At 39.9% G+C, this 71,075-nt stretch overlaps 4 protein-coding genes across 4 annotated transcripts; 2 read left to right on the forward strand and 2 right to left on the reverse strand.

Annotated features, from left to right (window-relative positions):
- The first annotated feature begins 1,948 nt into the window (after window positions 1-1,948).
- LOC124172492 (zinc finger protein 585B-like) lies at window positions 1,949-37,916 on the forward strand. Its single transcript, XM_046551932.1, has 6 exons — window positions 1,949-2,056; window positions 10,036-10,203; window positions 19,665-19,784; window positions 25,424-25,555; window positions 28,120-28,251; window positions 35,498-37,916. Exons 1-6 carry the CDS (start codon window positions 1,949-1,951, stop codon window positions 37,232-37,234), a joined length of 2,397 nt encoding a protein of 798 aa, XP_046407888.1. The 3' UTR covers window positions 37,235-37,916.
- A 2,463-nt stretch (window positions 37,917-40,379) lies between these two features.
- Window positions 40,380-44,947, forward strand: LOC124172493 (zinc finger protein 16-like). Its single transcript, XM_046551933.1, has 2 exons — window positions 40,380-40,626; window positions 43,128-44,947. Exons 1-2 carry the CDS (start codon window positions 40,380-40,382, stop codon window positions 44,945-44,947), a joined length of 2,067 nt encoding a protein of 688 aa, XP_046407889.1.
- Window positions 44,948-49,057: 4,110 nt separating this feature from the next.
- On the reverse strand, window positions 49,058-49,924 carry LOC124172494 (histone-lysine N-methyltransferase SETMAR-like). Its single transcript, XM_046551934.1, has one exon. It carries the CDS (start codon window positions 49,922-49,924, stop codon window positions 49,058-49,060), a length of 867 nt encoding a protein of 288 aa, XP_046407890.1.
- Window positions 49,925-54,107: 4,183 nt separating this feature from the next.
- Window positions 54,108-55,079, reverse strand: LOC124172496. Its single transcript, XM_046551935.1, has one exon. It carries the CDS (start codon window positions 55,077-55,079, stop codon window positions 54,108-54,110), a length of 972 nt encoding a protein of 323 aa, XP_046407891.1.
- Window positions 55,080-71,075: the final 15,996 nt, after the last annotated feature.

The raw sequence follows: 71,075 nt of genomic DNA on the forward strand, positions 1-71,075 counted from the left end.
GGTTTTCAGGTCCCCTCTGAGTGTCGCCGACTGTTGTGACCACAGTCGTGACACACAATGTTAAAAAGTGTAGACAGCGTAGCGTAGCGGACGACGCGGCTGGGGCCACTACAGCGCATTCTGCGGGCGTTTTCCGTAAACTAACACCCTCCCCTACCGTACCCCCTCCCCTCCAGTCCCCATTCCACTTTTATTCTTGCTTTGCGTGTTGCATGCGGTAGGGATACTATGCGGGATATCATTTAAATAAAATCACAACATGTGCAAAGCAAATGCCCATTTATTTCATAAAAGTTCACATAAAAGTCACTCACCTGCCAAATACAATGAATTGAATTAGTATATAAATAAACACTATACACCGGATGGCGAAAGCCTGACAAGAATCTCTCTATGCCTCACTTGTGTACGCATAAGTCCTTGTACCCACAGCGAACTATAATTCCTCAGTGTCATCACAAATTACGGGATAAGAACACCACAAAGAAAATTCCTTTATCAGTGGCCACTTCACTGCACTGAATATGAGATTGTTGAAAAACAAAAATTCGTAAGCAAAATCAAGATCACTATACAAGCGTTAATGGGCTGAATATACGTGACTTTTTCGAAAATATAACGTTGTCAACCACTTCACACACCACACGCAGGCTTGAAAACTTGATGTAGAGATAATTAAGTTAAAATAGAATCAACAACTATATACAAACAACGCCTAAAACCGTACATCGCGAGAACACAAGATCTAACCGGTCCACAGTAAGTAGATGTTTTCCTAACGATCAAAACTTTCGAAATGAGGAGACGAAATTTCATTGGCCGATTCATGATTGGTCAATGGGTGAGACAGAGGAAGCACACATATTTCATATTTCCTATTTATTATTAAAGATACCAACTGAGTGACATTACACAAGTTATGAAATAATTTTTTACGCAATAATATTTATTAATCAAAAATAATCTTACGAAACGATAGCGTTAGTTCAAGAAAACGCCCGTCAGACTGTTGTGTCGCACGCTGTCAACAGTTCGCCCGCCTTGTGCCAAAGCCCTGGTTGTGACACAAGTCAACAAACGATAACGCGCAGGAATTGAAGAGCTGTTAACAGTTACCGCGAGTCGACACTAGTCGACGCGTGAGTCGCATGCATGAAAAGCACCCAAATAGAATGCAGTGAATATTACGATCGTAAGGAACTTAATAAAAACAAGCGACTCTTAACGACTCGCTCCCAGCGCTTCGGAGCACTGGGAGCTTGTACTGGACACCGCCCTCGGATTAGGCCTGCTGTATAAGTGTGCCTCTGGCGGTCAAAGTTCCAAATAATACCGGTGTTCCTCAACCAATCTTTGTTTGCATTGTCTGATAATAACATGTTCTGATAACGTGGCTGGCTTGCATGAAGATTATTACTGGCAACATTATGCCTATATTGCTACGGTTTGATTTAACTTTGAGGAGATAGTTAATTGTGAGGTACCCTTTTCCTTGAGCATTACTAAGTTTTTGCATTTTTTCGTTGCATCGAAGGAATGCAATCTCCTTGTGGGATATTAACGTTAGTGCCTCGTTCATTATTTCGTTGTCGATTGAAGTGATTTGGAGATTGACTGCGTGTTTAAAATGAAAACATGAGTCGTACCAACGGAATTTTCTCGGATTCAACACGAAGGAATTCCGAGGGCAACCTTTGCAGACTTTGTATGAAGATTAATCGATACTATTACAACGTATTTACTTCAAATATAGCATCCACAACAGTAGAGGATGCCCTTCGTGATTTAGTCGGTTTAAGAGTAAGTGGCTAGTTACATTTTATCCATTTTCTTTGACATATTTCTTACTTAATACCATGTTATGACGATAATTCGGAAACATCTGAACGTTTAGGTAATGTTTTCATTGTTATCTCAGATTGCTGTGGGAGATGGTCTGCCCGTCACCATGTGTCCACTGTGTTTGAAAAAGCTCACGGATTTCAGTGAATTCAAAAAGATTTGTTTTGAAGTGGACGCAGAATTGAGAAAATTTTCATCGAGGAATACCTTCACGGTGAGTGCTTTTAATTTTTTCTCACTTGAAGCATGTTGCAGAGAATGTAAAGTGACTGTTGAATGCTATGAAAAATTTAGGAAGATTTACTTATATGCGGGTTGGACTGTTTAAAACAAAAATTTGAAAGAAATAACTCAATCATATTTGAGTTGCATATACGCCGGGAATTTGGAATTTGTGTTTGTGTATGGGGAAGCTTAGTTGCGCAACGTTGAATGAAGAATGCCATTCATTTCATTATTTATTGCTATCCATAATTTTTAAGTAAAGATGTTTCCACTTATTCCTAAGCATTGCAGAAATGATTGCACAAAATTAGATTACCATCACGAAGGAGCTAACATTTGCGCAATAAATGCCCTTCATCAAAATTACAAACTAATTGAACCTTGAGAGCTCGTTGGTGGTGTCTGTGGTTGTTAAAATACCAATGCATATTAGACAAGGAGATTGTGAATACATATATTTATAACCTACTTGATACATTCATGTACCCAAAGGACGTGCTCCAGGGTCAATTTTTTAGAAACCTACGCTTCTCGCTTTTCATTTGTTTTGGCCACTACTGTCGAGTGGCAGATTTCGAAACCGAAAAAAGTTGATTACAAATTTTGAGGGCGGGAGAACTGTGGAATTGCATCGCCAGACCTCAGTATACATGCATGGAAAAAATGGACCCCGAGGGATTTTGTCCTTTCATTGCAATATGTACTTGCGTTTAATAGAATATATCAGAAATGAAGATCATTCTAATCCTGCAAAGGCGTCAGAGAATGGTGGCAATAATAGCCTGGATTCACCCAAGGCCGTAGCCAGAAATTATTTTTTTTAATGGAATAGTAGACAAACATAAAATTATTTTTATAAGATAAATAAAATAGCGTATACGGTTAAATGTACATATTTATTATAAACCCGTAAAGGAAAATATAAAAATATTATTACAAAATTGAATTCAGCCTTCTATCTTTTTTGGCAGTGACCAAATGAATTAACTCCTCGGTGTGGATGTCAATTCTGCGGTCCCTCAGGAGGCTCATAAGTCACTCACCTCTCCACTAAATCACAGCACTATTATTTCACACACTGCACCTATAAATTTGCTTAGATAATTATTGACTTAAGTCATATTGGAATACTAGATGTCCCTGCGCAGCTATATAATATCGTCGTGTCAGCACCAAGCGAGCATGAAGTATCTATTTAATTTTTTTCATTTCGGGGGGGATCAATCCCCCCTTGATCCCCCCCCCCCAGGCTACGGCCTTGGATTCACCGCATGCAGAGACGGAGAGTCATAAGTAACAAACTGCTGTGAAAATGGTGTTGGATAATACTGCGGTGTAGATTGCAGTGTAGAAGTTAGTTATATATTTAAAAAAGAACACGTTTTGCTCAATTCAACCTAGTTTTCTCACAATTTTAAACTGTTCCTCACGGAAAAAATTACGTGCTACTTGCCAGTGGCGGCTGGTGGTAATTTATCTAGGGTTTGCATTAGATCAGATATATGATGATTTAATTATATTATGTTAATCCTAATCCATGAACATCATATTTCGTCATAATAGAATACATAGTAAGTAAAACATATCACTGGTACATCCTACACTTAAAATTTCATGCACAGAAATAATATTAGCATGCATGAAAATAATTATTCTAAACACACCTTTACATTGTGACGGTAGGTGAGATTCATTCTCCTTTCCTTACACCCTATGAGGAAGTAGTGTAGAAAACGGCCATACAGATGACTCTGTCGCAGACAGATTAGGATCCTCGGCGCAGGTAGCACCTACACCACTACACTACCTGCCAGTCACTCACCAAAAATATGCGCGTGCGCATTCGCATGGTTTTGAGTCTGCTCCCATCACCCATTTGAACTGTACATACCCCCCGTTTACCTCGTCCCGCCAGAGCACCCTAAAGCGATAGCACAAACCGAATATGCGACAGGCGCGATGCCACGGGATCACACTCTTGTAGAGCGGTGAATTCGAAAAGGAGATGGCTGTAACATTCGGAGCTTCATGTTTCTTGCATCTGTAGACAGGATTTTTATCCTTCTCGTTGCAAAGGAATAGCTTTCTTTTATAATTCATTCATCTTTGGGTGTGTACTTGCTAACATGCGTGTATGCACGCGCTGCCACTGAACCCCCCTCTGCTCCATGCGAGTTAAGGTGAGAATCAGGTTGACCCCTTAAACGTCTCACGTATTCAATGTATGTCGCCAAACAAGCCCAATTTCCCGTATGTGCTTGCAAATCCGTTCACCTGTTTTAGGTGAATCTTTTCAGAGTGGTATCTTCATTGTTGTGGTTTCAGCGGGATATCCCTTGAAATAACTCCTAAAATAATGGCGCTAAGGAAGAAAAAGTAAAGAGTATTATGTGAGCAACTTTGCTAATAGCAATTTCTTGTGATTTAAGGGTAGTTGAGTAGAAGCTTCTATTTACGGGATTAAGATTACTGAAATTTTAATTTTATTGCTGCTCTCCTGTTTATATTTTAACATGACATCTCCTTGAAATTTATGTACCATTTTCAAGTGTTATTATAAAAAAGATTAGAGGTATATCAAACAAAAAAGTGATCAGTTATTAAATATCAATTTGATAGTACTTTATGATTATAAGATGATATTGAATTGCAGGTAATTTAATGTGGATTCAAAATATATCCAATAAAACATTTTAGCAAATGGATTGAATTTTTCTTAAACAGGTTAAAAAAGTAAATGAGATAGGTATGCCTTTTATATTAAACCAGTTTCTTTGATTCTAGGTCTCTTTGAGTGTAGACAAGACTTTCTCAGCAAGAAACTGATTTACTACTGAATGAGAGATCATGAATAGAAGAAAAAAACACAACTCTTTATGTAGTTTAGTAGTTTCATTGTTATTTTCTAGGTTACGATATTACAATTTTTATATTCATATCAATTTTGATAAATAGGATCACAATATATTTTGCTCAAGCCATCTATATCAGTTCACTATTACAGTTTTTTGTGTTTGAATTTTTAAATCATGTCTTTAAAATATCTTTTTGAAAAATAACAGTAAAACCTCTATGTAGTGAACCTCTTTACATCATAAACCCACATACTTCATACCACCCCTATGGTCCCATCAGATTTACATGTAAATTTATAGCAAAACTTCTGTGTAGTGAACCTCCTTATCCCGTAAAACTTCCACTTATCATACTAAGGAGACATCCCCGAGACTGCCTAACTACCTCCGCAAATCGTACTGAGACAACTAGAGACCATTAATGCATCCACGATTACATACACGGAATGGCATTTTCAGCGATAAATGTTTCACCTGTATTTTATTTCTTTTACACCTGAAGTGCATGGTTTCGAAGCTCCAGCAAGAGATGAGAAAATATCTCGAAGGGGTCTTGGTATACACTGAATGTTTAGAAGGAATTATATCTTCGTTGATTACTGTCCAGAAAAAAAAAGAAAAAATAAATGCAGAGCGAAGCACATGGCCCTTTCGCTTAGGACTAACGAGGCGGACCAAACACACTTGGGGCTCGAGGTGACGACACACAAGGGAGAGACGGAGAGAAGGCAGTGAGCAGCTTATGAGGAAGATACCGTGTGTCAAGCCAAAGTAGCTGACCCTTCTTGACATCTCACTAGGAGAATAGGCGGCAGTTTTTAAGATAGTACAGTTGAAGGAAGGTGTTGAGTTTATGGACCAAATTTGTTGACGTGCTGGTTTAAAATGGTATTTCATCAAAACATTTTTAAAAACCCTGAAGGAATAAAGTCGCTTGAATATTTTATTGGAAAGGAAAAACATTTCTTTAAAATATAGAGTAATTAGTTTTAATTTAAAGTACAATATCTGACGGAGAGAAAATATTATATGCAGTAAGTCAGAAAGCGTACCGGGTACGCATGACAGCATTTAGTGGTTAAGATACAAAACCACAAGGAAGAGAAAGTATGTCATCTACTTATGGGGTCAAAGCAGATTCTTGCCTTGCATTGAATGAATACCAATAATGTCTGTATATTAGGAACACAAAATAATACATAAATATAATTTCTATATAAATATTGAAATAATTTTGGGTGTATAAAATTCCTATTTAGTATTGCAATTATCACGAAGATTAACCTATACTTTTGAAAAATTTCCTCAGAAAACGTGGAATTATGGGTGAATTTTTTCTTTCATTGCCTGGACACCCTTGTGTTATTCGTTAAAGTTTTGTCCTAAAGATCTTCCTGCCAAACTTTATTTCAGTTGGTTCCATAGTTTTTTAGTGATTGAGGAAGACAAACATCATTCAATTTTTACGCAATGGTATAGATTATATTTAAAAAAATTCTGTTTCATCAAGATAAGAAGCAATGGGGTGGTTTTCTATTATTTTTTATTGCCTGAATCGAAAGATTATTACTCATGGAGTACACAATACATGCTTTAAGATTTTTAAATAACGATTTCAATTTTTTGCGATTAAATGAAAAGTGAAAAATTTTCAAGCACGCGAAAATGCGATGGCTAAGTATGAATATTGGGAAAAGCCCTTGTGACGTATTTCTGATTCCTGCTTACGCCGTGTGAGGTGACCTTGGGGCGAGGGTATGTGCGCCGCTGCAATGCAGGCTGCTAGCTGGTAGCGCTTGGCTTAAATAAGGATTATTAACACCTTATCAAACAAAGGAAACTTTCCGACCTTAGTCAGTTTTAATAGGTGATTATAAAGACATGTTTCCCTGAGCTCTGTGCCTCATGCATGCATTGGTAATCTCAGACGATGTAAAACTCCCAACTACTCGTAGAGAATCTAGGCCTCTGTGATGTCACGTGGAGTGGCATTGCATGGGCGCCAATCTAAAATTTTTTGAACGAGGTTGAAATTGAGCATTGCCATTCGTCTAGCCTGGTATTTGGAAAACCAAATAATTTGTATTTCGTGAATACAATAATGGTGGGCAATGCTAACTATTTGTAAGTCCCTAGATCAGCGGGGTCCGTCGAGGGGTCATCAGGGAACCAATTAAGACGCCAACACAAGGTTCACAACTCTCGCCTTATTCGACCATTCAGTGCAACTTCCGCACCCAGACTCCTCCACTCGTTCCCGAGAGCGCTCCACAGCCGCTCGTCGTCACCACGTGACTCCTCGCTGGCCATTCCCTATTCGTTGCCTCACAGTCACCCCATGCATAGGCGACCAGGAGACAACGTTGTGTTTTACTGCTGCGTATGCGTTCGCAATTCCTCGGCGGCTAGGTAGAAGGGTTGGGGGAAGAGCTGATACAGCGGTATGGGCAAGCAAGAAATGGGGCAGGTGGAATGTGGAGTGGGGGAAAGGTGCCCAGTCATTGGGCGTACTTACATATTACTAATTATAGCTAACTATTACTAATACACATATACAGTAAAACCTCTTTACATCGTAATGTAGGGGACCAAAATTTGGACAATTTGATGTATGGAGGTTCACAATAGAGAGGTAGTAATAATAATAATAATTTTTTTTTTCAAACAATAGTTCGATACCTATAAAATATTAACCATTCGTTAATATCCATTCAAATAAGTAGTCATATTGCATAGCATATCACAAAATTTTTAAAAATGTTACAAAATATAAAATATTATCTGAAAAATATGATATTGTCACTATATAATTCAATTCAGTTAAGTATATCTTCCAATAAAACATTTAAGTTCTCTAAATATTTACATTTGAATGAAAACTACATTATTTTTTCATTTTAATGGTCCTGCTAAGCTTTAATCTTATCAGCAGGTTCCATTATTATCTTTACTCTTACAAAACATTTATTAAGTTTTTGCACACAGACAATATACATATACCCCATCATATATATATGAGCACTAAAGTATTCCTAAATTCCCTAGCCACATAGTAGTTTTAGATTATGACACTCAAAAACATATCTTAAGAAAATTATAAAACATCAGTTTTACGATCTCTCCAGTAGGTGCTTTTTTAGTTTAATTTTTAATTCCCTAATAGATTTTATTCTCTTTAAGTTATTTGGTAACTCGTTTATTGCCATTGGGATTTTAATATTCATTACACCTTTACCATAGTTGTTATTATATTTCGGTACATAGTAATGAGTAAGATTTCTCATTTCCATGGAGTGGTTGTAATCTTTATGAATCTTTAATGTATTGCTGAAATAATTATTAATTACTAACACATAGATGTACAGGTCAGTAACCTTTAGTATACCGAGTTCTTCATACAAAGATTTATTATGTTCAGGAGAACCCTTGAGGGATATTCCTGCATTCTTATGATTTGTTGTTGATTCAATCCCTGCTTGAATTAATTTGAGAATTTTTTTTTGAGTTTTTAACAGAGCGTCCTGATAGTATTGTGCAGTACTTCCCCAAATGGTAATTCCGTAGCGTAATATTGATTCAACCACTGCGTGATATATCATAACCTTGGTTTTTGTTGAGACTAGGGTATTAATTTGATACATCTGATAATTAATTTTCCTTAGTTTACTGTTCATTTTAACTATGAGTAAATAATAATAATAATAATAATATGTTTTATTTGCCCAAAAGACCAAGGTACATTTGCACAGGTATAAGGCACGTCCATCAAAAACATAAGTTACTTCACAAAGCATAAAATCAGTGTACATATATATCACATAAAGTAATCACTCTTAACAAGGAAAAGGAAAAAAAATCACATTGTATAACATTCCATCAAGCCCTTAACTCATGTAAATATTCCTACAAAGAGTAATATGAGCCTGAAAGAAGGAACCTTTTTAATTGTATTTTAAAAGCATTAAAATTTTTAATATTTTTTACATCAGCAGGGAGTTTATTATAAAGTCGTACCCCCATTTCCCTCGGGCCCAGTTTGTTTAAGTTTGTCCTTGTAGTAGTGTAATGTATGTCATGCTTGCATCTCGTGTGATGGTGGTGATGGTCACTATTGAGGAGAAAGCTTATGATATTAGATTTGATGTACAACACAGTAATCATAATATAAATGCAAGGCAGTGGCAGAAGGCCTAACTCCTTGAATAAGGGTCTGCATTAGTATCTGGATGGTTTCTGGGTTATTATTCTAACAGCCTTTTTCTGAAGTCTGAAAATGCGTAATGAGTTGATATGAGAATATATATTTGAATGATATTAGAATGAGTTCATATAGGTTTTAGTGATATGCACCATTTTTTCATATCCATTGGAAATGAAAGGCACTACTGTCTTTTAAACATTACATTTATAAATTTAAACAAACATGCATGCATTAGTGAATATATATTTATTATTTAATGATAAAACAAAGCAAGTGCTATCGCATGATTTCTACCATGATTCAAGAGAAAACAATTCAACAGTCACTTAAAATTATTAGGATAGTTGGATATCTTTTTTTCTTATTTACTGTTAGGCATGCTCTCATATGGAACTTAATGGCCACAACTAATGATTAACGTGAAAATTACAGCATATTAAAGGTGCATAAGAAAAAAATAATTATGAAACATATATTGCTGAAAATGTCATTCCATGTACGTAATTGTGGCTGCATTAATAATTTCTCTTTGTCTCGAAACGATTTGTGGAGGTAGTTAGGCCATCTCGGGGGTGTCTCCTTGGTATGATAAGTGGAGGTTTTATGAGATGAAGAGGTTCACTACAAAGTGGTTTGCCCATAAATTTACGTGTTAATGTGACAGGACCATAGGGGTGGTATGAAGTATGGAGGTTTATAATGTAAAGAGGTTCACTACATAGAGGTTTTACTGTAAATAGAATATGTGTGTGTGTGTGTGTCTTCTAAAACCAAATAATTTGTATATTATGAATATGCCAATGGTGGGTAACGAGTCACAATCAATGCCTTTCTTTTTCTTTGGTGAAGAAAACTACTCTATTGTTGATTTTAAAAGATTTGATGTATTTATCACCGTTTCTTTCTCTGTAGAATGTCAAAAGAGAGGGGGCAGCTGAGTATAAGTTGCGCTCCTCCGCTGAGACAAAGGCCGGCATTCGAGATGCAATTGAAGGCAATGTACAGCTTGCACGCCCAGTCCAAGTGACGGAAGTATACATTCCCGTGCAAGACTGCTCGCTACCCGGAGCCAATAGTTTGGTAAGTTATTATCATTATTATTTTATTTGCCTAGCGATCTAGTAGATTAAATAATGGCCCAGATATAAGGCATGTCAAATCAAACAATATATCTTCTATATTATTTCTACTGTATAGATACCTTTTTCTCAACTTATACGCAACCAAACTCTACAAATGAGGTACCAAAATGCACAGAATTTTTCAGAGAACATGCGACGGCATATCTTACTTCCTAAATATTGCTATTGTTTCCTAAATTGTTTTTTAAATAAAAAAAAACAAGAACCTGTTAATATTCCTGACGTTAACGGCGTGCAAACTGATACATTCGTTCATTTGCAACAATATCTCGCATTCTATAAATAACTTTCATCAAAATGCAGCTGATTCCGCATTCAAGTCTCCTGTTGATACGTAAGTATTTGGTCATCAAGTGCGTTTAACAGTGAATTGTGATGGGGAGAGGCAGAAAATGCAAATAATCCAAACTTTTGCTTTAATTTCATGCTATTTTCACAATTTACGTAAATCAAAATATATAATAATATTTTCACACGTTGTCCGTTATTTAAGATAGCTTCCTGGACCCTCCTAGAGCTTTCTTTTCCCTACTGCGATCTTCATAGCGGCAGACCTTCATAGATCACATATTCTGAAAAGAAATTTGCTGAGTGATTTTGCACGGATGCTCCAAAACCACTGTGCAACAGTAAATCAAAATATATAATAATATTTTCACACATTGTCCGTTATTTAAGATAGCTTCCTGGACTCTCCTAAAGCTTTCTTTTCCCTACTGCGATCTTCATAGCGGCAGACCTTCATAGATCACATATTCTGAAAATAAATTTGCTGAGTGATTTTGCACGGATGCTCCAAAACCACTGTGCAACATCGGAAACTACACTGTCACTGTGTGAACTGATGCACAGATAATCTGCAACATGCACAGATAAACTGCAGCTGGGTAATGAGGAGTCGGCAGTATATTTCTAATATCCTATGCATTCAACAAACCTTAGATTGGTTTGACGCAGCTCTCCATTGTATATTGGGGAGATGGAGAGGACCATTGAGACGAGGGTGAAGGAGCATCGATGCCACCTCCGACTCGGACAACTTGAAAAATCGGCCATTGCTGAACAGGTCCAGGAAAATCATAATATCCACTGGGAAGAAACTGCCCAACTTGGAAGAACAAGAGGCTATTGGGACCGTATAACTAAAGAAGCCGTAGAGATCCGTCTTCACCCCAACAACATCAATAGAGATCGAGGACTGCAGCTAAGTAGCGCTTGGAACCTGGCATTAAATAGGACGAGGAAGGAGGAAAAATCCCGGAACAATCAGAGACCACCTAGGTGAAGGAGGAGAGTATAAATATCGGAACACCACGACATCGGCATCATCAGCCCTTAGGATGTTGGGAAAGTCTCCCAACGAAACGTGGGCCTACACCATGCAGACCCTGAACCGGTTGGAAACCCGAGAAGCTTTCATCCACGCAATTCACCGGGAAAAGCTCAGATTTTTCAGCTCTCCATTCCTCTCTCCTATCCGCTAGCCTTTTCATAGCCACGTATTTCTTCTCTTGTACATCTTTTATTACTCATTGTCCTATGTAACTCATTCGGGGCCGTCCCTTGCCCTTCTTTCCTTCAACTTGTCCCTCTACGATAGTCTTCATCAGGCCATCATGCCTCAGAATGTGGCCAGCTAAGTTAAGGTGTCTTCTGCTTAAGATTCATTCAACGATGTTTGGCGAGATGTTGTGGAATATATTGCAATTATAAATGAAAGTGAAAAAACTTTGTGAATGTCCACAGTATTTATTCAAGTATGATGCGTTTCAGCGAATCATCGCTATCATCAGGTACAAAAATCATCGTTATCATCAGGTTTTTGTACCTGATGATAACGATGATTTTTGTACCTGATGGTAGCGATTATTCGCTGAAACGCGTCGTACTTGAATAAATACTGTGGACATTCACAAAGTTTTTTTCACTTTCATTTATATTCTGCTTAAGGTTTTTAGAATTATTCCCTTTCCTTCCACTCTTATAATCACTACCATTTCTTTCTCAATTCGTCCATCGTTGGTAATTCAGCTTCCCTAACCTTATCTATAAATACAAAATGCGATATTTGTTGTACAAAACCACTGCTCATGTGACAGAAATAGAACTTTATGTTTAACTTTAAGCACATGCAATTATTATCTATCAAAACCTGGCAATAGGGTGGTTTCCTATTATTTTTTTATTGCCTAAATCGAAAGATTATTTCTCCTGGAGTACACATTTCATGCTCTTAGATATTTGAATGACGATATCTATTTTTCACGATTAAACGAAAAGTGAAAACACATCGGCTAAGTAGGAATGTTGGGAAAAGTCCGTGTGATGTCATTCTGGTTCCAGCTGTCGCTGTGTGAGGTGACCTTGGGGCGAGAATATGTGCACTGCTGCCATGGAGGCTGCTAGCGGATAGCGGAGTACCCTGCTAGCAGGTAGTGCTACGCTTAAATAAGGATTGTTATTACCCTATCAAACGTAGGAAACTTTCTGAACTTAGGTAATTTTAATAGGTGATTATTAAGAGATGTTTCCCTGAGTATGCATGCATTGGTAATCTCAGACGATGTAAAACCCCTATCTACTCGTATAGAAACTAGGTCGTTGTGACGTCACGTGGAGTGGCATCGCATGGGCGCCAATCTGGCCTTTTTCAAATGCGGTTAAAATTGACCATTGCCATTCGTCTAAACTGGGGTTTCTAAAACCAAATAATTTGTATATATTATGAATACACTAATGGTGGGTAGGGAATCACAATCAATGCCTTTCGTTTTCTTTGGTGAAGGAAACTACTTTATTGTTTTAAATATTTTTTTAATTTCTCTGAGTCTTTGTGTGGGAGATCTATCCCCTCATCCTCCCCATAGTTACACCACTGATACTGCCTGTAATACACACCTCTCTGAACTCAAAATTTCCTCTACATGACACTTTTCTGGTTAATATGGGTAGGGTAATGAGTAGATATCAACTGAAAATAAGCACGAAGAAAACCAAGATCTTAGTATGTAGCAGAAGAGAAGAAGTCAAGACCAACATTAAAATAGGGAGGCAAAAACTGATAGAGGTGGATGAATTCTGTTATTTGGGAAGCAAGATAACTAGTGATGGGAGAAGCAAGAAAGAAATTATCAGCAGAATAGTCCAGGCGAAGAGAGCATTCCACCAAAAGAGAGACCTGCTTACAGCGGGAAACTTAAATATAGAAGTAAAGAAACAATTTATAAGAACCTACATCTGGAGTATGCTCCTATACGGAAGTGAGGCATGGACAATGACCGCAGCGGAGAAAGCAAGGATAGAGGCCTTTGAAATGTGGTGCTACAGAAGAATGATGAAAATCAAATGGATCCACCGAGTTAGTAACGAGGAAGTCCTAAGAAGGGTAGGAGAGAAGAGAAGCGTCATGAAAACCTTAATAAGAAGACCGAACAACCTTATAGGCCACATCTTGAGACATGATGGCCTGATGAAGACTATCATCGAAGGACAGGTGGAAGGCAAGAATGGAAAAGGAAGACCTCGAACAAAATATATGGAACAAGTAAAGAGAGATGTGAAAGAGAAGAAGTACGTAGGAGTGAAAAGATTAGCTGATAGGAGAACTGAGTGGAGAGCTGCATCAAACCAATCCTAGGATTGTTGACCAGTGATGATGATAATGATGACACTTTTTAGGAACTTATCTGTAGTGTTAAGTGTGGGATACCCGTAATGACCTCTACAAAAGAAATAACCTCTATCTTTCAGATCATAGTCCATACCATACAATCATGTCCATTTATAACAAATTGCCATCAGATTTAAAAACTATTAACAATTTAAACATTTTCAAAAGTAGAGTAAAAAAACACCTATTTCAACACCCCTACTACTCTTTAGAAGAATATTTATTGTAAGTAAACTATCTCCTTAATCCATTTTGTACAAAACCCGTGTTATTTCTTTTCTTTTTTCTGTTAATTTATGCATGATTATGTACCCAATTTACCTTTGAAGTATGTATCTTAATTTATAATTTGACCTGCCTTATGTTTGTAATCCAAACCAACGGGGCCAATAAAGATTATTATTATGTTCTTTAATTTTCTTCAGTTTTCACTGAGTAGCTTTAGTGTTTAGAGCACGGGTTCTCACCAAGGTAACTCTTTACTGTTGAATTGCGTTAGGAAATTTTCTCGTGATATGACAGGTTGAAATTATTACAGCCTTTTGCAGTTTGATGTATGTATTTGGATGGAGGTCGAGTATTTTGAAACTATTTTGTATATGTTTTAGAATGATACCGGTAGCTGAGATAACAATTGGAGCTATATAAACCTGTTCCATATTCCATATTCTTTTTATTTCTATTGCCAATTCTTGGTACTTGTTAATTTTTCCTGTAATTGTCTTTTCGATGTTATGCGACAGTGGCACGGCAATATCAACTATGTAGCAAGTTCTATATTTCTTGTCAATCAACACTATATCTGGTCTATTATTAACTATAGTTTTATCTGTTTGAATAGGCAGATCGTAATAGATTTTAAATGCGCTGTTTTCAAGCACTGTTTCAGGGTGGTACACATAATATGGGGTCTTAGTATCTATTAACTTGTGTTGGTAGGCCAGTTTTTGGTGGATAATTTTTGCAACTTGATTATGTCTACTGAAATATTCTGTATTAGCTAGCATCTTACAGCCAGATATAATGTGCTGGATTGTTTCAGGTACTTGAAACACCTTCTACATTTGTCATCTGTTATGCTTTTATCACCAAGGATGTACTTTGCATAATTTTTACTGCGGATAACCTGGTCTTGTATTGCAAGCATGAACCCTTCGGTTTCTCCATAAACCAAGGTTTATGGTTTCTCTTCGGTTTCGGTTTCTTTCTTTCGGTTTATTATTTTTATTATTAATGGGTACAAAAATGTGATTGAAAAGATTTTTGTGGGCATGTCTTGATTCGCTCAAGAGGAGGACAATTATTTTTTTAAAGTGAGTACTCAACCCTTAGGCTATGGGAACATTTTTGAACGGTCTGCATGGTTAGTGCGCGGAAAACGTTTTTCTATGTTTGACCAGATTTTCTTACCACTGGCAGCCTTTCCTTAAGATTTTATTGCCATCCTTTCCTTGCGGTTGCTTGAACTCGGCCCAACCTAGAGGCAGAGCGCAATAAAGGCATCTTTCGAGGACTGGACACCCTCACTACGGGGATAATCCCTGGATTATCCCCTCTCCGAGAGAGGAAGAGCTCCCTGCTCTCCACGGTGCATTCACGATGAAAACAATTCCAACAAATCCTTGCATTTCGTAGGAATTTATTTATCTTGCCATTGTCCACTAGCCAGGAAAACTCATTTCATAGCATTGGTCTCTCTTTCTTATACTTTTGCTGGTGGGTTTTCCATCCCTGCGTAATTACCAAGGACGTATTATATTCATAGTCTGACTACAGAGGGTAGGGTGGGGAGTCCCGGATTAATAGGGTCCACTACCTGCCAGACACACACCCGGGATCGACGGAAATATGTTTTTGCTGCTCATGTCCCGCACACATTGGAAGCAAAATTTTGACGCTCCCGCAGGGAAAGAGTTGAGTCTGAATGTTGCATTAGCCATCAGCGAGAGCAGTATTTAGTGGCGTATTACAGAGGTCTCCCGATTATCCGGCTGCGGTTTATCCAGGTTGCGGATTATCCGTGCATGATTTTCACTCCCGCTCAATTTATTCCGTGATCTTTATAAAAAAAAATCTGACGAAAAATCATCGGAATTACGGCATTAATTCAAGGATACACTGGGCTTATAATTTGAGTTATAATCCCCATTATAAAATGGAAGCAATCGCACGCTAGCTGCATTCACGGGTGCACCGTGTTCCTGTCTTCCAAGCGTCGCAGTGCTCCGTGATCACGGATGCACGTCCCGCAGCAGTTGCACCCCGGGCAACTTGTGCGAGACGCGACTACGCGGTGTGGTGCCTGACAGTGTAGTTTCCGACGTCGAGCAGTGGTTTTGAAGCATTCGTGCAAACCACTTGTCTGCACCCGTGATCACCCAGCAATGGATGTGTGGTTTTCGAAACCAGGCCTTACATAGACCATTAATAATACGAGTATAACCGCGTTATTGCCGCTAAAAAGGTCGCGTTCTTGCGAAGAAAGCTCTTAGTGAACCCGGAAATCTATCTAAAATAACAGAAAATATGCGTAAATATTAATAAATTTCTCGATTTACCTTCATGATGAAAATTTAAAAAATAAAAGCTAAAGTTTGGATTATCCGTGTTTTACGATTATTCGTGCCATGTCTCCAATCATTAGCCCGGATAATCAAGAGTGTACTGTAGTTGAAAGATTCATCCATCAACGGCTCCGTGAGTGGGTCAAAATCTGTGCATAGATAATTGGGAGTTCATTGTACCGTATAAGCGCGTATAAGAGGCGCACCTTTTTACCCAGATATTGCAGCCGAAAATGGGGGTGCGCCTCTTACACAAACTTCTTATCTTCCCCCCTCCCCATCACCGGTTGCAAGTTCAAGGGGAACTGAGTGGCCTTGGTTTTCAGCGTGAGTCAGTCATCTCAAACCCTGGGTCAAAATCAAGCGGCAGGCAGGGGAGTTTCTCCCTTAGTGACGTATTTTTAAAATGCTCCTGTTTGAATTTCTTGCAAGCATCGCGCCGTCACGACGGTACCCCAGAGGTGAACATTGAAAAGATCGCGCGGGGTGATTCGCTCCGGAGCGCGCGCTAAATTTATTGCCACGAGTGGGCATCCCGCGGCATTTATACTGCATATAGTAATATTGGTGTCACAACCTGCGGTTGAAAAACTTCGAACGAGTGTGCTCATTGTTGGACTTAATGGTGGATAGAAGAAATCGGAAATGCTTATAAGTGAAGAGCGCTGAAGGAGCGCCCTCCCTCCCCTCCGTATTTCAAGCTACGAGGCTATGAGCGAAGGAGCAAGGGAAGAACACGTCCGATCTTGCATGTGACGTCGTTGCCTTTAAAGCGAAGGGGCGAAGGCGCAGCAATGTGATATACGCAGTTTGCGTTGCCTGAGTTTCCAGTCCGTCTCGTCTTGTTTGAATGCGCTTATGCTACGCTTGTTTCTTCCGAAATTGTGCTGTTTGGACTATGTTGAATATTAGTAGCCTTATTTTAGCTATAAATCTTTGTGTCAATAAATTAGAGCTCAAAAAACTTAAATGCTGTAACATATACGTCACGTTAGGTCTAATTCTTTTTAGAACCTCGTGCGTGTCATACAATTGCTGAAAGATATCGAGGTATCTTCGAGCTCAGAAGGTGACTCACGTAGCATTTGACCTCCAAAAACTCGGGGAATTGAACCTGGTCGACCGAAAAAGGTCAGTTGGTGGAATGGGGTAGGGATGAAACACGTTTCCATTGTTCCCCTGTAACTTGATATTTTCCGGTGGAGTCTCGGAAAGGAAAAAAACGGCAGAGGCATTAGCTGATGGAGAGCCGAGTGTAGTTCCGTTAGGCCCCTTGCACACACACCGATTTTGGACGGCCGGTAAAATATTGGCCGATATTTTACCGGCGAAGCGATGCTTGCACACATGCCGGATTTTTACCGGTCAAACGATACGTTGCTAAGTTTTTGAGCCGGCGCCGGCGATCCACAGTGACAATAGCCGGCAGCTAACCGGCATTTTGCCGGTGCCGGCGTGTGGTCGGTACGTGTGCAAGCTCCAATGCTCTCCCATTGTTCACTATTGGAATGTGGACGGCCGATATTTTACCGGCCGTCCAAAATCGGTGCGTGTGCAAGGGGCCTTAAATCTACGACGTGGTTATTATCCTACGGCGCTGAGGTTGCCTCGATAGTTGTTCAATCTCTTGGGAAAGCTCATGCCATTTGCCTGTCGTGTTTTGCCTTTAAATTTTCCACGGCTGCAATACTATTGCAATACTCCTGCAAGAGCTTTTAAACAAAATTGTTCGTGAGTAGGACTAGCATCGTAGAGCGATGGCGTATGCAAAGAGAGGATCGGAACTCTTTCTACTCCCTCTTATGCCGCCGCAGTTATCAAAATTTCCTCTTTCAAATAGTACTGAAAGAGGACATTTCGATAACTGTCGAAATTCCAGGCATACGTCTGCGACACCGCACGATAGGATAAAAAAATGTCGCAAAACTTTTTTTTCTTTATAGCTTCGATCCTCAAAATAGGGGTGCACCTCTTACACGTGTGCGCCTCTTACACAAGCTTATACGGTACTTGCATTGGCAGATTTAGGAGGGGGGGCCCAGGGGTGTACTCCCTCCCCCAGACGCATAACAAATAGACGATATTTTTAATACAAATTAAAGTAAATTTTACATTTTTAATATAAAATTAATTCGTATTTCCATGTTAATATTTTTTTAAATTAAGAGCATGTTTTGTAGAGTAATTGTTGCATCTAGTGTATTTTTATCCCAAATTTGAGAATACTGCTTGCCCCTCAGACTCTGATGTTAATTATTATGTCCCCCCCACACCCTCTAGAAATAATCCTGGATGGACCTTGTGTACTTGGTTCCAAATGTTGAGAATAAATGGCTCTCTTCGCTCATTTCCTTGCTTCAGAAAATTTTTCCCAATTTCAAGGACATGTTTCCTAATAGGGTAGTTTCCTTAATCAAAGAAAACGAAAGGCATTGATTGTGATTAGTTATCCACCCTTACGGTATTCATAACATACAAATAATTTGGTTTAAGAAATCTCAGTTTAGACGAATGGTAATGGACAATTTAACCTCATTTAAAAAAGCCAGATTGGTGTCCATGCGATCCCACTCCACGTGACGTCACAGGGACCTAGTTTCTATACGAGTAGATAGGAGTTTTACATCGTCCGAGATTACCAATGCATGCATGAGGCACAAAGCTCAGGGGCACATCTCTTAATAATCACCCATTAAAATTACCTAATTTCGCTAAGTTTCCTTTGATTGATAGGGTAATAATATTTAATCCTTATTTTAGCCAAGTGCTACCTGCTAGCCGGGTACTCTGCTACCTGCTAACAGCCTGCGTCGTATCAGCGCTCAAAGCCTCGTCCCAAGGTCACCTCACAGGGCGATAGCTGGAACCAGAAATCTGTCACGCGGACTTTTCCCAGCATTCCTACTTAGCTGTTGCATTTTGGCACACTTGAAAATTTTCACTTTTCATTTAATCGCAAAAATTAGGTATCATCATTTAAGAATCCAAAAGCGTGAAATATGTGCTCCAGTAGTTATATTTTTTCTTTTTAGGCAATTAAAAAATAGGTAAATGGGAAACCACCCTATTCTCTGGGCACTATGTATCCTGCCCAAACTATGCCTGGTGGCCTGCTAGTTGTTATTATTGTTACTTTATGAAGTGACGTGCATTATTCTCTTCTAGTCTGATCTCAAAGAGGAGAATGGAGAACACCTTATCGAAGGGAATTATCCCTTGCTGTATGCGCCAGATGTGGCAGAGACTTCAAGTGACGCCTTAGACCCCCTGGCCACAGACGATTGCGTAAGTACCCCCTTGCCTTTTTTAGAGTAGTTTTGCTGTGATGCAAATCCATTCCTCTGCATTCCCAGCACCACCAACCAACCCTTAATTGCTAGCTGCATGCCTGCGCCAAATGCACCCACTCTGCTCATTACATTCGACGAGTGATCAAGAACGTTATCATTCATGAATGTTATCGTAATGCAGAGGTAGAATTTTTATATTCTCATCACTATCTACAGTTTATTTACTTTATTTATTCTTCCTCTTATTCTTTTGATGCACAAAATTATGAAAATTCCGTATTCTCTATCTTTCATCCAAATCAACGACAACCCATTATTGCTTTTTCCATGACAACTTTTATACTCATTAGGTAGTGAGGGTTTTCTTTTCTATTTACATATAACATGTGTACTTTGGGGGAAAAAAGTATCCCAACAGAGTTTGTGCTGCCACCATTGCTTCGCCGGAGAATGGATTCCCTTTCTAACGGTATATAATCCTTGGAATGAGACGAGGGAAATTCAAATACGGTCTGATTTGAGCCACCAAGGTCGTGACGGTGAATTTGCCTGCCTCGAACCGAGGCTCAAACATATTTCGCACTCCTCTCTAGAATATTGGCGCATTCGATATCCTTAGGAATTGTGCCTTCCTTTTACCCGCTATCTCCCTCTAACCCTCCTTTCCGTTCCTTCTTCACACCTACTCCGGCACTCGTAATACAATTCACTGAAATCCCATCTCCACTTCCTCATTTTATCGTTTCTGAAAATTTACGGGATAAATATTCGCTCGACGTAATCAGCAAGGCAGCAATGGTGAGGAGCGATTTTGGGCATAAGGAATTCATTAGCATCACTGGTCAACAATCCTAGGATTGGTTTGACGCAGCTCTCCTCTCTATTCTCCTATCAGCTAATCTTTTCAAACCTACGTATTTCTTTTCTTTCACATCTCTCTTTACTTTTTCCATATATTTTGTTCGAGGTCTTCCTTTTCCGTTCCAGCCATCCACTAGTCCCTCAATGACTGTCTTCATCAGGCCATTAAGTCTCAAGATGTGGCCTATGAGGTTGCTTCGTCTTCTTATTAAGGTTTTCATGAGGCTTCTCTTCTCTCCCACTCTTCTTAGGACTTCCTCGTTACTAACTCGGTCAATCCATTTGATCTTCATCATTCTTCTGTAGCACCACATTTCGAATGCCTCTATCCTTGCTTTCTCTGCTGCGGTCATTGTCCATGCCTCACTTCCGTATATAATCATACTCCAGGTGTAGCTTCTTTTGATGCTAAAAATTATGAAACTTCCTTGTTCTCTATCTTTCATCCAAATCAACGACAACCCATTATTGCTTTTTCCATGACAACTTTTATACTCATTAGTTAGTGAGGGTTTTCTTTTCCATTTACATATAACATATGTACATACGTCAATGTCTCAGCTCAGCTGTTAGTGTTCACATTTGATCAAGTGAAGGACTAGGTTGTGTTTTTCCACTAACAAGGGGAGACCACGTACCTTGCCCCGCCTTTTTCAACGCCGTATTTTTTTATGGCCTTCGGAATGGTGAACACATCCCTTAACTATTAGCGGTTCTGTTGAATGGGCCTTAGTTTGGCTGTAATTAATTAATTTTCATGTGGTACTTTTCACTAGCCATATATAATTCCAAAATATTGCGATGCTCAACAGAAGGTCAGGTGGGTTAGTGGTAGCGTGAACGACTTCCACCGCGGGGGCTAGAGTTCAGGGCTTCGTCATGGCAGTATATTTTGTTATCTTCATTCTAATCATACGGCATTAAGTTTATCATTAATTTTAATTGCAGCAAGCATAGACATGAGACAATTTTTGTATCATCATAATGGCGTTTTGGTATTTAAGCAGTGCCATTTCAATCGCAGAGAAATTAAGGCTCCACTTGCTACTCTCCTCAAAAACATACCGAAAGATCAATGGGGGGCTAAAACAGTGGCTTTTTTTTCGAAAAAATGACATTTGTTGGTGGGCATCTTGCTATTAAATGGATGGGCCACGGAAGATTTTGGGAAGCGGCGAGGGTAATGGGTTCCTCTAGCTGATCTAAAAAAATAAGCTACTATACCTTGAACTTTGAGAACTCACAATATAGACGGTTTAAGTGCATTGTAGGAATACACGAGACCATTCTAGCCCAGAATGTACGTACAATGTTGAAATCCTTGGTTTTTGAAGATTGACGTATTTTATACGCCACCACGCCCGGTCCAGGGTTATCAAATTTTATTTCATCCTATTTGTGAATTGAAATTGTATTTTGGAATGGTTCTTTTAGCACAAAGGTACTGTGTAAGTAAACTCCCTTTGGAGTAATGTGAATTGGGAACTTGCATGGGTAGTCGATTGCTCTGAAAACTATTTTTAGGGTTTTTCCATTTTACAGTTTCTCCATTCAACATCAAAATAAATAAAAAAATTGACTTTAAAATCGAGAAAAATTTCTCTGAGCCGACCACTGCGCGAAGACGCCCGAGCATTGCCAAGGCCAAGCGTGACATGATTAGCGGTCAATAATCCTGGTGCCTTTGCATCCGATGTTGTTTTTTAAAGATTGCGTAAGCATCAAAGTGGGGTTAAACTCAAGAATGGATAAATTCCAATCCCTGATAACAATGGTAATTAAATATGGCCGTTACAAGTAACATGTTACAAATGCACAATTTTAAAATAATGGAAACATGATAGAAGTCCTAGAATTCAGCAGGTTTCAACAATTTCCCGTCGTCAAAGGCTACCATTATCCCCTCCTCTGCTGGCTCCAATACCTCCAGTGAACCTCTAGACTTCGTCTAGGTATCCCCTTAACCCTGCCATGATAATAATAATAATAATAATTTATTCTTCCATGCATACATATTTTTTACAGATTATTACATCCATTCAAGGAAGTAAGGAAGCCTACGTATAAGGCAATAAGCCTGTGTTTAGGCTAACTTCAAATTTCATAAATTACGGAAATGATAACACATACAACCAAAATACACAATACCTTGAGAAAAAAAAACATTATATGCGTAATAATATAATGACAGAGCTGACTGTAAGATGAGATACAACATGTAATGTACAACACAAATGATGCCTAGGGTATTTTCTGCAATATACCGACCCTTTACCATATAGAGGCAGGGATATTACTTTTCGATGTCTTCAAAAGTCATTATCCATTTCTTTATCTACCTTTTGTATTTACCAAAAAAATTTGTCTCTTTAATTGTATTCGGTAGCATATTATACAATTTTGGTCCCATTTACAAAAAACTCCTTTTGAGTACATCGTTAAATTAGGCCTGTGCATAGGGATTGAGAAACCTCTGCAAAAATTAAACAGCACATTGCTCCCAAAACTTTTTCGGCTGTATCCACTACGCAAAAAAAACAACATTTTTTACGCTCTATAACAATACATATGTATATCTTAACGGGAGTATGTCAAGTTCGATGAATAAAGGACGGGAATGTTCGTAATGCTTTTTAAGTAATAACAAAATAAAACTATATTCATACATAATGTTTTATCACAGGTATGTATATCAGTCCAGCATAAGCTTTTTTTTACAAATCCAGACGTTTGGGGGGAACAACTACTCTGTTACTTCGGCACAATTGCGCTTGGGGAACTGCAACCCTGTCACTTTGACGTGTGATGGCTGTAGACTCAAAGCCTCGTCACTCACCCCTCCCTGGCTCTCTGCACTGGGACTTTGGGGCACACTTTTTTGCTGACCACATGAATCCATCCCAGGCTCTATGATTTCTTTTATTTTAGGTTGAGTGTCACACAATTTCCTCAATTGATCCAGGTGTACTAACCTTACCCCGTTTGGAAGTGTTACTTTGAAGGTTGCTTTGCTTGTAACAGCCACTATTTGACCCATATGTATAACATATTTAAATGCCCCCAGATTGCGATCCCTCACCAATACTTCTTCATGAAGTAAGTCTAAACTCTGGGATCGTTTGCCCCTTACTAACAGCTCTTGGAGTCCTTAGGAATCCCCACAGGGAACACTTCAATTTCCCCGTGGAGTGTTGGTCAGAATGTGATAATTTGTTGAGTGAGAAAGCAGAATAATATAAACAGCCATATCTTATTAGCTGATTAAGTCGTTCGGCCTTCCACCATGAGATGAGAACAGTTATTCAGGGAATTTATAGTTTGAGCTGACACCCTGTAAATCATGCTTTGGTTGTGGTCATTTTTGTATTCTCGTACCAATTGGTAGAAACTTGTATGAATCAGTGGCAGACACATATGGGGAGCGCAAGAGGCTACTTGTATTGCCTAACATTGCAGAACCACAATTGTAACTTTTTATGTCATAAGATGGCATTGTGTTGTATATCTTATAATCAGTTTAAATAGAACTGTCTTAAACTTTGCATCATCATCATCGTGAGACAACAATCTTAAGATTGGTTTGACGCAGCTCTCCATTTCTCTCTCCTATCCGCTAATCTTTTCATAGCTACATATTTATTCTCTTTAACATCCTTTATAACCCTTTGTCCTATGTAACTCATTCGGGGCCGTCCCTTGCCCTTTTTCCCTTCCACTTGTCCTTCAACGATTGTCTCCATCAGACCAGCGTGCCTCAAATGTGGACAACTAAGTTGTCCCTTCTTCTGCTTAATGTTTTTAGGAGGCTTCTCTTTTCTCTCACTCTCCTTAACACTTCCTCGTTACTCACACGGTCAATCCATTTTATCTTCATCATTCTTTGGTAGCACAACATTTCGAATGCATCCACTCTAGATTTCTCTGCTGCTGTCAACGTCCAAGCCTCGCTTCCAAAGAGAAACATACTCCATTTGTAGCATCTGATGAATTGTTTCCTTACTTCTATGATTGAATTTTCTGATGTAAGTGCATTTTCAATGTGGATTAATGTTCTTACACCTCGTACATTCCCTACGCAATTGCCCCTTCCTTCTCGTAACATACGCATGTGTCCCACAAGGTTTTGTTATAGGTCCTGTTTATTTTTATATAAGACCTATTTTATTGGAAGCCTCTTCTCTTTTCTCCTACTCTCCTTAGCACTTCCTCGTTACTCACACGGTCAATCCATTTTATCTCCCTCATTCTTCGGTAGCACCGCATTTTGAATGCTTCCACTCTTGACTTTTCCGCTGCTGTCAACGTCCAAGCCTCGCTTCCATAAAGAAACATACTCCATATGCAGAGGCACTGATGGGGCTTGAGGGGGCCCGAGCTCCCTCAATAATTCGCTATGGAAAAAAGTGTCAGGCTTGTCGATTTTCCCCGAAGTGTTCAAATATCGAGATTCGAGTTATCAGTGTTCCAATGTTGATCTTATGACTCTTCCAGAATGCTTAAAAAACTTAAAACTCACTACTTGTAAAATTTCCCGGGAAAAGATCCCTGGTTCGGGCCCCCTCCCCCCCAATATTTTCTGCAAGTCGGCGTCCCTGTTTGTGTAGCATCTGATGAATTGTTTCCTTACTTTTTCAGGAAAACTTTGCATGTGACTTGATTATTTTTCACTGCGATAAAAGTATTGGTAGCTCGAAATATCTTTTGTGCCCCCTCTTTGAGTTTTTTCTGTATCCGTTACTGGTATCAATGGAGTGTTTATTTTCTTTCAATTAGAGTGGTGCCGATGCATACAGGTCCTCTACAGTGAAAGAGGATCAGATCAGTGACGGCGAGGAAGGTCATGCTCACAATGATTGCACTGATGGGGCCACGGATGAACTCATGCCTCCAGCCTCTGGTATTCAGGTAAACGCACTGTATGAAATACTTATTTAATGTTGAACTTGAATTTCATATGACATTTGTCGCCATCACAAATCAGCAATCCTAAGTTTGAAAGCAATGCATATTTCTATGGGATTTAATTCTTCTTCTGCCCCATAAATAATTACTAGACAAAGTTTTAACCCTTAACCAGTGACGTGCAATTCTTGTTACACTACCAGTGACGTGCGGTCTGGGAGACCGCAATAAATCAAAAATTCATAAAATATTGCTACGCCATTTTTATTGCTTTGTTTCATTTTTCTTTGAATGCTTAACTTTTCTAAAACTTATATTAAAATTTTTACACTCCCAATACCAACCAATTTGCCATAAAAAATTGTGATTTGAAGCAGGATCAAAAAAACTGATGCCCAAAACACTTGAGTTATAATTATTATATTTATGTATCAATATTTTGCCAGATTCAAAAAAGGCCTTAAATGTGAAAGTCGGAAGGCTAAGAAGTAAGTGGCCATGAAATTTATCCCGCTTATTCCTTTTCTTGATGCATTCTTAGTAAGTGACGTGCGGTCTCAAAGACCGCTAATCGAGTTCAATTGCAAATTTACAGAAATTAATAAAAGGAATGTTAAATTTAAAGAGTGGGATGTCCTTGTTATGCAACAATATGAAGCTAACGAGAATTATAGATATTTTGAAAATATTCATAATTTTAGAAACGCAGCGGTCTCTCAGACCGCACGTCACCGGTTAAGGGTTAATTCTTCTTCTGCTCCATAAATAACTACTGGACAAAGTATTAAATTAAATAATGGTCTTATTAATCTCAAATTATACATGCCCTTGTTGTCTCATTGACTGATTCATCTTATCCCGTAACTAATCAACAACTTTTGACCCTAGGCAATCCTTCTGCTCATTTATTTTAATTTAAATTAGCAATTGGTCAATTCATTCACTTCAACACTTTTCCTTGTTGATTTAAATTAACATTTGTTAAAACAACTACTTTAACTCTTTCTATTGGATTTAATTCTTCTTCTGCTCCATAAATAACTATTAGACACTGTGTTAACGTAAATAATGATCTTATTAATCTCAAATTATTGTCTTGTTGACTGATTCATCTTATCCTGTAGCTTATCAACAACTCTTGACCCTTGGCAACCCTTTTGCTTATTTATGTTAATTTAAATTACCAATTGGTTAATTCATTAACATCAACAGTTGTGATGAGAGTCTGCTTTATATTTCTGACAACCTCACAAAGGTGTTTCCGTATTTCTGTCATTAATGATGTTGGGTACAAAGGTCAAGTATAAGGTGTGAATTTAGAATGCATGAAAGTGTTGATTGTGCAAAACTCGGAGACCTCCTGTAAATGCTATTAAAAAACCAAACTTTGATTATGTATCTCAGACAACTTCACCAAGGTATTTCCATATTTCTGTATCTCTTGAGATACAGAAATTTGAGTTGAGGCATAAAGTTGTGAAAGCGATTCATTATGAAAAACGATAAAGAAGAAACCTTGTGCTTTCACATGAATATTTATTTGCACATTTACACGACCATGGTTTCAATGTTAGACGTCATCATCATGTCCGGAATCAGGTCAGGATCGGAAAGGTGTCTGTCCACCTGATGATGACGTCTAACGTTAAAACTACCCAGTCAGCACAAAAGATATTTCAGCCAATTATTACCCTACTTTTAAATGGGTATAATTGTGGTAAAAGATGGGTAACCTGCGTGGTAACGGGTAAAATATCTGTAAATTTAAGTGGTAAAATTCGGGTAATTTCGCGGTAAAACACAGGTAAAATTCATACTTTTCCTGGATAAAACTTCCCGATGTGACATCAGAGCCATCTGTGGAGCTTTAAAATAAACATGACGACACTCCCTCTGTCGGTGCTATTGTGAAGTAACAGTACATAGCTTTAATGCACCATAGGCGTTCATATGCACGATAAATGAACAAAATCGACATTGATATTGAAGGTTACTAGGGTAAATTTGCCTCAAATCAATAGAAAATTTTACCGTCTGAATTATCTGTTGTGCTGACTGGATATGGTCGTGAAAAAGTGTGAATAAATATTCATGTGAAAGCACAAAGTGTCTTCTTTTCCATTTTTCATGATGAATCGCTTTAACAAAGTTACGCCTCCAACAGTCAATTTTAGTTAGAACACCTCAGGTAAAAGTTACAAGAATTTGATGAAAATTTGGTCACATATTCTTTGAAAGATGTACTTTTGATGACCTGTAGAAAAAGGGATTCCAGTGAGCTGTTTTTAAGTTATTTTTAAGGTTAAATTTAGTACAAATCACTATTTCCTCTCATTAGGGATGTGCAAGTACTCAAAAATCCGCGTTGAGTCGAGTAATTGGCACTCCATTCGAGTGTTTCATGTAGTATTACGAATGTCGAGTCGAGTGCTTTTGGTTACAGAGCTGAATAAATAAATAATCAGCTGTGTGAATAAATACTCATGTGAAAGCACAAGGTTTTTTCTTTCTCATTTTTCATTCCGTATCTCTTGTGCTAATGAGGCTGGATGTGGATTCTCTTGCAGCCCCATACCTCAACTGCTTCCGAAGGTGAAGAGTTGGGTGCTGATGACACAGGAGCCATCGTAACAAATGTTGACTGGAAGCTGGTTAGAACCAAGAGGGAACCATCTCCCGGGGAAAGTGATGATTCCCAGGTGTGCATGAAATTCATGAAATCCGTTAAAATTAACCCATTAATCCCCATCGTTGCTTGAAAGCAACATTATTGAATCCTAATTCTCAGAACAAGTTTCTACTTTAGAATAATTTTTTTCTTTGATTTATTGACTTTTCTAAAAAGTATATCTAGTTCTAATTTCTTCATTTCCACCAATATTCTAATTTATACAATTGTATTTTTTGTAACTGAAGGCATTTGGCATAGAAATCGATGTGCACATACACCCTAGGAAAAATGCCCAAATGCAAACACCCAGCATGTTTGTTAAAAGCAGAATGGGGAATTTCCTCGAAATAGAATACTGATAACTCCCGGTAAAGATGTCGAGTGTGCCAATCAAGATAAAAAATGAAAGAGGTGACCGAAGTTTTAAAAATTACTTTTTCTATATTTAGTTACCGGAGTTTTCCCAGCGTTGTGTGTACACAGCATTATGAAAAGCATGTTATATGATAAAAATATTTTTGTTCCGAAAATTCATATTAATTAGACCAAAATAAATTGGAAAATGGTAAACAACTGAAGTTAAAGCCCTGAATACAGTCTGGGGAATAACGGGTTGAATAAACCTTTTACTGCCATCGGGCCGATACACGGGCCCTTGTTGGTTGTGAAAAAACTACCACGCGCCCATTTATTGGCCTGACTTATGCCTTTTTTTAAATTGTGATTGAGGCCTATAATCTCCGTAATCTATCTATGGTTCTAAGTAGGGATGGACGGATCCAGGATTTTTTTCGTATCCTGATTCGGATCAAATCTCCTTGATTTTTGGAGCGGGATCTTTAGGATCTTTGGATATTTTCGGATCCAAATAATGCATTTTCAAATTCCTAACGCAGAGATTCCCCCGATGATTGTTCAATCTCTTGGGAAGAGTAACACTATGTGCTAGTCGTATTTTGCCTTTTTTTATTTTTCACGGCTGAAATTCTCCTACGTAACCTCTGCGAGAGCTTTCAAACAAAACGGTTCATGAGTAGGACATGATGCGATGACGCATTCCAATAGAATAGGAACTATTTCCACCCTTATGGGGCATTGCATTCGCGGGAGCTATTATTTAAAATTTCGGATCCTGATCCGATGTCTTCCACGACTTTGGATCCGATGTATCCGATGAAGGGCAATATCCGCGGATATTTGGATCCGAGGTATCCGATTTGACCAACCCCAGTTCTAAGCTATAAATATAGTTTTAGAATTGGGAAAAAATCTAGATGCATTACATAAACTTAAGTGGGTGAAGATATTTAAAATCTGAAGTCTCGCAAATTCCGGAAAATAGCCTTGACAGTATAAACTCTTCTCGGGATTCCACGCAGGTAAGATTTTGTAAGAGCGCTGACATTTCAGGTACCGACACGTTACCCTTTCTCTGAGTAGCCGTGAGTCATATTGTCGAGTCGAGACATATTGTTTGCCGGGAAAGTGTAAAATCTTACATAGCCTTGACAGTCTTTGCACACCCCTCCCAAAATTTGCTGGCAGTAAAAGTGTCAATGAAGGTCATCGTCGTCGATCCTCAAATTTGACCGGGCTATATACCCGTTGGTCGTCCAGCTGCCGATGAGTATATAAACCACCTCTTCAGCGGCGATGATTTTATGCAAAGTGCGTAATCAGGACAAAAATGACGATACAAGTGTATAGGAACCAGTGTAACCTTTCCAGTGTTAGTGAAGGAGAATTAGAAAGACAGGCTTCTAGTGAGCGTGTGCGAAAGCACTCTAAAATTAGGAAGACTACAAGCTAACGGCATCGGAAGCCGGGAACGGCCCTGATTGGCCCAAAACATGGCACTTCAATTTTAACATTTATTTTTGGATTTTCTCAGTTATTTCATTTTTTTTTTACATAACAATGCATTTTGTTAATTTTTATATTTTTTTTGCACATATTTTATCAAGTTTTATCATTTTTTTCTTGATTTTGAACAATTTCATATATTTTTTTTGTTTTAAGTATTTTCATTTTTCCTTTTTTCAAACCACAAAACAAGATTGACAGTGACAATAATTACAGTAAAACCCCTTATTTACACTTTTCTAGGGACCCAAGAAAAAAAGTGTAAATTGCGGGAAAATGCAAATTGTGGGAAATAGAGAATTTTCACTTTTATTCATATACTGGCTTTGGAAATGTTAATTTTTTAATTGTTCACTAGGCATTATTCCATAACATTGTTTCCCTCTGAAGCACAGTGTTTTTGCTGGCAGCAAAAATTAAAAAATATGTAATCCTGTTTTGTCTGCACTGAAAACATCTTTTGGGCTGTAACCTTCCAGAACTCTAATATATTCAGATTCTTTCCACTGAGTTGCTGTCTCTATGTTAACATCTTTGCTTTCACCACTCACTGTCTTATATACAAGACTACCTATTTTTGAATCTATCCAACCAACCATTATAGATGCCGTGGAATCTTCGATTCCCAATCTTGTGGGGAAATACCTTTTCTCAAGGGCCTTTGGGCCTGTTTACACGATACATTAACACGTACGAGTTAATTTCTGCTTGCATGAATGATTTTTGTGGACCGGAACGGAACATGTACGAATGTAGGCAGGGGCAGATGCAGGATTTTTTCCTGACAGGCAAAAGATCTTGTCTTAATTGAGATTAAAAACAAGATATAACAATGACTTTAGAAAATTCTCTTTATTTTTATATCAAAGTTATTCTTATTGAATTAAATGATTGAGCCTCCTTGAGTAATACACAAAACAAAGCAAACGTAATGATGACCATCAGGGGCAGATCCAGGATTTCTTGCTGGGGGGCACAAGCAATGCCGTGATTTTTTCTGGAGGGGGGGGGGGGGCACAATGATACCACGTTATACAAAACGAACGCAATGATAACCGGACCGTATTAAAAATCTTGCATATTTTTTAAGTGTCTGGAGGGGCACGTGCCCCCTAAATCCGACTATGAATGCATGAACCAAATTTGAACAGGTTCTATTTTCTGTTCATGCATACGCACAAGTTGGGTGAATACACGGTGCATTTTCGTGTTCATAATTTAGACATTAACTTGTACGGGTTAATGTACTATGTAAACAGGCCTTTAGATGACACCATTTGCAGGGACATTTGATGATCTTGCATCTAAAAACTACTCTTTTAGAATTCGTTCTATTTATTCTTACCTGGAATTCTTCACATATATTCTCTTTTTTGATAAATGTCCGCACTGGTTTGCATATTTTACAATGGCATCGCGATTTTTCACCACGGTATTGAATGTTGAGACTGGAAATCCGATCGGATTGCCAGTCTCAACATTCGAGTTGCTTCGCCAGCGTTAGAATCGATGCGGGTTCCGGTGTGGGAATCAACCATCTCTAAAATTTTAATTTTCTCGTCAATTAAAAATGTCCGTTTTTCACCTCGAATTTCCATTTTCAAGCCGGATCAATTCTATTTCCCGTACGAATTGAGGGTAACTCGGCAACACACGAGTATCTGAACTACCCCTCGGCGATCAAATGCGTTGTACAAACTGTCATGAGACTTCATAATTTTCGAAAGTTACAATACTTTGCGATACACTGCTATTTGAATGGGATAATTCAAGTTTAAATAAGTTTTTTTAAGTTTTTAATTAACCCATAATTGCTACGCAACTGTTGAATGAAGTCAGCGCAAATGATCCCAGTTGTCGGCCAAGTTTTATAGTTCCGGCATTTATCACGTTTCAGCACGTCTGGTTTCCTTTCAAACTCTCGTATCAAATTATCGACTACATGATTATTGTCAACATTCCTTCAGGAGTTCTTGCATTATAATTAATACATAGCTCGATTGCTCAAAACACCTACTTTCATAACGTGAATCTTTTCGCCGCTGATAGAAAACGAGATGACGTAGTTCAACTTTCCGACGTTAGTGGCGTTCTGTCCCGCCACATTCAAATTCTTCCCGAAAATAGTTCTGATTACGTCTCTTTCTCTTGGATTTTTAAATAAAAATGCGCGAAAGGAATCCAAAAGACAGTTTTTTAGGGCTGATATGCGCGATTAATTGTTTTAGTACGCAAAAAAAAATTTTTAGTCGGCACGTCGTGATGCACATGGCGGGAAAACGAAAAAAACACGGCGTAAATACAGGGTTCTATTTACATTGGAAAGATAGGAAATATGACGGGACCCAGAAAAAAACTTGCAATTTGCGGGAAAACGTAAATTCCGATAACGCAAATACGGGGTTTTACGTATTTGAAAGAAAAGACATAGGAAAGAATTCAGTATTAGCGAATTAATATTTCTTTTGGAAGTCTGTAGCTGTTGTGATTATCATGAACTGGTTTTCTGCCCTTCATTGGCAGATCTCCCAAACAACATAGTTTTATCTACCTCCATCTGTCCAAGGCCACCTCAATGGTTTCCTTATACAGTAAAACCTCTATGTAGTGAACCTCTTCACACCATAAACCTCCATACTACATACCACCCTACGGTACCGTCAGATTTACATGCATATTTATAGGCAAACCTCTATATAGTGAACCTCTTTATCTCGTAAAACCTCCACTTATCATACCAAGGAGACACCCCCGAGATGGCCTAACTACGTTCACAAATTGTACTGAGACAACTAGAGACCATTAATGCAGCTGCGATTTGGTACATGGAATGACATTTTCAGCAATAAATTTTTCATCCTTATTTTTTTGTCTTATACACCTTTAACACATTGTGTACCTGAGTATTTAAATTCCTAGGAATGCCGAGATTGGAAATATGTGCCTATTAGGGCGTAATGCCTTTGGTTGAAACATGGTTAAAAAGCTAACGTTTAGAATATAACTTTACCCAATCAAACCTTATGATGCATCTATTCATTATGAATAACGAACAACAACTGAAAACGTACTAATAAATACGTATTGTACGCTTTAAAATTGTTTAGTTTGACGCGCCTAAATCACGAGGATCTTTGTCATTCGTCCGGAACGTTCTGGAAAAAAATGACAGGAACTCTCGCCATCCATACACAACCTGTTAATATGCTGTAATTTTCACGTTAAACATCAGTTTTGGCCATTTTGACCCCTGGTGGAGTGTGCTCCTCCCAGCATTTGACTCATGAGCCTCCACTGAGGGTACCTCCCCTGTACCTTCTTCCTATTCTGACGTGGTCTCTCATCTTTAGCCTTCTTTTTCCTCTTCTCTTTTCTCCTTCAACTGTTCCCTCGACTGCAGTATCTGGGATCCCCATCACTTTTGAAATTTGCCCGATCCAATTCCCTTTCTCTTTAGTATATACTTCTCAGCAAAGTAATAATAGGGTAGTTTCCTTCATCAAAGAAAACGAAAGGCATTGATTGCGATTCCTTACCCACCATTAGTGTATTCATAATATACAAATTATTTCATTTTAGAAATACCGGATTAGACGAATGGCAATGGTCCATTTTTATCCTCATTTGAAAAAGGCCAGATTGGCACCCATGCGATGCCACTCCACATGACGTCACAGGGACCTAGTTTCTATACGAGTAGATAGGAGTTATACATCGTCTGAGGTTACCAATGCATGCATGAGGCACAGAGCTCAGGGCTTAATAATCACCTATTAAAACTGGCTAAGATTGGATAGTTTTCTTCGTTTGATAAGGTATTAATAATCCTTATTTAAGCCAAGCGCTACCAGCCAGCGGGGTACTCAGCTACCCGCTAGCAGCCTGCGTCATATCAGCGCTAAGCCTCGCCTCAAGGTCACCTCACAGGGTGGCAGCGGGGACCAGAAATACGTCACACAGAGAGATTTCCCGGCATTCATACTTACCCGTCGTGTTTTCGCGTGCTTGAAATTTTTCATTTTTCATTTAATCACGAAAAATAGATTTCGTCATTTAAAAATCTAAAAGCGTGAATTACGTACTGCAGGAGTAATAATCTTTCAATTTAGGCAATAAAAAAATAATGGGAAACCACCCTAATGTAACAGCTGCAGTAATTTTCCACACTTTTTAAAAATCTTTCTCGACCGGTTTCAGACCTTGCGCATCATTTTAGAGGGCTGTTTAACCTAAGAGCAGCAAGCCTGCTATTTATATCGAATGTAGGTGTATGTGGGGTAAAATATAGAAGTAGAAATGGGGAAGGGACTGAGGTTAGGTACTAATTTGTGGGATATCTATTCAGGGTCATCGGAAAAGGTTACCAAGGGAGGACAAGGAATTCTCACCTTAAGGTAAGGTGAAATCAATTTTGCTACCACATCATTGGCAAGGCATTCACCAAACAACTTTGAAAATACACCTATTTGAAAATTTTATACAAAATCCAGTTTTTTACCTTTGTCAAATAATTGTAAAATTTTTAAGTTAATCTTTTTAAGCTGTTCTTTTTTTCTAATGTATGTGATAAATTTGAACTGTATAATATTTCCCTATGTAAAATTCTGGGACCAGTAAATCATATCTTAACATGATGATGACGTCGAATGTTTGACAAAACCATTGTTGCCTGATAAAACATCCTTCATTTATTTTTTATCGCTAGTTTTCTTCATTGTGTCTGCAAAACAGAATGATCAATTTCTAAGTAAAATCTCTCTAAGAGTGCATATTTCTTCGGGCACAAATGAAACATTTTGGGTGATCAACCAAGGAAAATAAAGAGAGTAAGGGAAACTAAAATTTCTCGAGAAGCAGATTTGGTGCCACAAACTTAGTCCTAAAACTTGGGAAAGTGACGGTAAATAAAGGAAAATTTGAGACAAGTCACCATCAGTGCTGCAATGCATGGGCATCTAACTGGAAATGGTGACAGTGAATACATGTACTACCAGTCAACTGCAATCTACAACTAGAGCCCTTTTTATATGGTCACAATGGTGGGTAACCTTTTTGCTCTAGGTATTAAATGTATTCCCTCCCTTAAATTAATAATTAAGCTGAAACTTTTATGTTGGAGAAAATGCTACTGCAGCATCAACGATTTGTTCAGGGAGTGTTCTCATCCCAAAATAAGCTGATATTTTTTTTTGTTGAATGCATGCGATATATTTGAACTGTATTACATATTACTATAAACATATTCTGTGACGAGTAAATCATATCATATCATGATGATGATGTCGAGTGTTTGACAAAACCATTGTTATGTGATAGAATATCCTCTGGAAATTTACAAAGTTTTTTTATGGTTGCTTAAAAGTGAATTTATCGCTAGTTTTTTTTCATAACCAGGCCTCTTTTCATTACAGGTGGATTGCTGTTATCGCAGCTCCCCCATTCCAGAGAAACCTACATCTGAAGAAAGTAATGTTTTTGTGAGGGCTCAGGGAATAATTGTGGATGAATTACGAAGCAGTCTCCACTGTCCTTCTGCACATGGGAGAATAATTGAGGAAGAGGAATCTATAACACAACCAGCGGCTCTTACATCAATGTTTGCAGCAAAGAAAGAGGTAATGGAAGAATTCACTCCTTCGGCTCAAAGGCTGTCCCCAAACAGGGATACGTTGGAGCTGGACCCGAAATGTGAAGATCAACCCTTGTCTCACCATCAATCAGAGATCCCTAGCTGTTTTCCTGTTTCAATTACATCAGCAAACGTGCAGGTAATGCAAAAACGAAGGTTGCGATGTGCCACAAGTCCCAGGGCAAAGAAGGGTCGTCGGAATGTGAAGTCTCGCGGTTCGAAGGGTGAATGCTTCGTAGAGAAAGAGTCTTGTAGAAAGCGCAAAGCCCAGTCGAAAGGCAAGAAGTCGTTGCATTGCGAAACCAAAGAATGCAGCGCTTGGCCCATGACGGATGCCAAGTGTGAAGTGAATCGTGGGTATCAGGAAGAGGGAGGGGTATCTAGCCATAGTGAAGGGTATGTCTGCGATAGTAAGGGAATGTCTGTGAAAGTAAAGATGGCTTGTCAATCAGGTAGTGATTGTGTTAAAGAGCAAGAATTGTACGGTGAGGGTAAAGTTTGTTCTAATAGTAAGGATTTTCTCCATCATGAAACCCTAGAGCCCAGTGCTTGTCCCTTAGAAGCCAGCGATGAGGTTAAGCCTGGAGGTGACTTTGAGTTTAGAAATTTAAGCTGGGAAGGAGAGATATCTGCCCACGGTGAAGGCTACATCTGCGACCATTGTGGAAACAAGTATTTGGACTTGATATCACTATCAATGCACGTTACAAATCACGTCATGATGAAAGCAAGTGGCTTACAAGGCGAGAGTCCAGAACGTGCCGTTCGTGTGAGTTTAAAGAATGTGCGGAGGAAGATGACTCGTGAATCGGATGCCGCTCTACAAAGAGACGAGGAATCGTCCAGTAAGCGTAGGGTACGATCGGAGGAGAGGAGATCATTTAGGTGCTCAGACTGTGGAGAAGAATTCAACAACAAGCAGAAATATACCTACCACGTGTCCACAGCTCACTCGGAGAAGAGATATCTGTGCGAGATATGCGGCCAAGTGTTTGTGTCTAAAAGGGGCTTCAGTAAGCACGCAGTCATCCACTCCGGTCTTCGCCCTTACATGTGTAACTTGTGTGGTAAGACGTACATGCGCAGTGATCACTTGAAGGGGCACCTGAGGAGCCACAGCAAGGATACTCGAGGCAAGGATACTCGAGGCAAGGATATTCCCAACACGCTTGACAGGCCCTTCACGTGCACCGAATGCGGCCGAGGGTTTACTCGGAAGGATGGCCTCAGGGCTCACACGAAGGCGGTCCACTTGGGAGTGAAGAACCTCAAATGTGGTTACTGCGGGAAGGCATTCAACCAAAAGAGTACCCTGGATGGCCACGTGGCGGCACTGCACACGGGCGAAAGGAAGTTTGTCTGCTCGGTGTGTGGCCGCGGCTTTTATCACGGCACTCACCTGAAAGATCACATGTTGATACACGCGGGACTGAAGCCGTTCGAGTGTGGGGACTGTGGGAAGACATTCCGTCGCAAGGGACACTTACGCCTACACACTGTCCTCCATACTCGGAATTAGGGGACGGTGGAAGTATTAATGGCTGCTCCTTAGTGTTGACTTTCACCCATAAGCTGTCGCATTTATCAGAATTAAGCTTGTTCAAAATGCCTCCTTATAAAATGATAAATATAACAACAATGAGCAAGTTCCATTCATTTCGATAAAGTCTTATATAAATAATAGAACTAAGAAGTTTGTGAAATGGTATCTGTACACGGGTGATGGAGAGTCTTAAAAACATGTATTGATGGCAAATTTCTCAGTCAGGGACACTTATGCCTGCACACAGTCATCGGTACTCGCGACTAGAGTATGTAATTATTGAGGGCCGCACCAAAGTGTTGACTTACATCCATAAGCTGCCGCATTTCTCAGAATTGAGCTTGTAGAAAATGCCTACTTTTAAAATGATAACTATTATAACAATGACAAGTTCCATTCATTTGGATAAAATTTTATTTTAATAATAGAACTAAGAGGTTTGTCATCGCCACTAGAGCTCTGTGAAATGGCATCTGCACACTGGTGATGCTGAGTCTTAATTACATGTATTGATGGCAAATTTCTTAGAAAGGGACACTAACACTTGCACGCGATTATCTGTACTCGCAGCTAGACGATGTAATTATTGAGGGCTGCTCCTTAGTGTTGATTTTCTTCCATTAGCTGTCACATTGCTCTGAATAAAGCTTGCCGAAAACACCTAGTTTTAACCTTTTCCCTACTAAAGATGTTAATATACGTGTGGACATTTCTTTACCTGGGAGACGAAAGCCGTATATTTTCGTTGGAGATTTTCTTACACTAGTGAACGAATGCATTGTATATATGTTTCCTAGCTCTCCCCCTTTTACAATGGTCGCAGGTGTACAATGTCTTTGTCTCGGGACCCAATACTGCGGGGTTTAGGTTTTACCCTCGGAATCCGGGAGCAAGTACCCTGATCCCTCTTCTTATGTTACCCCTCTTAGCGGTAAGGGCCAATGCCACAGGTATGGTCATGAAATTGTTTTATCCAGTCAGTATTCAAAAATATTTTTTCGAAATTTATTATATTAAATATTTTTTATTACTATTATTACCAAGAATTAATTATATTATTATTATAATTATTAAATTATTATTATTAATTATATCATTACTAATAATTGAATTATTTGTCTTTTGAGCAGTTTTTGGCATTTTTAAACAAAATCCTATGATGAATATTAACTCATATCTTGAGTTCTGTATAAATGTCAACATGGAAATTTTTGCTGCATTGAATGCACTAATATTGACATTAGAACTTTGTTTAAAATCTGGAAATGCTCAGAAAAAAATGAGGAATTCAATTCAAAGTCTTCAATTTACGTGCAAGCAACAGTTATCCAAATTCCAAATGCATGTAAGCAATCCATAAGTTGACCGCAAACCAATGCCGCAGGTATGGTCGTAAACCCGGAAAGGAGGGAGCACAACTACCCTCGGAGTCATAGATAATGCGGAGTCCTTGCTGGGAGGGGTCGAAAAAGGTTGGAACTGAAAGCGTGTGATTATCCGCAAGACCCTTTGTTGAGACGAATGTCCTCCAAAAATGCTCCGTACCACGAGAGAGAAGAGTTTCTTTGGGCTCAGTACAGCAGTCATGCTAAGACGAAAACTCCGTCGTCTCGAAAGGGTTAAATTGATATTGACGGCAAACTCCTGATTCTCCGGACCAATGGTGAGAGGGGTAGCATGAATAATTTACTTAAAGCAAACATTCTATCGTTATTTATGCACACTGTCTCCTATGCTAGATTGCTTTCTGGACTCATTGAGAGTTTTTTTACCGTCGGCGATCTTTTTGCAATGATAATGTGATTTTATTCCTAGTACTCTATATAATACAGTAGATTCTAGTTAATTGGGACATATCGGGACTGGTGCACTTTGCCCCAATTAGGCGAACTATCCTGTATATGGGCATAAACAAACGTTGAAATAATAGAAAGAAAACTAAAGAATGCTAATAATGTAACATAAGTTTATTAAACTATTGATTTGATTAATAAATGAGCGAGTTTAGTTAATTTGTTATCATTTTTAAGAATTATAATAATTTAGCCTAAAATATTTTTCACAGCCTCGGGTGACGCTGAATGAATGTCTTTTACTAAGTCCTATTGATGAAAAGTCCTATCCTCTTACGGATAGTATAGCATCAAGAGCTTTCAAAATAGAGCAAGAATAGGAACATCTGTGAAAAATAAGAGTAAATCAATGGAGGTAAATATAAAAAAATTGTGTTCCGAAAAGAAAAAAATTTAATTTCGTCGCGAGCATAGAGTCTATGTCGCCGACTCCTGGCCCAATAAAGCGGCATGCTGTCCCAATTGATCAGATAATACTCTTGGATATTCCTCTATTGGGTTCTGTTCTTCAAGATCTGCCCCAATTAAGCGGCTGCCCCAAGTAACCAGTGGACCCATTAAACGGAATCTACTGTACCTGGTTTCCTGAAACCCAAGCAGCCGTGATTGCGTGATCATGGATTCAGAAAAGTAGGTTGTATGAATGCTTCAAAATCACTGTGCGACGTTGTTAACGATACCGTTGATAAAATCTTCACAGGAAACCAGCCGGGTAAGGCTGGACATTGCTGTCAACGTTTCAATGGCCTTCTCTCTGCCATCATCTTCAGGGCTAATGATGGACCTGGTTATTCCTGGGCTTATATTCACCGGGTCCATCCATTTTAGGAAACCGGCACTTACGGCAATAGCTAGGTGCATCTTTCACCCTGAAGACAATGGCAGGGAAGGCCATTGAAACGTTTGCAGCAATGTCCATCTTTGGTATGGTATGGTATTTGGAGGAGGCAACCGAGAGCTGAGGTCATTTGCACAATGAGGGAAGGGTAGGTAAGGAAGGGTGGAGAGGAACCCGGCGTCGGCATTAGCCTGCTCTTACCGAAAGGCGCCAAGGGGACCACGGCTTAATGTCCCATCCGACGGACAGAGTGTTGCGCTTGAAATGTCCTTCACAAAACATTCAAGCAGGGATCGGGCAGTCTATGAAAATTCTCTGCCACCACCAGGATATGAACCCGAGCCCATGGTATGGGAAGCCAACACACTAGCCACCACACAAACCCGATCCCCATGTACATCCTACCTGGCTGGTTTTCCGTGAAGATTTTATGAACAGCATTCGCCGGGAAAGCACCAAATCATTCCTCGTTAACTACACTGTTGGGCACCGCGCCGTGTGGTGTCTCACAGATGTTTCCCGGGATGTAACTGCCTCTGTTTGCAAATCCGATCGTGGGCCGCACCCCTTGGAAATCAGGAACAATGGAACTCCCCTGAAGGAAACTGGCACTCAATCACGTCATCGTGCTGCAGAAGTTTTAGGAAACCAGCACTCACGGCAACCTGTCTATGCAGGTGAGTGCCTGGTTGTGGTTCATGGTATCTTTACTTCCTCTTCCCCTGCTTCCCCTTCCTTCTATCATTCCTTTGTTCTCCAGTTTGACTTTGTCTAGTCACGGCGTAAATATGCCCGAGTGCAACGAAGTCTCCGGTTCCCTCGCACCGTATTCAACCGCATGCAAGGCCACGGCAATAATTTTGAATTTGTGACATGAAATATGCAGTGCAACTTCGATAAAACTAACACTTAGGCAAAATCTATAGGGAATGACCGTAAAATATAAAATATAACTAATAACTTAAGGCTTTACTTTGTGAAACCTCTCCATATTGGAAATAAAGAAATAATAAATTTGTAAGGTTTACTGTTATTTAATTATGGGCACGACCAGGGTTTCAATGTGACCACATTACGAAACCCGGGTGGTGCCCATTATTAAATAAAAATGACACTTACAAAGTTATTATTTCTTTATTTCCAGTAAAATATAAAAATTTTCAATTCTTGATGCTCCCCCAAACCTCCACCTAAATGGCATTAGAGTGAGGGTCAGGGGATTTATTTATTATTTATTTATTATGTTTAATGTTCGCCCAACATGTACATAATTATAGGGCGAACAATACATGATTATAACTACAAAAAATAGAAAATAAATTGGTCACAGCCACAAAAAAGTAACAATCATGATAACAAATGGTAAAAATATTAACTAAATACTATCACAGTCGCGAAACATATTCTTAACATCTTTTAAAAAGCAGTTTTTCTTTTGATACAGGTCTAAATCATTGAAGTTTTTGTTATATAGTACACAGATCCTTCGTATTGGCGTATTGGAACAATAATTTGTTTTAACCTTAGATATGTAAAATGTTCTTTTGAACCGGCTATTAACATTTGGTACTATTATTTTTATTTCCTTAAGCAATTCATAACATAGGCCCTTATTAATGACATCATGCAGAAATAGCAGGTCGTTTATGGTTCTTCTATTTTGCAGGGTATGGAGACCAAACACTCTTAACAAATCACTATAACAAACATAATTCTCGAAAAGCGGATACACATGATATAATACAAAATATAGAAATCTTAAAAATCTCTTTTGAACTTGCTCTAGCAGTGCAATATGTTTCTTTAAATAGGGATTCCAAATAACTGACCCATATTCCAACTTACTTCTTACATAAGAGTAATACAATGTCTTAAGTACCATCTCAGAGTCAAAATATTTTGACATACGGTGTATAAAGCCCAAAAGTTTACATGCAGTTATGCTAGTATTCAATATATGTGTGGTGAAATACATTTTGCTATCAAAGGTGACCCCTAGATCCTTCCATTCATTAGTCCTATTCAATTTGGATTCTTCCATATGGTAATTGCATCAATTTGAAAAGGTAACTCTGGTTTTTTATCCGCCCATTACCACCGAATGACCCTCTTTTCTGAATCCAATGCATTTTAAATATAGCCTCTCTTAAAAATCATAACCACACTTGCCCTATTCTTAACTTTGATGTGACTATTTATAGCTAAACGAAATTATAAGATGCTGTTGCAGCGAGATTAAAATGATTTGGAATATATTGAGAAACATAAAACAAGAAAAAAATCTTGTGAGCGGCGTTACAGCGTTGGAGACTCGAACCATCAAAAACCACCCGCACAGTTGACCATTTACTCAACAAAGCCACCGCAACTGTTTGCAATATGAGTATTATAACGGGCAGTAGAAATTAGCAGTGGAAACCGGGTCAAGTACGCAGTAAATGCACAGGAAATAATCATTGACTGTGCAAAACAGAATGATCAATGTCTAAGTAAAATCTCTCTAAGAGTGCATATTTCTTCGGGCACAAATGAAACATTTTGGGTGATCAGCCAAGAAAAATAAAGAGAGTAAGGGAAACTAAAATTTCTCGAGAAGCAGATGTGGTGCCACAAACTTTGTTCTAAAACTTTCGAAAGTGACGGTAAATAAAGGAAAATTTGAGACAAGTCACCATCAGTGCTGCAATGCATGGGCATCTAACTGGAAATGGTGACAGTGAATACATGTACTACCAGTCAACTGCAATCTACAACTAGAGCCCTTTTTATATGGTCACAATGGTGGGTAACCTTTTTGCTCTAGGTATTAAATGTATTCCCTCCCTTAAATTAATAATTAAGCTGAAACTTTTATGTTGGATTAATGCTACTGCACCAATAATGATTTGTTCAGGGAGTCTTCATATCCCAAAATAAGCTGATATTTTTTTGTTGAATGCATGTGATATATTTGAACTGTATTACGTATTACTATAAACATATTCTGTGACCAGTAAATCATATCATGATGATGATGTTGAGTGTTTGACAAAACCATTGTTATGTGATAGAATATCCTTTGGAAATTTAGTTTTTTTTTTATGGTTGCTTAAAAGTGAATTTATCGCCAGTTTTTTTTCATAACCAGGCCTCTTTTCATTACAGGTGGATTGCTGTTATTCCAGCTCCCCAATTACAGAGAAACCTACATCTGAAGAAAGTAATGTTTTTGTGAAGGCTCAGGGATATATTGTGGATGAATTACGAAGCAGCCTCCACTGCCCTTCTGCACATGGGAGAATAATTGAGGAAGGTGAATCTATAACACCACCAGTGGCTCCCACATCAATAGTAGCAGCAAAGAAAGAGGTAATGGAAGAATTCACTCCTTCGGCTCAAAGGCTGTCCCCAAACAAGGTGGACCCGAAATGTGAAGATCAACCCTTGTCTCAACATCAATCAGAGATCCCTAGCTGTTTTCCTGTTTCAATTTTGCCAGCAAATGTGCAGGTAATGCAAAAACAAAGGTTGCGATGTGCCACAAGTCTCAGGGCAAAGAAGGGTCGTCGGAATGTAAATAGAAAGTCTCACGGTTCGAAGGGTGAATGCTTCGTAGAGAAAAAGTCATGTAGAAAGCGTAAAGCCCAGTCGAAAGGCAAGCAGTCGTTGCATTGCGAAACCAAAGAATGTAGTGTTTGGCCCATGACGGATGCCAAGTGTGAAGTAAATCGTGTGTATCAGGAAGAGGGAGGGGTATCTAGCCATTGTGAAGGGTATGTCTGTGACCATTGTGGGGCTAAATACTTGACCTTGAAATCACTCTCTCTCCACATTAAAAGTCATATGACTGATGGAGTGTCTGAAGTGCGCAGTCGCATTCAGGGAGGTATAAATCAGAAATGTACCCCACGTCCGCGTTTGAAAAAGGGTCATCAGGAAGCGAAAGTAAAGATGGCACATCAATCGGGGAGTGATTGTGTCAGAGAGCAAGGATTGTGTGGTGAGGGTAAAGTTTGGTCCAATGGTAAGGATTTTCTCCATCATGAAGCCTTAAAGGTCAGTGCTGGTCCCTTAGAAGCCAGCGATGAGGTGAAGCCTGGAGGTGACTTTGAATTTAGAAATTTAAGCTGGGAAGGAGAGAAATCTGCTCACTGTGAAGGTTACATCTGCGATCATTGTGGGAACAAGTATTTAGACTTGATATCACTATCAATACACGTTCAAAATCATGTCATGATGAAAGCAAGTGGCTTACAAGGTGTGAGTCCAGAACGTGCCCTTCGTGTGAGTTTAAAGAATGTGCGGAGAAAGATGAGTCGTGAATCGGATGCCGCTCTACAAAGAGACCAGGAGTCGTCCAGTAAGCGTAGGGTACGATCGAATGATAGGAGGTCATTTTGGTGCTCAAACTGCGGGAAGGAATTCAAAAACAAGCAGAAATTTACCTACCACGTGTCCACAGCTCACTCGGAGAAGAGATTTCTGTGCGAGATATGCGGCAAAGTGTTCGTCACGGAAATCATCTTGCGGAAGCACACCGTCATCCACTCCGGTCTGCGCCCTTACATGTGCGACTTGTGCGGCAAGACGTATATGCGTAGCGACCACTTGAAGGGGCACCTGAGGAGTCACAGCAAGGATACTCGAGGCAAGGATATTCCCAACACGCTTGACAGGCCCTTCACGTGCATTGAATGTGGCCGAGGGTTCGCTAGGAGGGAGAGCCTCAAGGAGCACACGAACTCTGTCCACCTGGGAGTAAAGAACCACAAATGTAGTCACTGCGGGAAGGCGTTCAGCCGAAAGGGGAACCTGGAAAACCACGTGGCGGCGCTCCACACGGGCGAAAGGAAGTTTGTGTGTTCAGTGTGTGGCCATGGCTTCTACCACAGCTCTCACCTGAAAGTTCACATGTTGACACACGAGGGACTGAAACCATTCGAGTGTGGGGATTGCGGGAAGACATTCCGTCGCAAGTGGCACTTACGCCTGCACACTGTCCTCCATACTCGCGACTAGAGGATGTAATTATTGAGGGCCGCACCAAAGTGTTGGCCTTCATTCATAAGCTCTCACATTGCTCAGAGTAAAGCTTGTTGAAAATGCCTCCTTATAAAATGGTAACTATAATGACAATGAGCAAGTTCCATTTGTTAAATAATTATTTTTTTCTTATCTTGACCTCGTTTAATACATATTAAAATAGTTCTTGGAGTGTTGGTATGTCAAAAAATATTATATATATATATATGTATATATATTTCATTGTATCGGTAGCCAAATCAGCTGTGTACTACGATGTTACACTGTATTTTAGAGAAAAAGTAGATTTTGTTTATTACTTGCCTTCTGTAAAGAAGAAATTATTGAGAAGACTGAAGTCCGAAGAAAGCTACCACCAGGCTAGTGATTCCATGACAGAATATCTAGCCTTTTGGGGGTATAAGGATTACCTCATAAATCAAGGACTGGAGAGCATAACAAAAATGCTCCATTATTTAGTTCACTTATAGTTAAAGAAGGCAAAAATTGTTCTTTAAGATGGGATTTTGAGTAATTGGCAGCATATTATTACCTTACTTCATTTGAAGTCCCAGTCAGGCCGCATTTTTACGCTCTGATTTCTGGCTTTTTTCCACCTACCACAGCACCGTTGTCCTCATCCTTTTTCCATTATATGTTCCTATCCCTTTCTTTCCTTACCTCTGAATTTAAATGTATGTTTTGCGCTTAAGGCGCCGTGTGAATGAATGAAGTAGTATACATGTATGTTTATATATACAGTGAGTCCTCGTTCTACGTCACCCTGTTTAACGTCATTTTGCGATAACGTCACGAAAATTTTGAGACCGTCACTGGTTTATCGCACCTTCGCTTTGTGATAACGTCAAGGCTTTCAAATTTTGCACGAGAAAAAACACGAAGCGGCGGACGTAGCAGGCTGTTCGTTTTGTGGGCGGTAATACAGTCAGTCTAAACGAAGTGGAAAACGGTGTGTTTATTGTTAATTGCCATTACGGTTTTAGCAAATTTTCTGCAAAATGAATTCTTAGGTAGGTGCGCAAGGTTTTACTTGACATAATGGTTTTCAGGAACCTAAAAAGTCATTTCAAGGAATTTTTCCGTGTTGAAATCGGGGTTTTTGTTGCCACTTTTTTCGCCGTGTTCACTATAATTTTGGTTCCTGTAACTTCGACGATGTTTCAGCGTTGATGATGCCCAGGCGACGCTCGCTCGGGCGACCACCATAACGAAGCCGAAGAGCAAATGCGGGGAGATACAAAAATGGAGAAGGATTTACGTCACTGCTGCTATTGTCGTCGATGAAGACAGGGACTCGTATACATGCCATACCTTGGCATTCCCATCGTAAAAATTGCCCCAGATATGATACGCTTCAATTTTTTCGCGTATTAATTGTGAGGTCTAGGAGCCGACATTCACTTTTTACATTGTTTCTTATGGGATATTATGTTTCGATTAACGTCATTTCGTTTATCGTCACATTTTTCATGAACGGTAAGTGACGTTAAACGAGGAGTCACTGTATGTATGTATGTAATTGTAAAAAGACCCTATCATAAAATTTATCTGTGCAAAAATATTGCCTATCTTTGTAATCTTTGTATTTTATATTTTTCTCATGTGCTCTTTCATAGCCCTGAGGATGGTTTGAAATAAACAGACACGGGGGCTAAAATTTTTAGTGCATAACATAGACTGACATGCACTCCAAGAACTATTTTAATATGTTCCATTTATTTCGATAAAGTCTTATATTAATAATAGAACTGAGGAGTTTGTCATCACCACTAGAGCCCTGTGAAATGGCATCTTTACATGGGTGATGGTGAGTTTTAAACACATGTATTGATGGCAAATTTCTCAGTCAGGGACACTTACGCCTGCACACAGTCATAGGTACCCGCAACTAGAGGATGTAGTTATTGAGGGCCGCACCAAAGTGTTGACTTACATCCATAAGATGTTGCATTTCTCAGAATTATGCTTGTTGAAAATGCCTATTTTAAAATGATAACTGTTATAACAATGACGAGTTCCATTCATTTGGATAAAATTATATTTTACTAATAGAACTAAGAGGTTTGTCATCACCACTATAGCCCTGCGAAATGGCGTCTGCAAAATGGTGTCTGCTCACGGGTGATTGTGAGTCTTAAATACTTGTATTGATGCCAAATTTCTTAGTAAGGGACACTAACACTTGAAGGCAGGCATCCGTAGTCACAACTAGAGGATGTAATTATTGAGGGCCGCACCAAAGTGTTGACTTACATCCATAAGATGTTGCATTTCTCAGAATTAAGCTTGTTGAAAATGCCTACTTTTAAAATGTTAACTGTTATAACAATGAAAAGTTCCATTCATTTGGATAAAATCTTATTTTAATAATGGAACTAAGAAGTTTGTCATCACCACTAGAGCCCTGCGGAATGGCATCTGCACACAGGTGACGGTGAATCTTAAATGCATGTAATAATAGCAAACTTCTTAATTCTATCGGTATTTAGTTCCATACTCTGGCAGCTGTAACTATTGTTGAAAAATTATATGAAATTATATATATAAGTCATGTATGAAAGATTTATTATGGTGAGATGTTCTATGGTCGGGGATGTGTATGTCAAAGTTGTGATTTCTGGAGGGTATGTTTTTTGGGAGTTTGAAAGGTACTTAGCACAAAATACCATGTATGGTTACAAAATAAGTCCCTCAAGTTGTTCTTTAGGACTCTGTTCTGGAACGAACTATCTTCTTTTTATGCATGAATGACTTACCTGACTATTCCTTAGACTGTAGGAGTTAATCCCATTCTGTTGGCAGAAGATACTATCAATGTTTCATCGCCTAGTCTTCATTCTCTCCTCAATGATGGCGTAGATGTTAGTTAATACCTAAATTACTGGCCCTGACTTGGTAGTTATCGCTCAATTTTCAACCAGACAAAAAGAATATTTCACTCGCAAATATTTTGTAATCATTCATATTTCACACTGTTTATATTCCCTAATGCTGTTTTTGTTATTTGATGTTAAATGTATTTTTGATATAGCATTCATAAATTTTCTGGTTACATAAATTTATTTTTGGTTTTATTACATGCCTTTCGGTGTGACATTTTCATAGAAAACTGACAGGGTAAAAAAATTGATAGCTTTGAGCATAAAAACACTTTGTGGTAAATTGGGCTTACAACGTCTGAAATCACCAAAAATAACCAGCGAATGAAAAACATCAGACCCTTAACTACTCAGCGTGGGGCAACATTTATCTGAAAACAATGAGGATGACAGCCAACTGCATGTAAAAAGTTAAGGCATGGATATATACCATGATTTTGCCAATTTTTGTCAGGTTCCTGATATGTTTAACTTTTGAAATGTATTTTTTTCCAATTCTGTGTGGACTCCCAAAAGCACTTCTTTCAATGATACACCTCGAACAGGAGAGGAGCGTTACCTTTGAGATTATGTCAGCAATAGGGTGGTTTCCTATAATTTTTTTATTGCCTAAATGGAAAGATTATTACTCCTGGGTCTTTCACGCTTTTAGATTTTTAAACGACGATATCTATTTTTCATGATTAAATGAAAAGTGGAAATTTTCAAGCATGCAAATAGGCGACGGGTAAGTATGAATGCCAGGAAAACTCCCATGTGACGTCGTTCTGGTTCCCCCTGCCGAAAGTGAGGTGACCTTGGGACAAAGCTCTGAGCGCTGATATGATGCAGGCTGCTAGCAGGTAGCTGAGTACCCTGCTAGCAGCCTGCATTGCGCAGGTAACACTTGGCTTAAATAAGGATTACGAGGGCCGTTTTTTTTCAACCTCCGATAGGCTATAAATAAAAGACAATTTCATATAAAACAATAATTTAATTACCAAAAGATTGGTACACTTCTGGTTATTTTTCGACATATTCGCCGAAGAAATTGAGACATTTGTCATATCTGTGGACAAGCTTTTCAATACCCTCTTCAAAGAAAGTTGCCGTCAATGAATTCATGTAGTCCTTGACGTTGGTTTTAAGGTCCTCATTGGTTTGAAAGCGCTTCCCACCAAGCCACGTCTTCAGTTCAGGAAAAAGATGAAAGTCACTGGGTGCTAAGTCAGGACTGTATGGCGGATGATCGAAAATGTCCCATCCAAATTGTTTGAGAACCCGTTGAGTTGCTCCAGCAGTGTGGACGGGCATTGTCATGGATCAGAACAACTCCAGCGGTCAGCTTTCCTCTTCTTTTGTTCTGAATGGCTCTACGCAAACGTCGTAAAGTTTCACAATAAACAGCTGCAGTGATTGTGGTTCCGGGCTCCATAAACTCCACAAGCAACACACCTTGTTGGTCCCAAAACACAGTAGCCATAGTCTTTCTGTTGTTGAAGGTTTGTTTGAATTTCTTTGGTTTGTTTGGTGAATTTGAATGCATCCATTGTTGAGATTGTCGTTTTGTTTCCGGTGTGTCGTATTGAATCCAGGTTTCATCCCCAGTCACGATTGATTTCAAAAAGTTGCCTCCTTCATCATGATAACGCTCAAGAAACTCCAAAGCTGACGCCATTCGTCCAGTTTTGTGGCCGTCTGTCAACATTTTTGGGACCCAACTTGCACAAAGTTTTTTGTAGTCTAACTGCTCAGTAACAATAGAGTACAAAACAGACCTTGAAACTTCTGGAAATTCCGTAAACAACGCAGTAATGGTGAATCTGCGGTTTTCTTTAACCCTACTGTCAACTCGTTTAACCAGGTCATCTGAAATGACAGATTTGCGTCCTTGGCCCCCTTCATCATGCACATCATTACGGCCATCTTTAAACTTTCGACACCATTCACGCGCAACACCATCACTCATGAAGTTTTCCCCATAAACACGACTCATTCTCCGATGGATTTCTGCAGCACTATGGCCTTCAGCCTGTAAAAAACGAATCACACTTCGCAATTCACACTTGGCGGGAGCATCAATAATGGCGGACATGTGTACGTGGCTGTAGCAAAATGCCGACTCGTATTAATACCTCATCAAACGAAGGAAACTTTCCACCCTCAGCCAGTTTTAATAGGTGGTTATTAAGACATGTTTCCCTGAGCTCTGTGCCTCATGCATGCATTGGTAACCTCAGACGATGTAAAACTCCTATCCACTCTTATCGAAACTAGGTCCCTGTGACGTCACGTGGAGTGGAATCGCATGGGCGCCAATCAGGCCTTTTTCAAATGAGGATAAAAATTGACCATTGCCATTCGTCTAAACTGGGAATTATAAAACCAAATAATTTGTATATTATGAATACAATAATGGTGGGTAACGAATCGCAATCAATGCCTTTCGTTTTCTTTGATGAAGGAAACTGCCTTATTGGTTGCCACAAATTTTGACTTTTTTCATGTTTGCTATAAATATATCCAATATTTATTTTTGAACAGTAAAATTTTTGATAGAAAATCAGGCCCGATAAATACTCATAAAAAATTGCCTCACTGAAGACAGGAACTCCAGCCTTAGATGCAAGAATAGAGGTAATCCCATGATCCTTTTGAGCTAGTGGATGATGAATACATTAATTATTTATTGTTTGTAAAAAAAACATGACACCAAAGTTTGAGGAAGTCTGTCATCTAAATGAAGCAATCAATTTCAATGCAACAAGAAGCATATAAAAGAGATTTTATTTCTACATTTGACCATTTACTTTTTTAAAAATTCCTTCCTACAGTATTTCGTTCACTTAATTCTTCCCAAAAAAACCTATTTTTCACGTAAAATCAAGTTTCCCAACTTTGGGTGTGTAGCGATGGCTACGCTAAATAACACACTTCGGTTATCTGCGGAGAGGCGTTTATTGTGACTTGACAATACAGGACTGAACTTGGGTAGCCCAGATGGCTAGCTTATATACATGCGGCGAATATTCTGGAACGCCGCGCCGGATCTTCCTCGAACCTTCTAGAATTCCTGAAAAGATATAGGAAAAAATACCGGCCGGCGCTAGGACTCGAACGCGCGCCGTCCGATTAGTAGGCGGACACTTATCCACTGGTCCAACTCTACATTGTGGCGGACGATGCGCCACACTACTCCCCCCCTTGGAGGAGAGACAGAGTGTTGGCAACAAAACGTTCTGGAGGACGGACGGCGCGGCCGGAGCGAGTGGTGGTATCTGGTGACGGAGTAGGCGGAGGGTCCTCCTCAAGAAGATGGGCTGGCTTGAGACGGTCGATTGATATAGTGGCTGGTTTGCCATTGATGTACAGGGTATACGTCTTCTCACCGCGGCTGAGGACAGGATATGGTCCCGCGTAAGGTGGTTGCAGGGCTGGCCGCAAAGCGTCTTGGCGGACAAAGACCTGGGAGGATGTGGCCAAGTCCTTGTGGATGAAGACACGCTGCGATGAGATGTGGCGTGACGCAGGGGTCGGACGCAGCTGGCTCATGTGGTTACGCAGCTGAGAAACAAGATCCTGGGAGTCCAGATGCTGGGCAGAGTCGACAAAAAAGTCCCCGGGAAGACGCAGTTGCTCCCCGAAGAGGAGTTCGGCAGGTGTTGTCTGCAGGTCGGCTCTCCAAGTTGTGCGGAGGCCGAGAAGAACTGTGGGTAGTGCGTCCATCCATGAGTTGGAAGAAGAGCACATGAGGGCCGCCTTAAGAACGCGATGTAGTCGTTCGACGAGTCCGTTTGCCTGGGGATGGTAGCTCGTGGTGTGATGTAGCGTTGTTCCCAGAGTGGTGCAAAGTCTCTGGAAAAGAGATGACACAAACTGTCGTCCACGGTCGCAGGTGATGTGTTGAGGACAGCCGTAGTGAGCAACCCATCCAAGGAGAAAGGCGCGGGAGACGCTGTCTGCGGTGATGTCTGCTAGGGGTTCTGCGACTGGCCAGCGGGAGAATCGGTCGATAATTGTGAGGAGGTACCGGTAGCCGGAGCAAGACGGGAGAGGTCCCACGATGTCCATATGTATGTGTTCGAAACGCCTGGTTGGCGGAACGAAGTCTCCAAGTGGCGTTGTGATGTGACGAGACACCTTGCAACGTTGGCAGGAGAGGCAGCTGCGAGCCCATGCGCGACAGTCCTTTCGCATGGATGGCCAAACATATCGACGGGAGACGAGTTTAATGGTGGAGTTTGCACCAGGATGACTAAGGGAGTGGATGTTGTCAAAGATTTGCCGGCGATATGAGGGAGTAACGTAGGGGCGTGGGGTTGGCATGGAGGTGTCGCACCATAGTGAAATGTTCGTTCCGGGTACAGGCCTACGGTGAAGTTGAAGAGCCGTACCGCTGTGGCGTAGTCTTTGGAGCTCTTCGTCTTCATCTTGGGAGCGAGAGAGAGCGGCGAAGTCAATCGGAGACGGTGTGGATATGGATTCTACCCTGGAGAGACAGTCCGCGACGACGTTGTCAAGTCCGGAGATGTGTCTCACGTCCGTGGTGAATTGTGAGATGAATTCCAGGTGATTAAATTGTCGTGGTGAGCAGGTGTCGCTACTCTTCTTGCTGGGGCCAAAGGCATAAGAGAGTGGTTTGTGATCGGTGAAGATGGCGAAATCGCGGGCTTCAACCATCGGCCGAAAGTGCCTCACTGCTTGGTGGGTGGCGTAGAGTTCGCGGTCGTAAGTGCTCCACTTCTGCTGGGAAGGTGTCAGCTTGCGAGAGAAGAAACCGAGTGGCTGCCAAGAGTTCCCAAAATTTTGCTGTAGGACAGCGCCGATTGCGGTTCGGCTAGCGTCGACGACAAGAGCCAGAGGTGCTGAGTCGATTGGATGCGACAGGGTTGCCGCCTTGGCTAGTCCGCCTTTAGAGGCATCGAAACTCTGCTGAAGTTCTGGTGTCCAGAAAATTGGAGTGGAGCTCCTGATATCAGGACCTTGAAGTAGAGCATTGAGAGGGGCCTTTGTGGATGCGGCGTGTGGTATGTGCTGTCGATAAAAATTCAGCATACCGAGGAATCTCCGAAGGTCCTTTATGGTCTTCGGTGGAGGGAAGTTGTTGATAGCAGCTACCTTGTCAGGTAACGGCGAGCATCCGTCAGCGCTCACGTGAAAGCCCAGAAATGTGACCTTGGAAGATCCTAGGACACACTTAGCTGAGTTGACGATGACACCGTAGTCAGAAAGGCGCTGAAATAATATCCGCAGGTGTTGATGGTGCTCTTCCTGCGAACGGGAAAATACTAAGATGTCATCTATGTAAGGAAAGCAAAAATTTAGGCCTTCGAGAGCTTCGTCGATGAAGCGCTGCCATGTTTGGGCGGCATTTCGAAGTCCAAATGGCATAAATAGGAATTCAAAAAGGCCGAAGGGTGTAATTATGGCTGTCTTCTCTATGTCTTCGGGAGCCATTGGAATTTGAGTGAAGGCCTTGGCACAGTCGATAACACTGAAGATGTTGCACCCCTGAAGAGCGTGGGAGAAATCCTTCAGATGGCGGACGGGGTAGCGGTCCGGTATCGTACGTGCGTTGAGAGCCCTGTAGTCACCACAAGGTCGCCAGCTACTATCCTTCTTGCGAACCATGTGTAGTGGTGAGGCGTAAGGGCTGTGTGAGCGACGTGCAGTGCCTTCGCGTACTAGTAGCTCGAATTCTGCCTGTGCATCTCGGAGTCGATCCGGGGCTAGACGGCGGGCACGGCGGTAGATTGGCGGTCCAGGTTGTAGGCGTATGTGGTGCTTGGTATGATGGTGGATCTCCCGAGGAGTCCCTGATGGCCGCGTGATATCAGGAAATTCGGCCAGGAGGTCGTGGTAGGATGAAGAGCCCGACAGAGCGCGCACGCTGTCCTGGTAAGTTCGACGTCGATGACCCGATGTAGAATGGCCAGTGATTGCGTCGATGAGCTGAGCAGTGGCCATGTTAGGAATGAGTTGAAAGTGGGTTAAGAAATCTGCTCCGATGATTGGCTCGGTAACGTCGGCAACGATGAATCTCCAAAGGAAGTCACGCGGGAGGCCGAACTGAAGGCGTAGAAGTAAAGTACCATAAGTACGGATCCTACTGTCATTGGCTGCGGAGAGCTCGTAGTCAGTGCAGGTTCGTTGTTCGGTGCATAATTTTACAGGGTAGATTGAGAGATCCGATCCTGTGTCTACGAGGAAACGCCGCTGGGAGAGGCGGTCGGTGACGAAGAGGCGGCAGCCTGTGATAGAACGACTCATAGCCGCCGTTACGAGTCGCTGTTGGAGTTTACCGGATTCACTGCATTTGCGGTGCATGGCTGGATGCAACGTCTGGCTTCGGCTCCAAATTTGCGATGGTAGTAACACATCTCAGGCTGAGCGGGGCGCGGCGCGGGTAGAGATCTGCTCCAAGTCCGTGAGTACGGAGGTTTTTTCAGATGAGCTTGTATATCTTCGAGCTGCTTTGAGAGTTTCTCAACCCGTTGGGCCAATGACGAAACATCGTTGGTATGGCGTACTGCATGGATGGCGGGTGCAGTTGGAGGCGGAGCCACGGCGACGATGCGGTCGGCCATATTTGCAAGTTCATCAAGAGGCATTGAAGTAACTTGCGTTTGCAGGATGGCTTGAGCGTTGGCCGGAAGACGTTGCAACCATGATGTGCGGAGGAAAGAATCCTCCACAAGGGTGGTGCTGATGAGAGACCGCATGCGTCGTAATAGTTGCGAAGGCTTGGTATCACCGAGCTCTTCTGCTGTGAGGAGTTGCCGCACCCGTTGATCCTCGGAGGGAGAGACGCGCTGTATCAATAGGTTTTTCAGCGTTAGGTAACGATTCTCGGCCGGAGGATTCACGATAAGATCGCTTATTTCACTGGCAAAACGATGGTCTAGGTTTCCCACGACGTTATCGTATTTAGTCTTGTCCGAGGTGATGTTGCCCAAAGAAAATTGTGCTTCGACTTGGGCGAACCATATTTCAGGCTGTGCTGGCCAGAAAGGAGGCAGTTTCGGAGTGACGCGGTAGACGGCAGCAGTGTCGACGCCGTAGGATGATGGAGACGGTGAGGCTTGTTGCGATGACAGCGTTGTTTGCTGCTGTTGTTGCTGCAGAGCCTGCTGGTGCTGTTCTTGAAGGAGCGCTAGCTGTTGGCTGTGGTTCGTTTGGTGTTCGGCGAGTTGCTGCTGGAGTCCCGCGATTTGAGCCTGCAGTTTGGCGAGTTGATCTGCGTCTGCCATGGTCGCGTGTTGTCGGGGTCACCACTGTAGCGATGGCTACGCTAAATAACACACTTCGGTTATCTGCGGAGAGGCGTTTATTGTGACTTGACAATACAGAACTGAACTTGGGTAGCCCAGATGGCTAGCTTATATACATGCGGCGAATATTCTGGAACGCCGCGCCGGATCTTCCTCGAACCTTCTAGAATTCCGGAAAAGATATAGGAAAAAATACCGGCCGGCGCCAGGACTCGAACGCGCGCCGTCCGATTAGTAGGCGGACACTTATCCACTGGTCCAACTCTACGTTGTGGCGGACGATGCGCCACAGGTGTTTGGCATTCTCTTAGTTTTAGTTGCAATAACTTTGAATTTGATTTGAGAAAGCCAGATCTATTGTTGAATATTTGCAGAAAATACAGTTTACATGTGTTACAATATTGTTTACAAAATTTGATAGATTCTTTTGATATTTCTTCTATAGAAACAGAAATCTTTGCTAACTTCAAAACCAATGGATCAATAGAAAATTGTATTTTGACAGTGCCCCGTATAATCTGGTTCTATTATTTCTCATTCTGAACTATTGATAAACAACTCGTATTCGAACTAAAATATTTTCACCAGTATACATCGTGAATAGTGGCATGTGCTTGCATAATCTGACTTAGTAAAATTGTGTAAGAACAAGAATGAATGTATGTACTGAAATGATGAGAACAGCTCCAACGTATGCGAGAATGAATCATGTTGAGACGGTAAAATAACACTTGCTCCTACTGCGCGAGAGTATTTGCTCCAGATTATGGGAAAATTACAGTTAATTATGCAATTACGTGCCTGCTACGTGATAAACTGGCTTTGCTACGCAGCACTTGACAACAAATAGAAGAAATTATATACAAGTAATAGCTATAAAATAAGCAACCATACCTAATTATGAAAAGGTATTTTTAAAGGAAACGACCTTTGTACTCAATGGAAGGAATCTGCCATGGTATTCCGTATGTTTTATGTTGAAACTTAAGTTTTAGTTTGCCGCTGGAGTAAGGTGTCGAATATTCTGATTCGTTCTTCGCAATCCGCACAGCTACCAACATAACAAACTCCAGTCATCGTTGCGCATTCCAACTGTCAATCGCAACCCGTCAAACAGCTCATACGGCGGGAGGCGTCAGAGAAAAAGGATAATGACGATAATGAAACCAAAATTTCCGATCGCAGAAATATGGCAAAACTGTGGTCTGCTATCTACCCTTTACTTTGCTATCCACCCTCCCTTCCCCTCACGTTTTAAGGCGGCGTGACGTCACGTTTGGGAACCGCATGGCTGAAAGGGTTGAAAGTACATGGCTGCGAATGGGAATGTATGAATCACTGCGATATTTTGACAATTTTCTTCGCGATTTTTCAATTGAAGCATTTGTATTTACTGTGTTACTTAAAATGAAGAGAGAATCCATTGAACACTTCCACCCAGTCATTGGTGTCCCGCTTTACGAATGTTAAAATCAAGTCACCTTAGGTAAATCTTGTAACGTAATAAACGTTCTCATTTACACATGACACTCATAATCAAATGCATTTAAATCGATCGCTTCCCAACTTATATTGGTTTATGTAACTCTTTGCTCGCATTCATGGCCTTAATTCATCGCAAAGCTATGCATTTCGTGTCTAAATCATTTTGAGGGCCAAATATCTTCACTTTTCAGCGAATATGCAACGTATGAGCGTTAAATTGCTTTAGCGCGTAAACAGTACGTCCATGGAAGAAGGAGAGAAGGAGGGTCCTCCTTCTTCCATGGTACGTCGTCTGCATTCCCTATCGTGACGTCACGCTCCCTCAGGGTGTCCCCTCCTTTCGATGTTGACAACAGCGTACCGACCCAACGGCGCATGTAGTAGTTTATAAGGTCAGGTAGTAGAGGCTGGCGAGGAGGAGGCATTTCGCGAGTCGCGTTTCCATAAATACTCTACACAGGATTCTCCACTCCCTTGGTTCCTGTGATTCCCACCGATCGCATCAAATAGCGGCGCTGATGTAGCGAGCCCCGATTGTTGAGTCCTTCTTATTGGATAGAGGGATAACCTCAGAAAGCAACCTGTCATGGCGAAATGCGCAAAGAGGCACAAAACGCCGCGAAGTTAAAAATTAAGTGAAAATGAAGATATGTAGTTTTAAAGGAAAACAGGATTCGAAAGTGTTGTAATATATGACATATGTAACCGCACAAAAAATTGGGATATTTCTTTGCATAGATTTATACATATAAGTTAATATGTTTACTATATATGAAATAATATAAGTTAATATGTTTACTGTATATGAAATGTGCATTACCGTGATACTTGAGAGCCATTCATTTTAGATAAATGTTGCTTCATCGGCTGAATAAAATAAACAAAAACGTAGTGCAACAACTCATTTCGATGGACTGGGATAACCTCAAGAACAACCCATGTTTACTAAACGTATTAACTTATGTGTTATTCATATGATATGTATTTGGTATCTAAAATAACAGTAAGGCGTTAAGGATGAAAACGAAACAGTCTTTTGTAAACAAATAGTTTAATGACGAAAGATTAGATGAAATAAAGTTGGACAAAATCTTGAACAGCGTTCCGATGCACAGTGATAACCTCAAAAGCAACCTTTGTTGGCAGAACAGGGAACAGTCCCTACGACTGTCAAATAATCGAAAGAAATGCATATTTAAGAACTCATTACCGTGATACTTGTGAGCCATTCATTTTAGATAAATGTTGCTTCATCGGTTGAATAAAATGCACTGAAAAAACTGAAGGGACAGACTCAGCAATTTTCCACAAGAAAGCTGCGATGATCGTGTCATACAGCCAACCTCTCTTAAAATCAGGGAAGACTTTACGAATTGCACTGACTTCCTCCGGTGGTATTAGAAAATCTAAGGACTTCAATTCATACATTTTGACGGAGAATGAACCAACCTTGCAAACTTCCATTGATAGACTGGCAACATCTACAATTGGCTCAGTGAAGCTGCTCACCTCATTAGATAAAAGTGATATTTTTATATCTTTCCTTCGGACATAACCAGGTCTTTTAAATAGATTAACCATGGGCCTTCTCTTCTTAATAGCAGGATGTAACTTCAGCTGAGGGCTGAGTTTGGCATTTGGAGGTACATCATGTGCTGATAATGTCCCCAAAGTGGAATTGCTTTGGTTGCATTCAATAGCACCCTGACACGTCTCCACCAGCAGCTTTAATGATTTGCTAAGGTAGGGAAGTAATACAGGAGAGCACTGCTGGCTTAAGATTTTCAATTTATCCAGGTGTTGACCAATGGCATGACTGTGTTGTACATTAATGTGCTCTAATTTGCAATCCTTAGAGGTGGAAACACTCTTAAACAGTTTATCTGGAGGAAAATTTAGGATTGTTTCATGGATAGGTGCAGGAGTAGGTCTATTTCGGACAACAAATGAATGAACCTTATGTACATGTTTACAAAGAGCATAGTTGTTAGGACAAGAGCATGTATATAAGTGGCAACAAAGGTCCTGGCATGAAAACTCATTACACCTTATAAAACACAAGTCAGGGTAGAGACAAATCTGGGATATATTTTCCACCGTGTATATAGTAGATTGGTCATTTTGAGATTTAACATGCCAGACATTTTCATCGGATGTTGAAAAAATTTCATCATCGGAAATTTTCAATCCATCATGTGGTCATTATAGGGTGGTTTCCTATTATTTTTTTATTGCCTAAATCGAAAGATTATTACTCCTGGAGTACGTATTTCACGCTTTTAGATTTTTAAATTACGATATCTATTTTTCGCGATTAAATGAAAAGTGAAAATTTTCAAGCGTGCGAAAACGCGACGGGTAAGTATGAATGTCGGGAAATCTCTCCGTGTGACGTATTTCTGGTTCCCGCTGCCGCCTTATGAGGTGACCTTGAGGCGAGGCTTAGCGCTGATACGACGCAGGCTGCTAGCGGGTAGCTGAGTACCCTGCTGACTGGTAGCGCTTGGCTTAAATAAGGATTATTAATACCTTATCAAACGAAGAAAACTTTCCGACCTTAGCCAGTTTTAATAAGTGATTATTAAGACATGTTTCCCTGAGCTCTGCGCCTCATGCATGCAATGGTAATCTCAGACGATGTATAACTCCTATCTTCTTGTATAGAAACTAGGTCCCTGTGACGTCACGTGGAGTGGCATCGCATGGGCGCCAATCTGGCCCTTTTCAAATGAGGATAAAAATGGACCATTGCCATTCGTCTAAACCGGTATTTCTAAAACCAAATAATTTGTATATTATGAATACACTGATGGTGGGTAACGAATCGCAATCAATGCCTTTCGTTTTCTTTGATGAAGGAAACTACCCTATTATAGGAGTTTTGAAATCCTAATGGAGGCTTCTTACTCATTCTTTTATATGCTAAACCTAAATGGACAGTTTTATGAATGGTAAGAAGCACCTGAATTAAATCATCAAGGCGCCTATTTACTTTTCTGTTCAGATAGTGGCTTTTCAACTTATTATGAAATGATTCAACGAACATATTGGTATCTGTAGCAGCATGAGGAAAATTTCTGTTACACATGGCCCACTTCTCTTTCTTGCTACAATAGTAATCTTTGAAATATTTTGTAAATTCACCAGCTTGATCAGAATATTTGGCTAAGAAAGAGTTTAGCATAGCATTAAATACAGTATCATTTTTTTCCTCAATCAAAGTTTCCAAAACTTCGTTGACTTCCGTAATAAGTTCCTTATTTTTTACTTTTTGGTGTAGGCTTTTATGCCAGTTCCTTTTCACATGCCACAAACAAAGTAAATGTTTAGTTTTGTGACCAGATACCCCCCTCACTGCATTACCTAAGGCTTCATCACCATCTGTCATGACAGCATTTACATGCAAATCAGGGGACCTATCCATAATACTTTGCAATAAGTAAGTTAGTGTCTCCTCATCTAAATGGCTTGTGATGAAATGGGCGACAGGGTAACCAACACCATACTCATCTGGTACAATCAAGTTAAGCAAATGAAATTTGTACTGATTGGTGCCATGAGTAGAGTCTATGCATAGTATTCTACCACAGCCCTCTATCATTTCTTTTAACTGAAGTTTCTGCTGAATACCCAAAACAAAAAGTTCAGAAGCGTGTGGTAAATTATCTAAACCCTTATTGCCTATTATTGTACCTGAGCCCATAGGTTTATAAACCAAGATCGAATCCTTACTTTCATCTTTCATTAAGTGCACAAGTAAATCAACAGCAACTGCATCATCATCACTTAGGTGCTTTTTTGAATTCAAATCATACTTCATTTTGTTTATTTGAGTTGATGTGATAAAATGTTCTTTAAGGGGTAGCATATCATTTAAACTGGGATCAGCAGGCTGAAAATACTCTTGAATTTTATGTGCTGGCACACTTTGTTCCAGAAGGGAATTTATTTTATACTTTGTTGCATTGTCCCATCGATAAAATTTAACATTTTTAAATTCCAGGTCATGATTGTGAGCATTCACATATTTCACAGACACACCCGATTCACTTTCATTTACCAACATACGTGCTATGCAGTCACTATTAGGCATACGGCCAAATTTCCTTTTTCTATTTGTTTTATTGCTCACTATGCCATTCTTGTGGTGATTGTTAAATTTGCAGATGAAATACATGAACCTTTTACCACGATTCACACGCTCCCCATTGTGTTTGACCAAGGACATGTAATTTAGCTGACATTGACTAGTTTTCCATGCATTAAAATCAAACATATCTTTGAATTCATGATCTTCAACACAAATATCTTCCTGATGTACGCTTTGTAAATGACAAATCAGGATGGAGTGGCTTTGAAATTTAACATTACACCCATCATGAGGACATACAATATATTGTGACTTTTCGTTACAGGTTTTCTTATGCCTACTATAGTTACACTTGTTAGAATATGACACCAGGCATATTTGGCACACTCTAGGATAGGAAATATTACTATCACTTTTCTCAATCCTCAGACAAGTGGCTTTATGGTGACAAAATGAAGATTTATTGGCATACACTTTATTGCAGTTAGGACACTTTCTTGGATATAAAGTTGAATGAATATCAAGTTTTCCCTCTGATGAGCCACCGTTTTGAATTTTTATAGTTAATCTATCAGTAAGAGGATTTTTCAACTTGAAAACAATTTGCCTGCAAAGTCTGGCAGGGAATTCTTTAGTAGTCCCATCTTTGTTGGTGTTACGAACATCAGATATTAAAGGCAATGAGGATGGGCGGCAGAATGCTGAAGATGGAAACATTTTAGGAGAGATTGATTTTTTCTTGATACAAGACTGTTTTTTTGTACAGTTTGCTACTGAAGAAAAAGAAGGCATGAAGGAGTCATTCAAAGAGGACAGAGAAGACCACCGGTTATTTAAGGGGATTTTGAATGATGAGCTACTATGCTTTGGAACTATTTTAGGTTTATTACAGTGATGATTGCCTCTCCTAGTCACGGTGGTAAACTTAAAGCACGAGGGAGTAGAAGATGAAGGACTAAGAGGCGGAGAAGAATATGAAGAAGCATTGGTTCTAGTTACAGAAGGAAGGTGAAGAGGTCTTACAGAAGGCTGAAAACTGGAGACTTGCATTAAATCATTATGAAGGGGCAAGTTACTACAAAGAGCATCAGAATAAGAAAAAGAAGGTAGAGAAGCATTCATGCCAGCGCCATCAGAAAACGAAGGGGAAGGTAAAGGATGGTGGCCAGGAGAGGGAGCAGAGGAAGAGGCAGGGGAGGGTGCTGGGGAAGAGGCAGGAGACGGCGCAGGGGAAGAGGCAGGAGAGGGTGCAGGTGGTAGGCAGGCAAGAGAACGAGGGTAATCCCTCCTCGCTTGGAGGCAAGCACGATAGACATTACCTGTGAGCACCCTTAAACCACGCCTACTCAGGTGAAGGCCATCCCTTCCCAAGAAGAACTCAAAGGGATCCTGACTCTGGGCCTCGAACTCCCGCCAGTTGTCTATGAAGACCACATTCATCCTGCCAAAGGCAAAGTTAGGTATAACAAACAATACAGTTAGGAACACATGTTTAAGAACAGCCCTGACTAAATGTATGAATTACCTCAAAGCCAGTTGCTTCATAAGCATGTTTAATTTGTCAATCTTCAAATTCATCTCCTCTATATACAGGTTTCGCTGTAACGTCCACGATTTGAAGTAATTCACCCTCCTCTTCAACACACTAGAGAGGAAAAGCCGCACCTTTGGATTCCTCAGGCGAATCCTCGTCAACAGTTCCTGCTGGTGCTCTACTACTCTCTCCGGTGTCTCACCTGTACATAGGGTTGTTGTAAAATCTAACAGAATAATCACAACACAGAAATACACCCAAAGAAAACAAATACTAATGGTAAACTCACCACATATCAAATTATTGGTGCCCAAATGGACAACCGTGTCATTAAAAAATTCTGTGGCCAACAACATTGTTGAATCCACCTGGTGAACTTGCATCCCAGATACGGGTATCACACTGACATCAAATTCACCAAACTCCTGTACTTCAGGAACGGCATACTTCCACTGGGAATCACTAATTACAAGTAATCCAGGTGCAGCCATGGTCAAACTGTCACAGAAAAGTCATAAATTTAATCAGTACTGCACTGAAAGATTGATGAGTGAAAATTTAGGCAAAACTTCATAATCACAACTGAAAATATGTGCCGAGAGTATAATTAAATTCATAATAATTATTAACAAACTAATCATACGGTATATCTGCTACTGATATACCTGCGGCAAGTTATTATTAAGCAAATTATAGTCACTGAGAATGAAATTTATCTCCAAAATACACAATACTCACTGAAAGTTCTCACCCAAAACACCAAACAATATGCAATGCTTAGTCAACACACCAAAGCCAAATATTTTGTATGTAGTGGAATTACTAACCAAAAGAAATTATACAATACGGAAGGAAAAACGGGAACAAAAGGCTACACGAAGAGGCAAAGACAATGGGGATGGAAATCTGAAACAAGATATGATAGCATGATAAAATAAAAAAACGTAACTGTAAAAAACTGAGATAACATAGAAAGTATCAATGAAATGGCTTTAAGGCGAAGCAGAGCTTGTACACGATGTAGTCTACTACTTAACTAGCCATCGGTGGGTCAGGAACCAAACATCAGAGGAGAAATCCGGCAATGAAAAGGAAAAATACTGTTGCTCCCCGCTTGAGGAGATTTGATTATGCATTTACTTACCAAGAAAACGGCTACTTATCGAGGGGAAACAGGGCAAAATAAAATTTGGGGTACCAATCTGAAACGAGATAGCGTAGAGGGATAAATAAACGGAATCTTTGGAAAGGACGACTTGAAATCATATAATCAGTAAATATAGTGGGAACCACTTACCAAGAACAGAAAATCAGCAAATAGTCACGGACCAAATCAGCAGATAGTCACGGACCAAATGATGAATGGGCGATGCTGCGAAAAATAAGATAGCTTAAGAGGACGTGGGACATAAATTTTTCTCCTCCCACGAGGCCGTCTGAGTTTGGAGATAGTTCTCTTGTCGGCCGGTAGAGTCGTCTCAGATAATCCATCCTTGCGTCGGCGTTTTTGACTAGGGTTTATTATCTTCAGTTTGTTTCTCTTTGAGGGAATGAGGCGGGCGAGGCTTCTGCAAGCTCTCGCTCCTTCTCCCGTGGCCGTCGCCAACGGGAATTCACTCGCACCCTTGGGTGTGTGTGCACCCTGACAGTAGCGATACTCGAGGGTCAGTTACCCTTTCTCATCAGAGCCCTTTTACTTTCAGCATGTGTCACTTTGTGTTTTTTCATCTGTATTCATGGAAAGCTGAGAGCGTATGGACGCAGAATTTTGCAATGCGCTTCCTCGGAAGTCACGGAGGAAATAAATCCACATTCGCTGGAAGGTGTCCCCGCCTTATCGTAACCGGGGGCCCTCAGCCCCACGCGCACATTTTTTGGTCCCTCGGGCCAGATCAAACTCATGCTGTGAATCTGACATCCTTGGATACCTTAATAAAACCACAGAAAAGAGACTTGGAAACGAAAAATATCATTTTCGTAGCATAAAAATAATATCCTATTTTCCTATTGAATTTGTATTTTAATAGTACTTACTTATTCAGACGTTATGAATCCGAAAAGCTTTCGTAGTGTGGATAATATTAGTAACTAAAATTGCAGGCCAATTCGTTCATTTATTTTTTCAATTAAATCGTACCCGTACCGCAAAACTACCCGTTCGACCCCTTAACGCCGTCATGCGTATCCAGTACGCTTCCTGAACTTCTTTAAGTAAAAATTTTTCTCCGTCAGATATTTTATTTTAAAAGTAATTTATCGTATGGTGAGGAAATTTTGTGGTGTACTTGAATTAACACTTAATTCATTTTGAGAAAGAAAGATTCCGTTCGGCTAAGAAATGAAAGGAATATTTTGTGTTGCACTCATCAAAGGACAAATAATTAAAGCTATTTGCAATGAATTTAGTGCATTTACGAGTAGGAATGTTTATGAAACTTACCACTAGTTGATCAGGAATAGAAGGCTTATGGTCCTCAACCAAGCCATTAAATTTTTTGGGTTTTGTTACTGCTATTGGTTAGTGTACATTATTTTGATAGGGGAATTCACCCTTGCTTGAAGTGCTGTTGTTGATTTATTTTGGAATATCGACTTAGATTTCTATATCTCATGGTGATTCATTGATTTTTTCTATCATATTTGCGTTTGTTCATCTTTGCTGAGTTATTAATTTAGTCAGTTTTAACCGTACAGAACGCTCCCTATTATCCGGGATAATGATGAGGAGAGGAGGCACGAATAATCGAAAAACACGATTCTTTCGCTTCAATATCATGTTATTTTCACAATTTACGTAAATCAAATAATATACTATTTTTACGCACATTGTCTTCTGTTTTAGAAAGCTTCCCGGACTCACTGTTCTCCGTTCTGCATTTTTGCAATTCCGGCAATGCGGGGGCAGCCCCGCAAAGGGGGGAATGGGCCCCCCCTTCGCCCCCCATATGTATCCGCCACTGCTCCGTAGGTTAGTGTTTGTCTTATAGCCTCCTCTCTTCTGCTGCGTAGTACTTATAAAGATAACAAAAATATATACCTCTTAGATGGTTCCTATTCAAAGACACAATTGATGAAAGAAAAATGAAATAATTATTTGATAAGAATAGAGATAGTTATAAAACTTTTAATTCACGTAACTAATTTTGGCATTTATGTAATTAATTTGAAAATTAGTGACATTGATGCCAAAATTATCCAATTAAAAAAGGGAATTAGGATATCCCTCTACGACCCCTTATATTCTCTTCCAGGGCCACCTTGTATTTTAAAGCGAGAGGGTGACTCACTTGATTACTGCGGCAAATTAATTTTGGAGGTGTGTGCGGAATCCGTGAATGGGTTCAATAGGAAATGGAAACAGGTACGTGTGTGGAAGCAGCTGAATCCTGAGCTCTCCTCTTTGTGCCGATTGACATTCATGATGACAACGTTTTATTAATGTACAATGGATCCTAAAATTGAAGAGAGATGAAAATGGAAAAAAATCAAGATACGAAGCAAAATCAGTCATCTTTCAATGTTCCTAAAAAACCAGATTTCATTACGACGAAACATAATATGTCTCTTTTGCTTGAATGCCAACAGCTACAGCTCGTATTCTACATGTACGTTCGTATGTACTATCATTTGTAAAAGTCTTGCAACAAATCGAGCGGCGCCACTTTCGCTCCATTGTCGATTTCTGGCCACCATTAAGTTTGAATGATCACTATCTACGTATGAATCTTCATGGTAGCTCGGGAACGACTCACGAACGGGTCATCGTGACACGGGAGTGAGACGTAGGAAATCATTACGATGTTCAGTTGAGTCAACGAGCGTAGATGTTGTTAAGTCGTCGCGGCGTTTGAGATTATTTTTGTACCCGTAGTTGACTGGAGTAGATAATTGTAAATATTTACCCGTTAAAAGAGTGGGTACCTATGACGCCTGGCTTCCAATAGTAAACCCCATAAGGCCGGCTGGGGCGATTTCGCCATTAGGAACAGAAATCAACTCGCTTGTAACCCTTTTTTTTAGGGATTCAACGTCGTTCAGGAGACTTTATATTAAGTTGTTGAAATATTTGTTCGATATAGAAGAATTAATTAATGAAAAAAAATTAACCGGCAATTTTCCGGAAAAAAGCACGACTCTGTCGTCTCCACCATATTTAACGTATTATAACGTAATTCTTTACGTAGGTTGAAGCTGATAAAGATAGCTCCATAAGCTTTCTTCTTCATTAATTATCAATTTTTTAATTGGATAAATATATTTACACCGATGAAAATGTTTCTTCGGGAAAAAAATGGAATTTTGATTGCCAAAAAAAATCGCTAGGCCTCATCGTGGCAAGCAGAATGTGCCTCTATTTTTACTCTTTACATATCTAGGAGAGGCTTAAATTTTTACGATAGCACTAACATATTTAGTTATTCCAAGGATTGTACTTAGTAGATCAGCTATAAGTCTCACATTCTGTCCCTTTCCAACAAAATTACTGTATTAAAAAAACACTGATTGTAGAATACTGAAGCCTAAAGTTTAAAAGTAAAATTTTTCACTTAATTTATATCTTTTTCTATCTCTAAGAAAAGTTTCCGTCACTCCTCATTTACGAAACGAAAAAGGGTAAAATTGTTCTGAAAAACTTTACTGGAGAAATTAACTTGGTAGGAGATGGCGACAAGTTGATGAAAAATAGGCAGCATACTACATAGACGGACAGCATAATCGCTGCAAAATATCAATCATAATTTTCTTTTTAATCAGATAAAATTGATCTATTTAAGAAATTACGTATATGGAACCTTAGATTATTACGATAGTTCTCATTCCAAAGGTTAATAATGTTGAGCAGTTACGGACCTGTAAAGGAAACCATATAGCACTAGAAATTACATTCACCAGTGATTCTGATTGGAGTTCCTTCAAGAAAACGCAATTGATTCGTCCTACCGCGCTAACTACGCATGATTCCCGTCGCATGGTCATTTAAATTAGAAATTGTTGCAAAAGATGCTCAAATTCAACAGCTGGTACCCTCATAACATAAATTTCAAAAATTTAAAAAACTTTAAAATAAAATACGGCTATGCGGAGGATAAAAATTTTCGGCCACGGGATGGATTTGAACGCGGGCCCCTCCTATTATCAGCCCGAATGTTTATCCATTGAGTTATTTCTAGCTCAAGGTCATTACGAGACAATTTTAATTATTTGATGTTATTGTAACACTGAGCTCCTTCATGTGCTTCTGCTACGGCTTCTCACTTGAACGAATTTGATCAAAATAATCACTTTCTCGGTATATTAGTCTTTTATTCGTTTATATGATGATAACTTGAGCACGGAGGCTTTCGCATACTCTATGTTTCGGCTGGTTAGTATATACAATAGGAATATAATGATGTTGTCGCCTGCGACTTCGGTATGGTATCGTCTTTTAAAGTTATTATTATATGTTATTATATTTCAAACTCGGTATTTGTATTTCTAATGAAGAAAGCGTATACATTCATTGCAAACAGAAATTCTGTTAGGATTTGCTTACGTCCTTCTTACTCGACTTGAACGGTTTTATGAAATGTGCTGCAGTTCCACTGATGCCTTAAACATAAAACGTATTGCCAACAAACACATTTCCTAATACAATGTAACCTACTTAATGCAAGTAGATAATTCAATTAACAATGCTAAGTAAGTAATCTACATTATCCCGAATTCATCAGTGTATATGTAAATGATTGCATCTAAATAAGATAACTTAATCATCAACGCCATAGCAGCTTAGAGTTATTATTCGCATTCACACTAATTCAGCAGTAGAACATATTATCAAACAATACCTATTGAAATCCGACAATCATTAAAAATGGGACTTTTAGCTGGAATTAAGTTTTCCTCGTCATACTTTGAATAAGTGGAAAGGAATACATCTTTACCGATTGACGGACGTCGGAGAACTCTGTTATTACTTACGCAACGATTAATGCCGATCAGCTTAACTAATTCATATTTTTCGTGTTTGCTCAGATATTTATACGATGAAACACTGGGAATTTCAAAGCTGCCTCGTATCATATGTCGTAGATATTATATTAAAACATCAACCCGAGTCGATAGATGTAAACAAAAGTCTGCCATGTTCACGGTGAACGACTCGTGATTTCCAGCTCTCTGAAAAGAGCTGAGATCACTCAAAAAGAGCCAAGCAACCAACTTTTTAAAATCTCTCCGAGGAATTACCTTCGATCTTTCCAACTGCATTAAATGCTACAATGTGTTCGGGGGAATATCATGAACATTAATTTCACTTAAATGGAAGCGGTCTAATCCCGAGACTGAAAAGGATGACAAAATACCTCACCCACCCAATGACCCGTTCTCCATGCATTGAACCATGAAGACTAGTATTGGATTGTTGCATACACCCGAAAACCATACAATTTCCGGGCACAATCTTTGTGGAGCGAAAGTGGCGCCGCTCGATTTGTTGCAAGACTTTTGCAAATGATAGTACGTATTTGTATGTTCGTATTTGAGTATCATTAACCCATTTAGCTGTGGGAGTGCATGATTTTAGCCACAAATCGGGAGAAAACCAAGAAAGTTTCTCCCCTCTAGCCAGAGGCGAGTGTGTTTCAAAGAGTAAACCCTTACAATCTAGGGCTAGCCGTTTCTCTATCTTTATAACCAACAGATGGTCCTACAATAGGGTGGTTTCCTATTATTTTTTTATTGCCTTAATCGAAAGATTATTACTCCTGGAGTACGTATTTCACGCTTTTAGATTTTTAAATGACGATATCTATTTTTCGCGATTAAATGAAAAGTGAAAAATTTCAAGCGCGCGAAAACGCGACGCGTAAGTAGGAAAGTCCGTGCGACGCATTTCTGGTTCCCCCTCCCGCCTTGTGAGATGACCTTGATCGAGGCTCTGAGCACTGATAGAACGCAGGATGCTAGCGGGTAGCTGAGTACCTTGCTGGCTGGTAGCGCTTGGCTTAAAAAAGGTTTATTAATACCTTATCAAACGAAGAAAACTTTCCGACCTTAGCCAGTTTTAATAGGTGATTATTAAGACATGTTGCCCTGAGCTCTGTGCCTCATGCATGCATTGGTAACCTCAGAAGATGTAAAACTCCTATTCTCTCGTGTAGAAATTAGGTCCCTGTGACGTTACGTGGAGTGGAATCGCATGGGCGCCAATCTGGCATTTTTCAAATGAGGATAAAATTTGACCCTTGCCATTCGTCTAAACTGGGATTTCTAAAACCAAATAATTTGTGTATTATGAATACACTAATGGTGGGTAACGAATCGCAATCAATGCCTTTCGTTTTCTTTGATGAAGGAAACTACCCTGTTGGGCACATGCCGTGGGCGTATTAATAGCGTGGAGCAGGGAGGAAGCATTAGGAAGTGGGATAGGAAGTGCCTTGGGGTACCCCTGCCATGGGGGTTGACTGGAGAGTGTTGAGCCGCTTTAGCGATCCATACAGGGAGGGGAAAACACAACACTATGACATTTGAACGATTATATAGAAGATAAAGTACAAGATAATATAGACAATGATGAACTGGCAGCATTTGCCCTAATAACCGTAGAGTATGTTAGTGATGTAAGATTTTACACCTTCTCGGCAAACAACATGTATAAACTCTCCTCGGGATACCGCGCGGGTAATATTTTGTAAGGGCACCGACGTTTCGGGTACCAACTCGTTACCCATTCTTACGGCTACACCAAAAAAATGTAACGTACCCGAGGAGAGTTTATACATATGTTAGTGATGTAACAGTCACATTTGAATAATTGGAGCAGAGCAGCGATGCACCACAGTACATGGAAGCCACCGAGGAGGAACTATCATCACTGCAAGGAAATAAAACTTGGATACTCTGTGAATTTTCCGAAGGAAGACAACCCATTGATGCAAGTTGAACCTCTATGAAGAAGAAAGATATGAAAATGGAAACAAATACAAGATGAATTTGTTTCCATTTTCATCTTTCACTCGTGAAGGGATACGCTTAAAGAAAAGGACTCTATTATGAAGAAACATATTTCGCTTGAATGTCAACATCAAGAGTTCGTATGTAATTGTCTGTCGCTAACCCTTTCGCTACAGGAGTAAATGATTTTGGCTAACAGCCTGTGCGGGAGACAACCAATAAATATTCTTCCCTGTAGCCTTGCCAAGGATCTCCCTAGTAATGAACCCTTATAAATCCAGGCAAACCCTTCTTTCTCTCTTGCCAAAGAATGGGCCTACATTGAGGCACTAGTCGTAGGAAATTAACACCATTGAGCGGGAAGGAATTAATACATAATGGGCAGTAAGATAGGAAATACCAGGAGCCACCCTGATAGGAGGGATGGCCTGGGAGAGATAACCCATATTAGCGTTCTCTAGAGCCAGGGAAAATGCACTTCTGCTCAACACGGATATCATTAATAACTTTGGGAAACTTGTAGTAGTTAGTCGAGCAGTGGTCAAACGCTGAAGAACGTTTTCCCTCAGTCGGTATACAATATATATATGAGTCTTGGCTTCCCATGGGAAGAAACGCCGCGGAAACCTCAGATCAAACGGTATACAATACGTTTAAAAACGGCCCCGCAGCTTACGGGTAAATATCCATAACTGGCGATAATCTTAGCTAATGTTATGATCTGTCCATTTTATGGCTGCGGGTGAGCTTTCGTGGAGCCCGGACACTCTGGGAAGGTTTCGTAAGTGGGGACAGTAGCGAGAGAGGGAAGAGAAGCGAACTTAACGTTGCCGAATATACGCAGCCGCTGAAGTTGATCACTGAAAACGTGTGAGTAATACACAGGTAATTTGGCCCTGGCGTACGGTGTACTGAAGTCGAATAA

This window comes from Ischnura elegans, assembly GCF_921293095.1.
Source record: "Ischnura elegans chromosome 13 unlocalized genomic scaffold, ioIscEleg1.1 SUPER_13_unloc_1, whole genome shotgun sequence".
NCBI lineage: Eukaryota > Metazoa > Arthropoda > Insecta > Odonata > Coenagrionidae > Ischnura > Ischnura elegans.

Bases quoted from the DNA above. Each gene is read 5' to 3' on its own strand.
- LOC124172493 (XM_046551933.1), top strand. From the start codon at position 40,380: ATGAACAGCATTCGCCGGGAAAGCACCAAATCATTCCTCGTTAACTAC. The intron at 40,627-43,127 runs GTGAGTGCCTGG...CCCCAATTACAG, and splicing joins ACGGCAACCTGTCTATGCAG to AGAAACCTACATCTGAAGAA.
- LOC124172494 (XM_046551934.1), bottom strand. From the start codon at position 49,924: ATGTCCGCCATTATTGATGCTCCCGCCAAGTGTGAATTGCGAAGTGTG.
- LOC124172496 (XM_046551935.1), bottom strand. From the start codon at position 55,079: ATGGCAGACGCAGATCAACTCGCCAAACTGCAGGCTCAAATCGCGGGA.
- LOC124172492 (XM_046551932.1), top strand. From the start codon at position 1,949: ATGTGTCCACTGTGTTTGAAAAAGCTCACGGATTTCAGTGAATTCAAA. The intron at 2,057-10,035 runs GTGAGTGCTTTT...CTTTCTCTGTAG, and splicing joins CATCGAGGAATACCTTCACG to AATGTCAAAAGAGAGGGGGC. The intron at 10,204-19,664 runs GTAAGTTATTAT...ATTCTCTTCTAG, and splicing joins TACCCGGAGCCAATAGTTTG to TCTGATCTCAAAGAGGAGAA.